Here is a 72,089-nt window from a genome sequence, read left to right on the forward strand (position 1 = left end):
AATTGAATTTTGAATCTTTGAAATGAGATAGAATTGGATTTGGATAAGATCTAAGAAGAAGAATCACTTGGAATTTTGAAAAGGAAGTTTTGAAAATATGATGCAATTCTATCCTATTGATGAATGAATTTGATTAATTTTTGAAATTGGAATTTGAAAAGCTATTTCATTCTTTAAATGAGTTAAAATAAGATTGAAAATATAATACATCCTTGACTATAGTCATTGAATGTATTATATAATAATCTATATTAAAATTCTAGTGAAGAATGAAACACATTTTTATGCTTTTATAGAGTTTAGAATGGAATTAACTCTCAATATACCCTGACTATGGCCATTGGTATATATATTGAATTAATTCTAAGTTAAACTCTGATAAAAGGTAAAGTATTTGAAGAATATGATGATTTTTGAAAGAGGATTCAGTGTGGATCCAGTGTTATTTCATAAAAGATAAGAATACTAAGTCTTGTTTACACCCCGACTATGGCCGTTGATGTAAATCGTCAACTTAGAATTAACTTACCTCTTACGAAATGGTACACGTGCCATTCGTGTTTCACCATTGTGGGGATTTTGAGAAATAAAGGAGAAATGCATGGAATAAACAATTCATGGTATGCTCATTCATTCTACCTAAAGCAAGAAATGTAAATTCTCATTAAATTCTAGCTATTACAACACAAAATAAAATTTACAACTCCAAACAATAGCCTTTTCCATGTGTTTCCTGCAAAACACTTGATTAATATATAAGAGGAATTGTACATATCAATGATGAAAGGCTCATATGTCAAGATATAAATGATAGAAAGATGGAAAACGACATATATACTTGTGTCCATGTATATACATACAGATATATGAATATACACATATATATATCTATAAATATGTATATACGTATATATGTATATATATATATGTATATACATATATGTATATCACATGTGATATGCACTCACTGTAGATAAATAAGGGTGCTGCTGTGGGTGATAGTGACAAGGTGCAACTATGCTGAAACTGCAGCTACCTTTACAGTGTTGAGGAGCCATAAAGAGGTGGTAGTGCTGCTATGAACCAGAATGTGATAGTGGTGTAGTGTTTGACAGCAATGGAGATATGTAATGCTGAGGGACATGCACTGGATGATGGTGAAGCATGCTGGGATTTGTGCATGTGCTGAAAAAGTGGCGATAGGGTGAGGGTCATTAGAGGGACCGCGTGGAAGGCAAAGTGTAGTAAGACTGCCACTGTGTAGCAGATATATGATGGTTGTGAAATGAAGTGCAGCATAGTGTTGTGCCGTGAAGAGGTGGGGAGCAAACGATGCTGAGTGTAATCACATAGTGGTTGTATGATGTGAGTGAGAGTGAGAGTGAGTGATATGTATTGATGGTGCAGGGTGTTGGCAACGCAAGTGACTGTTGTCAGTTGCTGGGAAATAGGCATACAGCGGGGTGAGAGAAGTGTGGTAATGACTGGTGCAGATACTGTGAAGATTGCAGAGGAGTGAGTGTACTCTACAACCGGTTTGGTTGGATAAAAATGGTAGCTGACTGCAGTTGTAAGCCTTACCAGGGCTGTTACAGCAGTGACATACAAAACAAAAAGGGTGTAGTGAAATGGTATGCTGGTATGTGGTGAGGTGCTGGTAAAGTAGGTGGCTTAAACAAAGGGATGGGCACATAATGCAGGGTTTGTGGTGTATGAGTTGCAGTGGATGGAGCTGTGAATGTGCTAGTGGTTGTTAGGATAAAAGGGTAATGATATAATATAAAACATTGAATGAGCATGAATAAATCTGGCTCAGCGGAGCCTGGATTTTAAAGAAATTTGCGACCTTATTATCAGTCAGCAAGGCCCCAATCTCACAAAGAAACAGAAAATCAATTTGGAACTGACTGAACACACAATTTCATTTTAGCAGACCTCAAGTTTTACCACCATCATAAATTCTGGTTAGGAATCTACAGAACATCCTGTTTTAGCATCTTATGATAGATAAATCCAACATGGAAAAATTAAACAGGGGAATCCAATATAAAGAACAAATGATGACCAATGAGTATGGAGATTAAATCACTCACACGAGATACAGGTCTCGAGATATTAGCTGATTGAATTCCCTAGTCTAATTAACTACAGGCAATGATAATTTCAAAATATCATAAGAAAATTCAGAGTTACTTTTACGGTACAACAGAAACGTATATTACAATGAATATCAAAAGAGAAAAACAAAAGAAATTTGAAAGAAGAACCATATAACTTGTCTTCATGCTGTAACATGTTGTTATATATGGCCTGCTGATTTTGCCATAGAGTGGAAAGGAATCCAAATGCCATCACTCAAACCAAAACCAAAAAAAAAAAAAAACATGTCGGATTTGTTCTCAGATACAACAGTGGCAAGATTCTGCATGCCAGGCGCTGGTGAGCTTAATCCAATTTGATAATTAAACCAAAAACAGGTGGAGATGGTCGTAGATGCATTTATTACTAACAAAATGTACTGGCCATAAATGAGGTGTATGCATATACCCATACAACGTGACAGAAAGTGGTGATTGTAGTACTAACAACAAATTCACCCATAGAATGACTGACCATGGTGATGTGTCTGGGTAGCCTTTCCAAAAGGCATCAGCAACTCCTTTGGGTTATGCATTCTGAGACTACAGATACTTGATCAAGATTAGTCCATCTTATCATCCATGACAGAATAACCACAGTTGGTGACTAACTTTTCCTTGACAGGTAGATAAACATCTTTACAAAAAAAAATGAATGAAGTGAAGCAAGGCATATCGCTATGCACACAATACGATTGAGGCTGGAGTCACATACAGAGGTGGATAAGAAATTTAAGAATGTAATATAGTAAAGTGAATTTAGTATTAGGCCTACAGTGAGAGAGAGTTTATAAGAGAAAAAAAATTACAGAGGACATTGATCAAGCGACCCCAACCAACCGAAATAGATGATCAGATTATATACAAAGGGAAATATTGATTGCAGGATTGGATGGCGATTTCATGTTTGATCCAGTGTATACTCTGGATTCCGTGATCTCCCACTCTGATTTCGCAATTTCCTATTGAATCTAAGATTGTTAAGGTAAAACTATATTTGCTGTAATCAAAATAAAAAAAAAAACAAAATAAAACATGATAGGTAATACTGGGTGAACAAGAATTTGATGTTGATGATGATGTTTCAGTGAATCATGAAAGGAAAGACAGTAGATCGAGCATGTGCGAGGTGATATACAAAATGATTCAATGCAAATGGGAAATTGAAACAAGCACCAAGATATGAAGGAAGGATTACAGATAAAGAGAAAGAAAAAAAAAAAAACGGGAAATCTACTTATAATCAGATATTTAAAATCGGTAAAACTACATAAATTCATGAATGATAATAAGAAAAGAAAAAGGTGTCAGAATATATATATTCCATTGTTATAGCCGTAGACGGATCGATCCTGCTATACGCAGGTCGATCTTCGTCATTGGCAAAATGAGAGAAGAAAAAAAAGAACAAAACAGAATAAAAAAAAATAAAAAAAAATAAAAAAAAAGAACGAAGTGATATTATAGGAGAAGAATTATGGATAATCAAGGAGGAGTAAATGATGAATACTCACCTGATGGTAAGATTTTAACCGAAGAGGGGATGGTCTCTGCTGATGAAGTGGGAGATCGAATGGTGTCCCCTCCAAATTCGTCGCTGCAAGGGCTGGACGAACCTAGGCAGAGGAGGATTCTTTCCTCTTGCTTCTGTAATGGGATCGACGCGGAGCTTGCAACAGCGGATGATTCTCTCTTCGACAGATTGCTTTTGTGCTTAAAAAAAGGGGGGGGGAGTTGATAGACCCCTTTAGATGATCGATCCTCCAGAAACAAAGCAAGTGGAATCAAAATGAATGGCGATGGTATTGGAAGGAATAATCGTTGTATGATCTGTAGGAAAAAAAAAGTGATCCCCTCTTGTTTCTGGCTGACCCTCCTTTATAGGGGAAAAGAGAAGACTCGAGAAAGCCCACTTCCGTTGCAGATCAATGGTGGGAGAGAGAGGGCAGCGATCGGAGGATGGAGGGCTCAATCGAGGCTTCTAGAATGAGGTTTGTTGAAGATTGAGGGCGGAGGGAAGAGAAGTTCGTTCCGGATGAACGATGATGAGAAGAGAGGAAGGAAGCGCGGGAGCGGGTTGTTGGAATTCTCTGTTTTTTCAATAAGAAGACTCCCTTTAGGATTTTTTTTTTTTTTTTGTAAAAAGGGTTTGGGAAATGAGGCTTTCAGCAAAATGGTTTCACAGGGCTTAAAATCCTTCGTTTTTCTTGTAATTTTTTCCATTTTTTTTGGTTTTTCATGTTATTTTTCTATTTTTTTGTATTTTTAGAATAAAACCCTAAAGCTTTACAAGAAATCAAAGATTGAAACTAATTTTTTGATGTTTTTGTAAAATATTTACAACAGAGAATTTTTCTGAGAGTTTTAAAGCTATTTTGAGAAAGTTTCTTCAGAAATGGGTTTGGATCCGGGATTTGAGGAAATTTGGATTTAAAATGCTGGATTCGGATCCGGAATTGATTTTGAATACATTAATATGGACTTTAATTCAGAAAATCTGAAGAATGACTGAAACTTAGCTTTGAAATTGTTTTGATTTTCTCAGAAAATGGAATCAGGGGCAAAAGGGTTATTTTTTTAAATTTTTGAAAAATTTGGGGTGTTCACACACTGTAATCATTACTTTATAGGAGTCATACGAACAACAGATGGTAGAGAGATATGACGGTGACTCCACTCAACATCCACCTTTTGATCCTGCAGCATGAGTGACTGCAACCAGTGAACCCCAAAAAGGTCGTGTGTTCGGGTTTGAAAGTAATATGAACACCACAACAGTCGTTGCCTCCTCCAGTCAAGGCTCTCAGAATTCTTTTGCCAGCATCAACTCTCAGCGTCCGATTGACCCTTCTATTTCTTGGGATGGTGTCTGTCAGCTTCTTCAGGACACAATGTGTGACTTTTTACATGAAGCTATTCTCAACATTGTTCATAATGAGGTATGCAACTTTTTTCGAGACAGGAGAACCTCGTCTACCTTCAACATAAGCTTTGGTGCCCGTTAGGTACGTATGATGTTTATTTCAATACATATCTAAAGTTTCATGTCATTAGTTTTATGACGTTAGATTTTAATACATATATGCTTATAATATTTCATTATATCATTAGTTTTTAGGGACTCTACATGTACTGTTTGTTGGACTCTGAATTCTGTTAATGTCCATCACTTTATTGCTAGTCTATGTTTCATTTACTTTGATTGCCTTAAATTAGGTGCATTGCATATAATTTATTTTATTATATTTTGTTTATCAATACTAACATTTCAGTTCTCTTGTAGGATGCTGGAGATGATCAGCGTAGAGGAGCTGATGGAGGCATGAATGTAGGGGCAGACTGAGAGAATGAGGAGGAAGATGCTCTGAATCTTGACAAGAAATAACTTTATGTGTTGAATTTATTTCAAGTACTTGTTGTTTCAAATGAAATTCTTTGTATATGTTCACCTACTTGTTAAATTTGTTTTACTTATAACTTATGTTAAATTTGTTTCACCTACTTTGTATATGTATTTTTTATATGTACTGTGTCTTTTATACACATGTTATATAAATTGTATAACGAGAAATTTTTTCTCAATATTTATATTTTAAACAAAATTATTTTATTTTTTTAAAATTTTACGACAGATTAGCTACAAATATTAGCTGTCTCAAGAAATGAATCAGCCGATATTTTATGACGGAATGTAATCCATTGCTAATTCATCGCTAAATTGGTGACATAATTTAGAGACAGATACATATTCATCGTTAAATTTTAACAATGGATATATATTTGTCGCAAAACCAAATCAAAACTTATTTAGTGACAGACTCGCAATGGATCATGGCATTCGTTAATCCATCATAAATTAGCGACGAAAGTAGCGACAAATCAGTTCTATCGCTAATTAGCAACCAAAGAATTGTGACAGACGCTATCCATCGCTAAGCCATCGCCAATCCGTCACTAAACAATTTAATGATGAATTTGCGATGACTTAGCGATGGATAGCGTCCGTCGCTAATCCACAAAATTTTTGTAGTGAGACTCAGTTGTAGTTATTGATATATCGAGAAAGTGACATCAATGGATGCTGATTTTTTTATCGTTTCGATATTAGGTATTGATTCCTAATATTTTGATTGATGGTGTTGATTTTCGACATCAGTATAGAGACATGTATAAGACCCAATTAGTAAAATACAAATTATGCATTAAGATAACACTGATAACTGCCTTGAACTTCTAGAATTTGGCATGTAGACATGCATGCAAAATCAATACTAATAATAAAAGTTAAAAAGTTATTCATGCATGTTGCATTGATTCATGCATCCTTAAATGTTTCATTTAGCATGATATTGTTGGTTGTTTTATTTGAACTGCTTATATTGTTGTGATGTTTGTAGAGTCATCTTAAACCTATGATTAATTTGTTTTATGTTATCTTTGTTGTTGTTAGATTTTGAGAATATCTCGTATGAAGACTTCGGTTCTTATCTTATTTTTAAAAATATTTTCAGGTAATGAGGCTTAGTAATTGAGCGATTGACTTGCTAGAGGGATCGAGGGTTATGTTCTTGGTAAACCAGGTTCTAATAGTTTTTGAAGGGTTATTGTTTTGGGAAACTTGTTTATCCTTAAATAAAAACTATTCTATTAAATTCAATTCAATTTAAATTTATGGTTTGATTTATTTTAGGTGTGAGATGTATGCTGAATTATGTATATTAAATCTGCAATACGCCTTGATTTTTAGAGATATTTTTGTGCAAGGTTTTAAAATTATTTATTTGTTTTAAAAAAAAATCTGCAAAAATGTTTAAGGCTCTGTTTAGGGTCGTTAAAGAAAAACTATAATCTTGGTTGATTCCAACCATTTTGACCACATAAAAACAAGTTATACTTTTCAAATTACGGGGTTTTATGAATGTCAATGGATTGGATATCTGACCAACCCAAGCCCAATTAAGAAATTGGGTCGAATTCAATTTTGTACAATTGGATTCAAATTTGGTTTTTTACGGTTGGATTTTCAAGGGCACAACACGGTATATACATTTTCAATATGAAAACGATGCTCATGATATTCGAACAACCAACCTTATATAATTGGGATTCAAATTTGCTTTTTTACAAAGATTTGATTAGGGATGGCACTGAACCGCTGGGAAAATGGGGCCCCACCTCGTATCGCTTCAATCGGAGATGAAGGGCATGAAACGGGGATGGAGGCAAGGATGAAGGATAAAATCCATCCTCGTGCAGGGATGGACTTATGTTTTTCCCCGCCATGCCCCATCCCCAATCCTTTTAAGGGATGACAATAGACCAAGGGAAAACGGGCCCCCGCCCCGCCTTGCCCCCATTTGTACCAGGGATGGAGGACATGAAACAAGGATGGAGGTCGTGGTGGAGATGCGGGGATGGAGGTTCGGGTTTTGAGATGGGGTGGGTGTGGAGACCTTGTCCCCGCCCCCGCCCCATTGCCATCCCTAGATCTGATTGGATTCTCAAAGGTGCTTTCATGTAAGAAAAGGTGCTTATGATATTCAAACATCCAACCTCCGATATCAACCAATGATTTTAACATCAACGGCTAACCAGTCAACCACTTTCGCACTAGAGACAATGCATGGGACGTTATTCTATATAACAAGTGACAGCGGATCCTATCCAAAACACCTTTTAAGTAGATTTTGGATTCTAATCAGTATTTAGTCAGATTCAACTTCCATTTCAATAGTCTCTTATTCGAATCAAATTAAAGCATATGTGATCTCTTGGACTTGGTAATGCCTACATCGATCGGACCCGTTGACATCCCTAGGGGTTTCTTACCTAGTGGGTAGCAAATGCAAATGACATCCCCCATTGTTATGTTATGCACTAGATAAGGTCTTCATCATTTCATTCTTAATGCTACCTTGTGCAACATTCATGTTTCTTTTGAATTAACCAAGAAAGAGCCTTTCCTCAAGAAAATTTTTCGTATCATCGTCAGCGGCAAAGGCATAGCCGTTTGTAGAGAAAATCTCTTTGTAATTTTTATAAATTCTTCCTTTCATACATTACACTTAAAACTTTATATATATATATATATATATATATATATATATATATATATATATATATATATATATATATATATATATATATATATATATATATATATATATATATATAAGCTCTCTCAAGCCAAGCCAAGCTGAACACCGACTCATTTAAGTTAAAGAACTGCTCGTGGTTTGGCTACGAACTGATCATGAACAAGTTCGTGAGGGTCCAGACCAACTTCAAATGAGTTTCAAATATAGGCATTGTTCTCTGATATTCAATAAGACATCTCTCTCTTTTTTTCTCGAGCTAAATGGATTTTTCTACTATTTCGGTGTTTTTTTCATAGTTACGACTCCATAAATATGTTGGGCATGGTTGGATTACAAGAAATCCACACATGCATTATGTGTTTTCAATAAAAAAATGAAATTTAGAGCCTTAAAATTTTACAAAGATTTTAGACCATTGATTTTTCGAGCATTATAGAAACTCACCCATGTGTCTGAATCGAACACTTCAAGAACTGATCCCTATAAAATCAAGTACATAGATCACATCTATATGGTCAAAATTTAAAAATAAAAAAAATAATTTGAAAATCTCATTTACCATATTTTATTTAGCAGGTACCCAATACTATATATTTATACGTGAGTGATAGGTAAGAGTGCAATCCTGTGTGGATTATTGTTGAGAGGCAGCATTTTTTGTGGAAAAAAAATGCTGAAAAGTATCATTTTTTCATACAAAAACCTTTAGCGGCGGTTCTGAACTATCACTTAAGGTCCCAGTTCCGTTGAGACCCTTAGCGACCATCAAAACTGCTGCTAAAAGAGTTTTTTTAATGTTTGGCACGTTCCTTGGGGATGTCAAAACCGCGACTAAAGCCAAAAAAATATGCAAAAACATGTTTTTCGGCATTTTTTTGTGTTTTCACGTGCTCGTCATGCACGATGATGAATGGGCAACATCGTTGCACTGTAGCTGCACATTCAAGGGTTGCACAACTACCAATTTTTGTTTATATAATATGAGAACTAAAATATGGGCATTTTCAACACTTTTTTTTTGCAAATCCAACCATGTGGATGTGCTTGGCATGGCGAATTTGCTAGGAATCAATTATTGGATCATGTATTTTTTATGAAAAAATATAATTTTTGAATTCTTGAATATTTATGAAGATTATGAGCCATTAATTTTAAATCCCTAAAAAAAATCTCGTTTATCCATCAAAATGGGATGATTCAAGAGAGGTTCTTATAAAACCAAGCATATAGATCACATCTTTATGGTTAGATTCAAGAAAAAAGAGCAAAAAGTTTATGAAATCATCGTTCACACATTGGTTCTCATATTCTAGTAATTCATATATATATATATATATATATATATATAAGGGCGGAGCCAAGAATCTAAACTAGGGTGGACACACATGCATGTTGAAAAAAAAATTTACTCGTTAATTTTATATAAATAATATGTTTTCAAAAAAATATAAGTAGTTATTTTGTAAAATCAAATGTGTACATTGCAAAAATAATTGGATGGTCAAGCTACTTTCATAAAAGTATACCTATACGGAAGACTAAAATAAATTACGCAAACAAAAAACCCTAAAACCTTACTAGAAAACCCTAAAATAAATCAAGCATAAAATTATGATAATTACTAAATGTAAAGAAAAATTAGAAAACCCTTACAACCCTAATTAGACATTCATGTCATTTAAACAATGTAAATCAAAAACTAAATCCTAGCAAATTTCTTATTGATAAAAAAAATCTAAAATTCTAACTAAAATCAAGCATTCATTATTCATGGATTCATGCCTATTGGTAATTGAAAAAAAAAAAAAACCCTAAAATCTTAACTAAATATTTATATTATTTTAAAAGAATCAAATGGAAATCACAAATCCTAACATATATCATTCATAGATATCTTAATTGAAAAAAATACTAAAATTCTAATTAAAATTAATCATGCATTCATAGAACCATGTCTGATGTTGATGGAAAACAAAATCTCAAAAATACCTTGAAAGTCTAATTAAATATTCATGAAATTTGAAAACCAAAATCAAAATCTACTATTTTGATGTATCAGGCGAAGAAGATAACATTCAATTTGTAAACAAATTAGGATTATAACATATATGATCAAAATTAGATCACCCGAGCAACAACAAAAGCCTTATTTGCTTTGTACCAATTATAAACATGGCAAAGATAAAAAGCTTTTAATTTTTTACATATGTATATTCTTCATCGTCTAAATGAACAGTCCACTCAATGTGAGCATGATACTTCTTTCCCCCAAATCTCAACAAATCAGAATTAGCAAGCAAAGCCTCCATAGAAGGCACAAATGAGATAATGTTGAGGCGTTGATCTTAGATATGAATTAACTCAATAAAAAATTCAAAACTAAAGACTGGTAACTCCAACAGACTAAAACTAGAAAAAGAAAAATGAAAAACTTACCAATCTCCTCACCCTACATCTCTACACGTCTAATTCAAGCATTCGATAAATAATGACCATTTTCATTCTCTATGCAAGCGATCAAAGCCAACAAAATCCACATTTTCACAAAATAATATCAGAACCAGATCTATGAAAAGGAAAAGAACCATCAACACAGCTACAAAGAAGATTACTAGAGTAAAATTTTCATTGCATCATTTATGGTTTTCTTTTAAGTTTCTAAAATTTCTCAATTTATTGTAGCAACTAATTCTACACATATATTTCTGTGGTTGAAAATCAGGTTCTATTAATCAGGGACCAAGCCCTTGGTGAAGATGGGAATGGATGCCAACCAGCTGTTCCAGCACATGAAACTTGACTTAATGGCAATAAGCTTCTTCCTTTGCGGCCACTGAGGGACGAAAAACTGAGAAGATTGGGAAATTGTTGGATGAGATTAGAAACCCTAGGAGAAGAAGGGTTTGGGGCTTGGTGGGGGTCACGGGGAGGGTATAGAGACAGAGAGAGCCCAAAAGGCTGAAGTCATCGATCACAAGCAGTGCCCGCTCTGACCCAGGACACTGCCCACCTGCACTGCCACTGGCGCCATATACCCTGTGGGTGGGTCAGGGAGGGTGGGTTGGGGTTCTTTTGTGGGTCAGGATATGCACGTGCTCGCCCTTCCCCCACAATGTGACTCCATTTGAGTTTAGGACAAAATATGCCCTTCAAAATGATATTTTAGTAATTTTTGGTATTGGTTTTTTATATTATTTAATTTGAGCACTTAAATACCAAAATGCATGTCCTTTAAACATCTCTTAACTCTTCTCTAACTTCTCCATCTCATTCACCGGTTGCCCACCATCAAAACACACCATAAAATCGCCGAAATCTAATTTGGGATGAGTACCTTTCGGCATCAGGCTGCAGCAGTCATCATGTTCCAACCTCAAACGAACCACCCAAAAGCATACACAGTTAGATAACAGCTGAGGGTAAAAATGCAAAGAAAAAGAAAGGAAAAAGAGTGAATTAGATATTTCAAAAACCAGAAATTGTCAGTAATTTAAAGATTCAGAAATGTTTACAAAAGAAACATTCTCTGAAAATGCGACGGATGGCCTAAAGATCACAATCTCCACACAGTTGACAGAAAGCATTCTGAGCATACAGCTGGTTAGAAGAATTTGTTAAGAATAGTGAATTACGATTTTCATTAATAGCATTCAACCGGCCAGGTAACCATAAGCTTTGACCAGCATTAAATGTGCTGGGCCATTCGTTGAAGGTAAGAGTACATCGAACACATATGAAGTCTTACCATGAGCGGACTGTATCCATTGGGCAAATATGGGTTCGATCAAGATTTGTTTTTCTGGAGTACCAAAAGCAAGCATGACATCATTATGAACATAGAGTCCCAAGGTATGGAACCCCAAGAACAAGCTAGCCCAACTTAAATGAGATATGATAGCTTCTTTATGGTCTAACATTCTTGCCAATACATTATCCCCATTCTGCTGCGGATTGTAATCCCTAATGAAGAATATAGCTCCATGAGCAAAGGCTCCTGTCATGATGAACCCTCCGATGTATTGGTATAAAAAGCATTGATCACAACAAAGACTAAATTGGTGGAAAAGCGAAAAACGAGATCATAAACAAAGCCCAAAATGATAAATAACCGATCTCAAAAACGAACCACCATAGTACCTTACAAAAGCAACCAAATTCTCAATAAAACTGCAAAACCCAAATCAAAATTCTCGATCCGAGATTGTCGATGCCAGCAAATATCCACGCTAGATTGGATTCCGGCAACTGTTTAGTGGGTTTCCGGTGATGGTGGGGCAACGGGTGATTGAGGATGAGAGGGTAGGGAAAAGTAAGGGGGGCAGATTAATCAGTGGGTGTGCATATTAAATAATATACTTTGAGCAAAAGACAAAAGGACCAATATAGAAATAACCAAAAAATAAATCATTTTAAAGGGTATATTTTGCCCTATAAAATAAATTATGCATGTTATTGCAATGCACAAATGGTTGTGCACTGCAACACTTCCTATATATATACATAGTCACTGAAATATGAGCATTTTCAAAACCTTTTTTGCAAATTCAGCCATGTGGATGTGCTTGGGATGATAAATTTGTTAGGAATCAACCATTGGATCATTTGTTTTGATGAAAAAATGTGTTTTTTGAATGTTTGAATATTTATGAAGATTATTTTAAAGTCTAATAAAATCTTGTTTATGCATCAAAACCAAATGATTCAAGAGCGGGATGTAGATTGCATCCGCATGGTTAGATTCAAGAGAAAAGAACAAAAAAAAATCATGAAAATTGCTGTTCACACATTAGTTCCTCATATATACACTCGTCCTCGCAAGTTTGTCGTGATTGTAAAGGTTTGACCATGAACGTAAGTTATCCCCGAGGTCACCTGCTACATTGAAATATTAAAATTAAATGGGTCGATAACCCAATTAAGAATGTAGCTAGATATATGATGCCGTTTGATAACAATTATCTACAAACCCCTTGTTTTTTAATTTTTTAAAATGAAAAACTAGGTCATTCATCGTCTATCTAATCCCATTATTCATTTCCTTGTTCTTGCATGCAGTTGTCATGGATGGGAATAACGTGAATGCAGTTTTGAAAATAGACAAAGTCTGCACCTGATTGCCGGGAGAACTCTTTAGACTTCTTTTTTGTGTTTTTGAGTGCCATGATATCGTCATCTTGGGATACATGTCGCCCACAAGAACTCCACCCATCTGTTAGGGCAACTTGTGAATGTCACCAAGTTGATATAGGACGTCACAAGTTCTAAACACACGAGTGTACTTTCCTGTGGGGGGAGACCTCAAGGGTTTTACCAACCATAACACATGAAGTGACAAAAAAAATAAAAAAAGTTGATTGGTCCTCATGAAAAAAAAGAAAAGATGACTGGTCCTTTTCACGTGATCTGTAGCAGCAGCTTTACCTTAGAAAAATGATACAAAATATGCTTTGGTTGAATGGTTCAGCTACAAGCTTTACCACAAAGATGCATCTACCTCAGGAGGATACGTGAGGCTGAGTTCAACTCGTAAATTCGAACATTTTTTTTTAAACAGGACACGGGATTTTTTTTAATGAATGAAAAACTAATTTTTGATATAATAATAATAATGTATTTTTTCTGAAATAATCTTACGTATTAAAATATCAAAATAATGTCAGAACACTTTAGTGTCCATGTCATTGTGTCTGAGCTTGTGGCACAAAGGACACCCAAAATGGTGTGTCCCTATGACATCTACAAGACGCCCAGATGAGGTGTGGAGAAACTATTCCTAGTGAACAAGAGAGTATTTATAGAGTTTTACACCGATGACAACCAAACAGGTCCAGTGACACCTCTTCACTGTTAAAAGGAGACCGGATCATGTCAGTGTGCTCTGAGGGTAATCCTCTGGATGATCTTGATCTCAAGATAAACTGCATCCAAAACTGTACTAACTTGGATGGGCCTCACATTTTTTCTCTATGTCAAAGAGCGGATCCTGTAAAAAGCTGCGTTTACAACCACAAACCACACTAGGGGTGGCAATCGGGTTGGTGGGTTGGGTTAACGGGTTGGCGAGTCAGAATACCTCAACACAAACACGACCCATTTATTAAATGGGCCGGATGTGGCAAACACGAACATGACCCATTTATTAAACGGGTAACCCAACACGACACGGTTAACCCGTTTAATAAATGGGTCCGGTCGACACGACACAATTACACGACATAGGTTCATGCCATTTTGGCTGCATGAGGCTGATGACACGAGTGGACATGCTTAGACACACTGACACGTATAATATTATTTAAATAATTTTTAATTTTATTTCAAAAATTATTTTTAATGTTAAACTATTCAAAAATAGTTTTTATTAATTAAAAAATTTAAAAATTCTGTGTCCAGTCCCATTTTATGAAAATCCACCGTTAATGCATATCCTCGAGTCCACGAATCATTGAGATTAATAGAAAATCCACCATTAATGGCGAATTTCAATGTCGCCTTATCCCATTCCCGTGTGTAGGTGGAGAAAATCTTGCATCTCCCACGTCATGAAAACTGAGACCATGGAGCTAATGACAGAGACGGTCCATGTTAGTTGAAGTTGTTGTCCCAACGGTACCAACTTTGTTGTATGACGCTTGCCATAAACTTTGGACAAGGTCATCAACGACAAGTTCCCCAAATAAACTACTCTTTAACTATATGCAAATGCATATGCTGGTTTTAGACCAATATGCAACTGTCCAGATATCTGACCATTGCTTAAGGCTTTTTGTCAAGATCAATTAGTCGGGTTTGACTCAGACCCGACCCGTACCAAACCCTATTGGAACAGGGTATGTTGATGAAAAAAAAGCCCTATTAGTACCTGGGTCAAACCCAAAAACACTGATTAGTTTATAGAGCTAGGTATGGTTTGTGAAATTTCATACCAGGTCTGCGTCCATCTCGAATTCTGATTAAGACCCGTGATTTTTTAATGCTAAAATAGATTATATATATTAAGTATAGACCAGGTCTGGTTCATGTAATCCTTATAAGATCTGAGTATGATTTTTTCTTATCGTGGACCCAATCAAACCTGAGACGAAGACGAAGACCAGATAATCAAAGTCAGATTCGGGTTGAGACCTGTTGGGTCCGAACCGTTGATACTCCTAGTTGAGATGTTACAAAATCAAAGCCCTGACGCAATAGCTGGCTTTAGACCCAAAAAAATAATACCAAGTCTCATGTTTAACCCAATCCATAAGCAATTTCAATACCTCTTGTGAAAATACCTTATCACCTTGAAACATTGCAACATTACCACATGCTCCTTAGAAGCTCAATAATCCAACAAAAAAGTGGTTGGGTGCCTCCCCACTTCTACCACACAAACTTCCAATAATTGCAGCAATGGTTTTTTTTTTTTTTTTTGTCTTTTTAAAAGTGTTAACCCAATAATCTCTCTCTGTCTCTCTCTTGTGCAGATGATAGGGCTGGGAAACAAGACGAACAGCTCGTGCCACGTGAGAAGCTCGGCTCCGTTCGGAAATTGAGTTCAGCTAGCTGAGTTATGAGCTAGCTCGTTTAGGTAAATGAGCTGAGCACAAACATGGAAAGATCAACTCGGCTAGGCTTGAATAGGCTTGTTTTACATATTATAGTTTTATATATTATATATTATGTACATGTATTATATATAGGGTAAATATTGGCTAATAATGGAGGCATGAAACTAATGAGCTAGAAATCATAAGACTGAATCTAACCACATAGATGTGTTGAATTTGATAAGCATGAAGCTTTGGATCGTGCTTTTCTAATGTAAAAATGTGAGCTTTTAAGTTATGAAATTTTGGTACATTATATACCAGTGATTTTTGAACTCCTTTAAAAACCTAATTACTTGTAATAATCACATGATTCAAAACAAGTTTTCTAATAAACAAACCATGTTGATCACATCCATAACATTTTATCTACAAAAAAATAGAAATTTTTGAAGAACAGAGTTATTCCTACTCATTAGTTTCTTACCTTCATTAGCAGCCAATATTTACCCTTATATATATTATATACATAATATGCATATTATATATGTAATATTCATATTATATATATTAGTAAGCTTTAAAAACACTTGAAAATGTTTTTTTTTCAAAAAATGAGCCAGCTCACAATCAGCTTGTAAAGCTTGGATCGTAATGAGCTCGGGCTCAGCTTGTCTTGTGACAAGCTCACAAGCCGAGCTTGAGCAGGGGGTGTACTCTTAACGAGACAAGCTCAATCATCCCAAGCACAGCTAGTCTACCAGCACTGGAAGAAGCCCTAACCCAAGATGGCCTAACGAGCCTAAACCTGATTTTAATGGTATTGAGACCAATGTTGACAGAATTGGTTTCTGAATTGAACTGGTGCACCAAACAAAAAAACCTTGAATCGGCCTGAAATGAATTGAGTAGAATTGGTTTATTTTAGAAAATGGCTTTTTTTAATTCAAAAAAGAAATGAAACCTAAAACGATTCAGACCCGGTTCAGGTTGTATGTGGGCGATTCGATCTGAATCGAATGATTTAGTGCGATTCAATTCGATTTTAACAACTGGTGCAGACCTAAGCTGGATCTCGTGCCGTGTCTGGTTAGGTGAAGCTCAAGTGGCCCTAAATCAGGCTTTATTGAAAAGGCCTGCACCAAAGACCAAAGCCCAACACCAAGTACTTATTGGGCTGGGCCCAGACCTAGTCAACTTGGGCCTAATCAGGTTGCACGCCACTATCATCCCCACATCCAAATCTCTTCATTATTACGATATTCACATGAATCATGAGCCTTTGGTAGTGGCTCCCCACAATTAAAACCCTTCCTGGAGTAGCAAGTAAAAATAAAATTGCACTGGCTAGCTTCATTATTCCCTTGCAAATTTCCCATATTTTTACACACGGTTCCACCGACACATGAAGCTGCCCCCCCAACCAATAAATTCCATAAGTTTTTAACGAATTTGTACTAATCTTACCAAATATTTCCTTTTGGCAAAAAATATGGTCAAAATTTTTCTTGCCCTTAACTATGTCCCACAAATGATTCTCTGCTGGTGGGGTCCTCCTAGACCTAACTCTTATTTTTTCCTTAAAAAAAAAACTGTTATTTCAGATTACATCTTGATGAATTTTTCTTCTTCTCTCTCTCAAAAAAAAAGGCTCTGTCCCACAAAGAATACTGCAACTTGATATAAGATATAATGGTCCCCAAAGCACAAGCTGCCTAGCGCTAATGATGCTTATATCAACTCTTAATCACTTTCATCCATTAGCTTAGCATGTTTTTTTTTAGTTCAAGAGAAAAACACTCATCACCGGCTGCACATTGGCAGATCTCCAGTTGGTAACACTCAACTTCAACTTTGCAGTAAAATTTTTAAAAACTTCTCATGTCATAAACTCTAGTATGCAAAACTTTTTTTTCCTGTGATTTCTCTCTTCCAACAGTGCCCTGAGGGATGGGGCTATGAGTTTCAAACTATAATCTCATGTCATATGACAAATCACAATCTCTCTTAGCCAGAAAATGGAGAGCTTTTTTTTGTAGGATTAATTTAGCAAACTCTAATAGTTGGATTTAGCCTTCTTAATTACAAAATTTGACAAGGGAATACGATGGTATAAAGGCAATAAACACATTAATTAAAAAATCAAAAGTGACGCATTGCACATTTGCACTAATGAGTGTGGATTAGGTCAGAGGTGCCCTTGACGCTATTACCATCAGGGATCCCTTGGATGCAATGGATGAATTGCATCCAACGATCCATGGCTGTCGTTGCTTTCTTTTCAGCCGTTTATTTTAAAAAATGTAAAAGATGTTCATCTATGGTTTGAATGACTTTGAAATTTTTTGTGGGACTTGATAAATGTTTTTTTTTTTTTTGGGTAAGGGACTTGATGAATGTCAACTAAGAGATTTTTTTTTTTTTGAAGAATAATGTGAAAGATGTTATTAACAAAACAATAGTATAGTACAGGGTTTTGAGGACAAGCGATTCTCAGGAACCGAATATTCATTCTCTCGTTACATGGTTTACTCTGAACAAAGGGTGCAGTTCTTGAAGTTGCCTCCGACAATCAATCGAATTCCTTGGATCATGTTATAGCCTGATATTTAGAAGACGATCTAGATGCCACCTTCAGAGCTTCAAGAGGGTCAACTAGCAGTGTGTGAGTCTCAGAGTGATGACATGGCAGTTGATTAAAAAAATGCTAATTATTTAGAATTTTAGTAAGAAAGAGAAGAAGTCGAACACATGGCATCACCAGTAGACAAGTAAATTAGTAGAAGAGCTCCACACGAGGGAGGCATAAATCCAGAGTCCTAAGGAATGTCTCTCTTTGTAGAAGTTAATTAATTAAGTTAATTGATTGTTTTTTAATTAAGAGTTCATAATTAAATTGATTAATTAGTGTAGAGTCTTTAGTAAGTAAGAGTCTTAGCTTAGTTGGGTTATTATATTTTTTAATTAAATAAAATTTGGATAACTATGACTCAACCCCAACTCTTTTTATATAAGGAGGTTTGAGAGAGAGATATTTTTATTATGAAATTGAATTGAAGTTCACATAATTTTTTCTCTAGTTGTTCCCTTCTCTCTCTCAAACGTCTATTTATCTCTCTTTTTTGTTTCTCTCTATACTCTCACTCTTTCCTCATGACATCCGGTCCTCTCTAGACTCCATTGCATATCAGATCTACGAGAGTTGGATTACCAACTCTTTTTTGGGGCCCAAGCTCTCCCAATGCAACCATACATTTTGCTCTTTCGACGAGTCGAGTGACGTCTCCACATTGCAAGTCATATGTCTGCATTCCTGAATGTAGAGAACCTCATCCCAACCTTCTCCAGACCTTGAAGGTACTTCCACAACCTCTCTTTAGTCTTAGATCCTGAAACCTAAAACTGCATCCTGTCGGGTGTTCGAAATGCACAGATTTTCTAAATCGATAACTCCTTATGCTTTAACAACCTCTCTCTATGTTTAGATCATATCTCAAACCCTCATACATGTCCCTAAGTGTTCATAGAACTCCTTAACCAGAGCTTTTCAATTTTTGATTGAAACTACACCCAAAACACTAATCGAACCCAAACCATTCTGATTTTTCTTTACCTCCCAAACGGATGAGACATACTTTGACATATATCGTGAGGGCATAAGATCCCGATGCTTATATCGCAAAGTGCACATCCCATTGAATTAAATTCATTATTTTATATGGATGGACACATTTTTTCTAAATAACCTAGTGTTTCTTTCCTCTCTTTCCTCCCAAACCCTTCACCACGCAGCTCATATCCACCAATGCCATACTTTAAGCTATTTTGACAAGAAACTAGCGACATGAGGTCCAAGAAAATTCTTCTTCCAAATAAGTTGATTGGATCATGTGATACCCGACCCACACTCAGAACAGATTGCTTGGAAGAAGCCATATTGCCAAAATAAGTGAAGAGTTTCTTGACTTTGACAACATAGAGGACCGCGGTTTGCTAGCTATTGGCCAATTTTTTTGTAGTCGTTCTTGGGTATTGACATTACCCACGAGCAATAGCCATGTGATAAACATTTCTCTAGGAAAGTGATCCTTCACCCAAAGGGTATGTTTGGAAGTGATGTAAAATGAAAAATTCATACAAATTTTCCGACCCTTCAAAACAAGAGATTTTTTTTCTCTAAAAAGTACACTTTTTAATAAAAAACATTCCTATGTGAGAAGGCTGGAGGAATATTTCCTATCAAGAAAAAAATTATTTTTACACTCTCCACCACCCACCATCTCACCATCACCATCACCATCACCACCACCACCATCACTACCACCCTCCTCTTACTCTCTCTCATTTTTTCACATTTTCTCACTCTGTTTTTCTCATGCTATACAAACAAGTGAAAAACTTTCTTTTACAAAACTTATCGGTATAAAAAACTCTCATAGGCAAAACTTTCTTTTCTTATGAGAGTTTATACCTCTTCGAAACGTACCCAAAGTGTTCGAGGTGGGAGCCCATCTTTCAGGCAAGCTCTATATGCAGAACTCGTACTGAAACCCCCAGCAGAGGCTAAAGGCCACACATATTCTTGTCCATTGCAGCGAGCTTGATAAAATTGTTTGAAAAAATTGAAGGCTGAGTTCTTCCATGATTGATGAGGTTGACATGAGTAAGCTCTGTCGAGAAAATGATATTTTGTTTTAATGAATGTCCACTATGAAGGCAGGTTATATGTTCCCCCAGGAACACGCATTGTAGCTACAGTGCGTGTTTCAGGGTCCCCACTGAGCGTCGTGTGACGCTCAGTGGGGTGTACGGGAGAGCCATACACCACCGTACGTCCTGTAGGCTGATGTACGGCTCCCCCGTACACCCACTGAGTGCCACACGGCGGTGGAGACCCCAAAACATGCACTGCAGATATAGTGCGTGTTCCGGAGGTGCACACTCAACACCCTCTCACTAAGAGATACTACCGCTAATCTTTACCCCCACAGTGTGAATCTTCCATGAACGTAGAATTTCATATTCAAAGATCTAATATTTAAAAGTAATATGTGATTTGTGAATTAGGAGAGGGTTGGGCCAGTCTGCCCCTGGTTGCCCAAGTGGTTAGGACATATTCTTGGCAAGATGGTGAAAGCTCATCTAGTCCATGATCTATTCCTATTCCTCTTGGCATCGATCACACCGCTGGCTTCCCATGTGGGTATTCTTTGTGAGCTATGGTATTGACTCAGGGTTTACTATGTAAGAGGGGAGGCCATTAAGTAACCTCTATTTTAGATAGGTTCCTCGTCATCCAAAAGAAACAAAGGTTGGGCCAAAGATGCTTGTTTCTTTCTCTTTTATTTTTTATTTTTAGTTTTTGTCTGGAAGGAGCTGCACTCGGCATGAAGACCTGGTCACGTTACCTGCCATACTTACAGTCATGATACCGACTAGCAGCATAAAACTCCGAGCCTAAGACCCCAAAGCCTATACCAAGCATAAGCTGGAGCAAAAAAGACATGAAACTCGAACCGTGGCCAAAGCCCCCACCCCACTGCGCCAAGTTTTCTATCAAATTCGAAATCAGGACTTAAGACAGCAGAATCACCATTAGCATAACACAAGATCACCTCTGATTTGAGATCCCAGTTAATGCCACCATCCTTATTTGTTGCTAATGAAAGATCAAGCCTTTTACAGCTCTGATGTGATATGATTTTTTTTTTATTCATGAAATTTTGGCACATTGTGGTCTTCTTTACAAACCTAATTACTCGTCATAATAAATTTTCTCACATCGGTAACATTTGCTCTACAAAAACTTTAAAAGCTTTTTTAAGAAAAAGAGTTCTACACTTAACCTACATTCTTGACATAGGCTCAACACCATAGTCAATTCACAAACACCATAAATTCAATACATGGACCTAGGGCCATCAGCTTTCAAATGTTCAACTTTGTGGGAGCAACAAAAACCACCCATACTGGATACCATTAATCCATTTAAGAATTGAGACGTTGGATGTCAAAAACAAAGATTTGGTGAGTAGTTAATGGGCAGTGGATATGCACACGAAGTCCACGCCATTATCCATAAATGAGCCCATTAAAAAATTAGGCTGTGTGGACTTGTGGTACTGATGAAAATTGCAAGTCCAAGTAAAGGATAGTCTAGTAAAATCAGCAAGTGCTCTAAAGTTTTAAACTACAAAAATTCCACTCAACAAAAAAAAAAAATCGGGTGAAAGTCTGAAAAGGAACGTCTCTCTCTCTCTCTCGAAACAAAAAACAAAAAAAAGAAAAAGAAAAACCTTTACTGCCCTGGGAATCGATTTTCCCGGGCAGTCGTTTCCGGCGTGGTGCATGTCGCCGGAAAATCTCGGCTTGATCGTCCGGCAGGACGTGGTGGGTTCGCTCTTTGTAGGAGGGGCGGCGGCGAGGTTGGTTGGGTGGTGGTGCTGAGTGGGTTCGGGAGGAATCTGCTGGTTGGTGCCGGAGATCCGTGACGGAGGTTCCGGGGGTCGGCCGGTGGGTGGGGGTCGGAGGAGGATGCGGGAATACGGGGGGTTGTGATGGAGGTGAAGCTCTTCGGGTGCTTGGTGTCGGTGGAGAATGGAGTTCTCAGATCCTCCTTCTTAGTCGTCGCCGTTTTTAACGTAAGATTCCACCGGCTTTTGCGGGATTTTTTCGGCGTTTCGGGCCGGTTTGTTTTTCGGTGATTCAGTGATGGGTTTTAGGGGTTCGCTTGGTTTCTTTGTGTCTTTGATCTTGTGGTGTTCTCCATTTAGTTGGTTTTCTGGGGAGATGAGTTTTTGGGGATTTTTTTTTTCTTTTTGGTGTAGTTCGGCGGAGAGATGGTGCGAAAATTTCGTGGTTCTTAAAGTCTAGCAAGTAGTAGCGGTTTGAGGAATGCATATGAACTACTTTGCTTTTGTTTTTTGTGATTTTGTGATTTTGTGAGATTTGGGGTTTTTCACTGGTTGAAACTAAAGGGTTTAGCAAAATCTGGGAGTTGGGTTTTCGCTTTTTGGACTAGATTTGATCTTGCATTTGCTGGTACTTCAGTTTTCTACTACTTTGTGGAAATTGGTTGGTGTTTATGAATTCCTGGAAATTCTGTTTTTTTTTTCTTCAAAAGTGCGGTTCCTCTGGTTTGGGTTTTCAGGGTTTTGGTTTGTGGTTAGAGTGCCATGGAGTTTTTTGTCAAACTATATGGATATGGTTGGGCTCATGAGCTTAATAGCCGCTTGAACTATTTCGACATCGATGGGTCTTCCCTTTCTTTCTGGGAAATTGGGTAGTTTTTCCTAATTTAAGAGATTTCTTTCTGTGGATTAGTTGTAGTTTTTCTGCTCACATTAACGTGGCAATGTAACCGGTTGCACTTCCTGTAGACAGAAATTGAGAAACTAGGATTTTTAAGACGCTTTTAGAAATCATTGTCTGAATTTGAATTAGTATGTTTAGTTAATATGTTTTAGTGCCTTGCAGTGATTTGGTCTCATTTAAATTGGGTTTTGCTTTGTTGAGGGAATTATGTAGGTCGCGATCTATCTATATGGGTCACACATTCCAATTAGTGTATGTTCTTTCAATTTTGATTATTTTTCTGTTGTTTGTTACAGATTTTGTTAGTTCTGATATGGATTGAAGGCGTTATTTGTAGAACAGAGGACGGCTGGACAAGCCATCTGGCCACAGAATCGAGGGCTCAAAACAGCCTCTCCCATTCTTGCATCCATGATGAGATATTGCATCAGAGGCGTCACCCTGGACGAAAGGAATATTCTGTTACCCCACAAGTGTACCAAGAGATTGGTCATTCGAAATTTCACAGGAAAGGGAGGACTTTGCTTGAATCTTCTGAAACAGAAATACAGCAAGATTTAAGGCAGCCTATAAGGATATATTTAAATTATGATGCCGTCGGGCATTCTCCTGATCGAGATTGCCGTGGTGCTGGGGATATTGTGAAGGTGGGATTGAGATTTAAAATAATTCATATTGCTGATGTATTGTTGAATGGATATATCTTCATCATCTATTCTGTTAATTTGTTGTTTGTCATCCTCAGCTGGGTGAACCTCCTGTGTCTTTGGTGCCTGGTGTACCAGCGTGCAATCCGCATGGAGATCCTCCAGTATTTGGTGACTGCTGGTATAATTGTACTGTTGATGATGTAACTGGAGAGGACAAGAAACATCGACTTCACAAGGTGCCATGTCTTGCCAATGTCCTTTTCCCAATTCTTCCTGTATATATATTTTTTACAGCCAATCCTGGTGGAGCTTTGAATCATATCAGTTCATGTTTCACGTAATGTCCTGTATGTCTCAAAGTTCCTAGCCATGGCAAAGCTCCAACGTCTTGATTTCTACACGATGATATAGATATTACAATTTAAATCTCCTGTTATCTACTTGGCACCACCACAGTTTTTGTGCTTATCAGACTCAAGAACTCCTTTGCAACCCACCAGAATTTCTGGTCTATGTTCACTTCTTATATAATGGCTATAGGTCATTAAGAATTCAAGATTTGAATTTTAAATTGAAAAATTGTACTCCGTTTTCATCTATTTGGTTGGCTGCTGCTTAAGCTGGCAATGAAGGTGGACATGTTCAGCTATCTTTATGTTATCTGACATTGTAATTCACATATTTCCTTCAATAATAAGATTTTGTAATCTCACACATTGCTTAGGAAACAGTCCAAAATCAATTGAAATATCCTAAATTTAACTTACTTTGGTTTGATTATATGTTCGAGTACCTTGTGGGATTTGATTTTAATGGTATCTGTTTGACCAGGCACTGGGGCAGACAGCTGATTGGTTCAAACTAGCCTTGTCTGTTGAACCTGTCAAGGGAAACTTGCGTCTTAGTGGATACTCTGCATGTGGCCAAGATGGTGGGGTGCAGCTTCCACGTGAATATGTAGAAGGTGCTTAACTATATATTATTTCTTGAATGACAGAGATCTGATTTACTTGGCACAAAATGCATTATTGATTTGTTATTTGTATTGCACTAGCAAAATATGGAGATTTATTGTTTGCATTATTTGAAGACATGTTTTAATCAGGTTTCTTTAGTTTAGATATGTTATATATTTTAAATATATCTATATGCAGAACCTTCCTTTTTTCTGATGTAACAGCAGTTGTACTGGCTTCATTTATTATCTGGCTACAGGTTCATGCTAAAAGTGAACATATTTCACCTAAACATTTAATTAGTTATCCTTCTACCTTCCTCTCTTCAAAATGAATAAATTACATCAACTGTTTAAATATTAGTCACATGCTCGGGTGTCGGTGACCCCCATCTGGGGTTTATCTCTCAGGGGGTCGGGCCCATTAACCAATCCGGTTCTTGGTGAGGGTTTCTCATCATAAAAAAAAAAGATTTGTCAAATGCTTCACAGAGTAGCGTGGTAAACACCATTATTTCTTGATTGTCTTATGACAGGGTTTGGGTGTTTTTAGCTGTATGTTTTAACCTTGTCCATGTGTTGTATTTTCCTTTTCGAAGCTGCTTACAGCCTTAAACTGAAAAATTGTTGTGGTGACAAAGGAAACCATCAGTCCATTTTATACATTGAAACTTACCTCAACACTTGAATATGTTGGAGCTTGTCCTATTCCAATAACTCACTTGACTATGTGTCTGTGTAGTTCGGATGGGAGGTCTACATGTATGAGACAATGAATGCTGTAGTGTTTGGCAAGTGCAAATTCCTATAACCTTGGCTTCCATGTTCTTGAATTGATTGTTTGTACTAGGGCTTAACGTATCACTTAATAGGGTAGAGAACTGCTGTTAAGCATGAGCTTCCCATTTCTGATTTTGATAGATGAAACATATCCATTTGATTATCTGATCCAAATCCAGCTAGACCATTTCTGCATATGGATTATACAGTTTCTCTTGTTTTCAGAGGGGGTTGCTGATGCTGACTTAGTTCTTCTGGTTACAACAAGGCCGACTACGGGCAACACACTTGCCTGGGCTGTGGCATGTGAGCGTGATCAGTGGGGCCGTGCAATAGCTGGTAAGAATGCTTTGGTGGATGCTTACCATAGATTGTTCCCTTTACTCATGTTGGTCAGGTGAGTGTAAGTCGTGAAGTGTATGTTACTGGTCATTACTTCTCATAGTTCTGCCTCATCCAGGTCATGTAAATGTTGCTCCTCGTCACTTGACTGCTGAAGCAGAGACTTTGCTTTCAGCGACTCTGATACATGAGGTTTGTCATGCTTACTTCCATGTGTATGTGTGCGTGCTTGAATCTGTAAACTGCATGCTGCTGTATTTTTTTTAAGGTTTGATAAGTTAAATTGCATTATCCAGGTCGTGCACGTTCTAGGCTTTGATCCACATGCTTTTGCACACTTCCGGGATGAGAGGAAAATAAGACGTAATCAGGTGCTTACCTTTTTACTTTTTTAAGCAAGCTAGCTGTAACTTTAGCTTTGATGATTTATGTGGGTTCCAACTTCCAAGTTTGTGAATCACAGGTTAGTTTCAGTCCCCTTTGTGGTATTATCATTCTTTTTTTATCACAAGTTCATACAAGCATTCAACCTCTTAAGGAAGCATGTTAGAATATGTTTGTCAATCACAAGGCCTCTACATCAGCAGAGGCTGTAGCAGAATAACATGTGACACACAAAGTTAACCATAGTTCACTTCCTGTTGTATGCTTATTTACTTCTTGAGGTTTCCTTCTTACATTAGCTTTTGCTACTTCCTTTCTGCTTTCTGGTTTCCTTCCTTACATTAGCTTGCGCTACTCCCCTTTTTCATATTATGTTGTCAGTTCTGATTTCTGTCAATATTATTCCTTATGCCATTACATTTCTGCTCTCTTTTGCTGTTGAGACTTATTTCTTGTGTTTTTTGAAGTGAAGTTGAATATGAATGGCCCTAGTTGCCTTGTGACAGATAATATAAATTCCTATTTCATCTCTAAAAAAATCTTCACAATGTAGGACTGTTCATTTCTTCTAACAATCTCCAATAGATATCACTCATTTTTAAAGTGCCAAATGCATCAAATAATTTGTCATAGTTGAGAATCTTTTTTATGTTTAGAGGTATACTTTTTGGGCAGATCAAATGGGTAGACCATTTCTTATCCAAAGCTTTTATTGCCCCTTAATCTCTATTCTCTTCCTATGCAGTGCATTGTTTTTTTCTGATGTCCTGCAGAATGCCTAGTTCTGTACCACCTCAAAATCTCCATCAACAACTACTACAAAGAGATTCTAAACTATTTGTTTGTCATGAAACTTTTCTGTTATGTTACTAATTACTTTACTACCTTTGGTTCTCTATTTCTAAGACAATAGTTTTAACTTTCTCTGAAATTCTAATCCCCTACAATCTTTCTCATACAAAATGCTTACTTTGAAGCATCCTGATACGCAGGTCACGATGCAAGTGATGGATGAAAAGCTTGGGCGGATGGTAACACGCGTTGTCCTTCCACGTGTTGTAATGCACTGTAGACACCATTATGGGGTAAGTTAAGTAAGCTCGTCTCTTGGGGATTTGTTGTTTGTAAATGTCACAGTATTATTATAGTGGTTCTTTATTTTGGTGAATTTATGTTTACCTTATGTCCATTAGTAAAACTCAAATATGCACAGGCATTCTCTGAGAATTTTACTGGGCTGGAATTGGAAGATGGTGGAGGAAGGGGAACATCAGGTATCCTCAATCTTCTGTTATTTTGTGGCCACAATGTTATATAGCCTTGACCTTTTTCAATCATGTCTCAAGACTGTATGTGGGGACTTTTGTACAGGGTCTCACTGGGAAAAAAGGCTTTTGATGAATGAGATCATGACTGGATCTGTAGATACAAGATCAGTTGTTTCAAAGATGACACTTGCTTTATTGGAAGATAGTGGTTGGTACCGGGCAAATTACAGTATGGCTGATCGTCTTGATTGGGGACACAACCAAGGAACTGAATTTGTCACCTCTCCTTGCAATCAGTGGAAAGGGGCGTACCGGTGTAACACCACGCAGCTGTCTGGCTGTACATATAATAGGGAAGCAGAGGGCTACTGCCCTATTGTTAGCTATGGCGGGGACTTGCCAGTCTGGGCTCGCTATTTCCCACAGCCTAACAAAGGTAGGTTAGTTTATCTGCACTGGTTAAATAGACCCAAAAAACGTGTTTTTTTGTAGTTCCTTTTCTTTTTATCTTATTGTTCCTTACCTTGTTGCATTACATTTTATTATATATTGACACACACTAATGTGTATGGTTTAAAACTTTATTCATTTCATAATGGAGGAAAATAAAAAAGAACTGTTTATTTGATATTCAATGCTAAAATTATGCTGTTTAGTTGCTTCAAGTACTTTAGTAATTTAGATTGGAATAGATTTGGAAGGAATTTGCAGTCTGTAAACTTTCTGAACTGAAAAAGCTGCTTCATATGTTATGGAAGCATTTAATCGTGATATGAGTCTTGAAGCATGGAGAGTTCCCAGACAACCAAAACTTCCTGCTGCTTAATCACTGATTTCAAAAGATTTGGCAGAACTAGGTTATAAGTGAGTACCCACATCAAGGGCCAGTGCTTATGGGTTGCCTTTATCAGCTAAAAAAAGGGTCACATCATATGTCTCGTGACTGTTGGAATTTGTTTGACATTCAGAGGGCTTTTTTTCAGACATGAGAATGAGAAATCTCTCTTGTATGAAACTAACTTCTTAACGAGAAATAACTTTTTGTTGTTTGTTTCAAATGGGTAAGGTGAAAAACGGGAACATGTTTTCAATGAGACAATCATTGTCTTGTAAGAGATAGAAATAGAGCAACTAAATTGAAATGAATGCTGAAATTGCAGTGATTATTCAAAATGAATGCTGAAATTGCAGAGGTTATTACAAAGAGGAATTTGGAATTTTCTTGGAATGAAAACAAAAAAAGTGGCAAAATTTGTTTGTCCATTGAGTATGGCTATATTGGAATGATAAAGAGAATGAAGTCATAGACTAATCGATAGACAAGTGCTAGATTAATAGGAGTTAAAGTTTGCTTAGCCTTAATTTTTGCTTGTACTTTAGAAACTAAATTATTATTTTGCAGGCAGTGCTGTATCCAAAAATGCATGACATGTTTGTACCGTTTGAAAAGAATTATTAGACATCCAAAGGAGCTAACACAATAAAAGTTCCTCAATAACAAATTTGCTATAAATTTTGGGCTAACCCTTCATACCACTAAGCAATTGCGGTGTATTCATCTTTGAGATAGTCACTATGAGAACCAAGCGTAATATTTTTCTTATGCTTGGTCTTTTGGTGTCATAACTTCCTTTGAAATTGTTTTCTTTCTGTTCTCTTACATTGGCTGACATTTTTTTTCTCACTTTGCAGTGAAAAAGTCATGAATGATTTCATTGATTGGCATTGTTATTCATGATCACCACAACAATTACTGATTGTGTGTTGGATTGTTTAGAACGGCAGATTGGATCCCCATAGTTCTACCTAGATTTTTTAATGTGGTCCACATCTGTTGATTCCAACTTCTAAGAGGCCCATGCTTTTCACCTGTTGAACACTTGAACTATGAGTTTGGTGTTCACTTGCTGGCACTTTAAAACTGTATGGAGTTACACTGATATTCATCCATGATTTCAGTCACTGTTGTTTGGTAGCTTTCAGAGAAGTGCAAATTGAAATCAGTTTTACCAGGATTTATTGAAACTGTCCGCAATCCTTATGATTTTGTTCTCTAAGAATCATTTATTTGTATACATGACGAGAACATGTGGTTACTGATGCTCTAGAACTGTTTTATATATTCTTAAGAACTATGTCTTCTTGCCTCATGCAGGTGGTCAGTCGACATTGGCCGACTACTGCACATATTTTGTAGCGTACTCTGATGGATCATGTACAGACACAAATAGTGCAAGAGCACCTGACAGGATGTTGGGTGAAGTACGAGGACCTAACTCTAGGTATGTAATGTTTGAGCAATCTCCTTAATGTATAAGATGGGAATTTTTCTTAGATTAATAAAATTTAACATGATGTGTTCCTTTCCAGATGCATGTCATCATCTTTGGTGCGGACTGGGTTTGTTCGAGGTTCCACGACACAAGGGAATGGCTGTTATCAGCATCGATGCACAAAAAATTCTCTTGAGGTGATTTTGTTTTGCCCACAGGGGTTGCATCTTCACAGCTGAAGTATCAATATCAATATATTGGGTGCAGCAGGGTGTTCTTTCACATTCTTTTGGTCATTCAAACTTTTTTGTTTTTTGTTTTTTCATGAGGAATAGGGAAACCACCCCTGGGATCAGAGACCTAGTCGCGCTGGCTAAGCCTGCCATACTTATGGTTGCTTTTCTGATGGCGTAAACCCGTGGTGCACACCTTGCCACCAGGGAGTCGCCTTGTTTCGGCATAAGAAGGGGGCATAATACCCTTTCCCTTTCTTATATGCAAGGGGCTGACGTCTGTGAGAATGGATCCCTGACCACCTGCCTAGCAGCCAAAGCCCCCTCCCACTACGCCAAACCCTTTGGGGCTGGGTCATTTGAAGTTGAATCGTTTGAAATTAGTATTGTTATGTTTCTAAGGTCTAGATCCTGATCAATTTTATACGCAGTTTTGCTTGTAAATATTTCACTCTTGATAGTTCGTGTCTTTTGTTTAGGTTGCTGTTGATGGGAGCTGGAAGGTATGCCCTGAAGCTGGTGGGCCAGTTCAGTTCCCTAGTTTTAATGGTAAGACAACTATTATTTTGACGTTGTCATTGTGTTCTCATTTTCTCTTGGAGATATTTATGGTAACTGTTGTTGGCTCCTTGGGTAATGCAGGTGAACTGATCTGTCCTGCTTATCATGAATTATGTAACACTGTGCCGTTGCCCATCCCTGGCCAGTGTCCCAGCTCATGTTCTTTCAATGGAGACTGCATTGATGGGAAATGTTATTGCTTCCTTGGTTTTCACGGCCACGACTGCAGTAAAAGTAAGTCCATGAAAAATGTGTTTTCTGCAGCTTTCATCATATGGGAATGCTTCTGATTCTCTGAAGTTTTCAATTCCATAATAATCAGTTCGTTATGAAGATTTTTTAAATTTTGAAGATTAACCTTGTAATTACTTCTGTAGATCAAATCAAAGATGTCCCTGATGACAAGTATGATGTACTTCTAAATATCTGTTTTCAGATTTAACAACCAGCTTCATCTCTTCACAGGGACTTGTCCAAACGACTGCAGTGGCCATGGCAAGTGTAACTCCCATGGTATCTGTGAGTGCAAAATGGAATATACAGGTGTTGATTGCTCAACCGGTACTTTTTCCATCTCATTCTTTTAAATAACTGTATAATTCTTGTTCACCTTCATGGAATGCTGTACTGATGCTTTTTTAGCATTTATATATCCTTGACAGATGGCTCTCTGTTTGCCCTGTTCACTAGGGTTTTGTTGCCACCGATGCTTTCAAGGGCTTGTTTTTAATATGCTTATGATGTTCAATATGCAGTTGTTTGTGATGAGCAGTGCAGCCTGCATGGTGGTGTCTGTGATAATGGAGTTTGCGAGTTTCGATGCTCCGATTATGCTGGCTACACCTGCCAGAACAGCTCTGCCCTTCTCCCTAGCCTTTCAGTGTGTGGGGATGTGCTTGCTCGAGATGCCATTGACCAACATTGTGCTCCTAGCGAGTCAAGTATCCTGCAACAGTTAGAAGCAGCAGTGGTTATCCCAAACTACAACAGATTGATTCCAAGTGGTCGCACAATATTTAGCATACTTGATGATGGGTACTGTGCAGCTGCAGCAAAGCGGCTAGCCTGTTGGGTGAGTGCCTCCCGTTAGAATGGAGCATGTGATTAAGGGAGAAACAAAAATGTATTGGTTTTTGCTAGTTATTTTTTGGAATCATCTTATGTTCCAAATAAAAAGCTTTATTCTGTCCTTTTAAATGGCCTGACAAACTTGAGATTTGAATCTCTTTAGGTTAACATGCCAAAACTTCCTGCTTAACCTTACATTCACCCAAGAATAATTATCCTCCTCTTGGAGCTAAGATGATCATGCAATTTCTTTCAACAGTTTTTTCTTTTCTTCTCTCCTGATATATGTTGGTATGCACCCTTGTGTTTCTAGTGATTTGTTTGGTATTGTTTACCCAATTTAAATGTTTTCTGTTCATGAGTACAACTGAACTAAGAGTGAGTTAATATGTTTGATTCTTCAGAGTGAGTTTCTTGCTGCCACTGCATGAAATAACTCGGTGGAATAAGATTATTAACTCTAAACCTGTTATCTTGTAGATATCAATCCAAAAGTGTGACAAAGATGGTGACGATCGCCTCCGAGTGTGCCACTCAGCTTGCCAGTCCTATAACACAGCTTGTGGTGCGTTCCTAGATTGCTCGGATCAGACCCTGTTCAGCAGTGAGGAGGAAGGTGAAGGGCAGTGCACTGGATTTGGAGAGTTGCGGCCATGGTGGCTCCGACGATTCAAGCGCTTCTATTCATGAACATAGAGCTTGCCAGTGTCTCTAGTTCAGCTACACGTTGCAAGCGTCTGTAAATTATGTCTGTAGGTTTTCATTTTGTTTGTAGCCATAGTTGCGCTCTGTGAATACAGCAGTGCTCATTCCCACCAATCCCTCAAAAATCGAGGATTGCGTGTTTTCTAATTTGATTTTGGGCTTTTTAAGAACAGTCCAAATTGAGGAAAATCTTTATGAAGAATTTATGTTCTGTCCCCAGGCCGTTTAAGAAGCAGGCTGAGGCCGTTGCCTGGTTGTTTGATATTGAGCCTAGTGTATGAAGTGTATGAAGTGTATGAATTATATAATTGAAGCAATGAAATTTCTTATTGAGAAACATTGGTCTATCCATTTTCGAGCTTAAAAACGAAAAACCAGATGCCCAGAAGGTTTTGATCCCTTCGTCTCAGGTTCGACTCCCACCAGGTGTTCGAGTGCCTTTCACTGGTGGGCTCCGTGAGAGCTTGGGTGTCGTTTACCCCACTTGGAGATTACCTGCTTCGGTGGAAAACTTCATAAAAAGAAGCAAAAACAACAAAATCTGATGCTACTGATTTTTTCTATTCTTGTTAGGCCAGGTGAAACCCACACCCCCAGTTCTTCTCTGCCGCCCTTTTGACAGTTCCACCATCTCCTACAAATCCTCTCCCTGACGGATTATGGCCAGGGTGATTCCCCAGTTCTGTGGTGCCCTTTGACAGTCGGTTCTCATTTCTCAGACATAACTTTTAGATAAACTTTAATATGTTGTGCTCAAACAAATTCACGAAATCATTATCTAAAACTTCAAGCATGCGATATTTTGAAAATATCATGATTTTTATGATAATATTGGCATTTTGAAAGTACAAACAGTCGCCATATTTTCAAGATATTGCTGATATTTGTTGCATTGACCTTTGGTATGATAGCGTCTACTCATTCCCATGCTGTGTTCAGCTTTGCACCTTCTTAATCCCATTCTTTGTTTGCAAAGCAGTCAGGATTCTCAGACTTTGAAATTGATCATCCATGCTTTTCCACTAATTTGTCTCACATATGTCTTTATGCCTCTTTGAGAATGAAGATTAGGGATGTCAATGAAACGGATTTTATCAGGTATCTATCCGAATTCAATTCCATTTAGTTGCATTTGGTAAGCCAAAACCATATCCTATTATAATTGGATGCAAATATAGTTTTAATTTTTTTGCTATTGAATCCAACAAGTATCCTTCTTTCAAAAAAAAGAAGAAAAGAATCCAACAAATATCCTAATTTGATGGATATCCAAATCTGTTTACATGTAAAAAAGCAGATCTGGTATGAGCTTCTCACCATCTGAATCTGAATTCGAATCTGTTTGGCCAACACCCAGATATAGTATTGACAACATCCGATCCTAATGTGAATACATCCCTAATGAAGATCAAACGATTCAAATCACCACCAAAAAGAGGATGAGATCCACTGGCACAGAAAAAATCAATGGTCCAGATTTCACAACTTTTGCTACTTGGTGACTCAACATTATAAAAACAAAAACATGAACCCCTATACATGATTTTCCAAAACCAGGAAATCCAAATGGCTTTGCAAAAATGAGAACCACGCTTATATGTTCAACGCTAGAATAACCCATATCCACAAATCTGGTTATCGGTATTTTCTTAGCAAAGGAAAATCTCGCAATAAATTTGTTCTTTTTTTCTTTTTGAGAAAATTTTGGGAAAACATGGTATATATTAATTTAAAAGCATATGTATAAATACATAAATATATAAGAAAAATATTAAATATAAAAATATATAAAATATAAATATCTCCATTAGGCAAGGGGAATACTAAAGTTTCACAATGCGGATACTGACTCAGGTTCATGGTCAATGTGGCATCTCAGATGCGTGGAGCGCTAGAACAGCACGTTTGCATGTCCTGCAAGACCCGGAACGATGTGGACGGGGATAGGGGTTGGAGGGGGCGCGGTATTAAAAAAGGTAAAAATTCTTCGGGATTGTGTGTTCTGAACAAAGCACAGTCCTGTCTGTGCTGAAAGAGTGTTCACTCCAAGCTTGGACAAGTAGTCAAAAGCTTCCTAATGAGACGCTCAAACCATAGCGGTGGTTTCTCCGTGATAAATAACAAAAAACAATATTTAAATTAAACTATTTTGAAAATATGGCATTGTTTTTGGGAAGATATCTCTTTTTTAAAATATCCATTGCGATATTTTCAAAAAATGACCGATATTTTCTCTCTCTCTCTCTCTCTCTCTGTGTGTGTTGGAAAAAATGAAGAGTAGTTCGGTGAGGTAAATCAGTCTCGATCGGTGGTCTCGCATTCGACTCATGGACGACGATTACGACAATGGCAGCAATATCGATCAATCCCACCATGACCACCATGAGGAAAACGCGGGAAACGGGAGCGAAAACCCTGCAGAAACCCCCGTCCCACCGAACCCCGTCGACGGTACCACCCATCCCAACCTTCCGAATGAAGAACTCGCCCCATTAGAACCTCCTCTTCGTCCAAAGATCAAGACCCAAATCGTTTCCTACTCTGAAGAAGACGAGGAAGAGGAGGAATTCGAAGGCGACGACGAAGCAGACAACGTGACGAATTCCCCTGCAGTCGAGAACGAGGAGAAGAACTCACTTCAGGTATCTCAGAACAACGAGGAACTGGGGTTGGAAACGAAGCAGGAATCGGTGGAGCAGGAGACCCCCAAGCCAGAGGAGGAAGAAGAGGAGGAGGAAGAGGAAGAGGAAGGAGGGAGCAAGAGCAAGAAGAAACCCTTGTCATCATTCGGCGCCGGTGGCGTCGAACCGCCGGTGCCCAAGAAGCCTAAGAAGAAGTACAACAATGTGTGGACGAAATCTGGGTCGAGGAAGTGGTGCAGGAGGCACAAGGCCAACGGGAACCCATCCGAGGAGACGGTCGCCATCGCTCCGGTGCAGCGGTTACCCGACGACGCCCGCGACATGAAGATCTGCCTGTCGAAGGTCTACAAGGCGGAGAAGGTGGAGCTGAGCGAGGATAGATTGAGTGCAGGGAGTTGTAAGGGTTACAGGATGGTGAGGGCAACAAGAGGGGTGGTGGAGGGTGCTTGGTATTTCGAAATTAGAGTGGTGAAGTTGGGGCCTACCGGGCACACGAGGTTGGGGTGGACTACGGAGAAGGGAGATTTGCAGGTCCCTGTTGGGTATGATGGGAATAGCTATGGGTATAGAGACATTGATGGGACCAAGATTCACAAGGCTGTAAGGGAGAAGTATGGTGATGGGGGTTATGTGGAGGGTGATGTTATCGGTTGCTATATCAATTTGCCTGAAGGCTCCCTTTACGCACCCAAGCCGCCACGATTCGTTTGGCATAAGGGCCAGAGGTACATCTACGCACCGGAGAAGAACGAGGACCCGCCGAAGGTGATACCTGGTAATTTGTTTCATTGCAGAATCTTGTTTTTCATGGTGCTCTGTATTGGGTTGGAATTGAATTTGGTGGTTGGACATTGTATATGCAACTGTTGCTTTTGTGCGTTTGTGTTTTCTCTTATGCAATTCACCAACTCGGTGCTAGTTTGTTTATATGTAACATTTGCATTTGGTGGAGTTTTTAGTGGTTGTATTTGAGAAATCTAGAATATATCTGTTGTATTTTGAGATATCTTTTTGTTTTCTCAAATTTTCTTCATTAGGTTCCATTATGTTCTTCTTAATCAAATAATGTCTCTTAATGGGCGGGGGAGATGACAGATTTATCAGTTTATTGGAGATCAGAGAGTTGTTTTTTGCCTGATCTTTGGAAAATGGATTTTGGATAATAGGAGTAATTTTATTTTACTTCTTTATGTTTGGAGGAGTGTGGAGCCTGAAATTCACAAACTGTTGCATTTTTTGCACAACTAATTTTAGACTTTTGCATGTTGTGGCTGAGCATTTGACATTCAGTTTCTGGTATCTAATTACATATTTTCAATTATATAACGTTTGGTGCATGCATAAAAGGATCTCTTGAACCTCTTAATGGTGCCACTAGGTATTGGTGGCTTTTGCAAAGATTGAAGCTTGTTGATTGTGCATCCAGGTGTCGTGCTGGTTATCTTATACTCTTGAACAATTCTTGAATCTTCTCTTCATTTTTCAAATATTACTTGAAACTCTATCTGTTGATCGTTTACTCTCTCTTTTTCCAAGGTTCATGGCCTGTTAGAAAAACGAGTAGGATCCAAACCTTTTGTGTTGGGTTGAATTTTTTAATATGCACATGATGCACATTCTCAAGTGAGTTTGTTACTATCTGGTGTGATTGCTTTTCCCTAGTGTATCATTTGTACAATCTGCATGAGCTGTTCTTGAATTATGTAAAATTGCATCATTCTTCATGGCTCAGCATGATATATGTGCCATTTTGTTTTTTGGGGCGCTGAAAATAAGAAAAAACTGTGTTTCTTTCATATTTTCTCTGTTGCTTTCATGAAAATATTCTCTAGTCAACCAGTTTTTAGGCTTAATTTTATGTTGCTGAAGATTAATGTCTATTTAGCTACATTAATTTGTGGAGCTCTCTTGGGATATGCCACCACCTTTATTGAAATGAACAAATTAAAACTTGACAACTGCATTTATGATTGTAATAAAAAAAATCAAAGTTTTGGATTTTGTTGCGTTTAGGTTTCAGGAAAGTAGGATCATCTATCCATGTGGTTTGGGATCTAAGTGAGTAGATATTATTCTTGGTAGCCTTGCATATTGAGCAACGGTGTGAAAGTAATAATACCAAGGATGCAATAAGACACTAGGCTATGTGGCTACACACAATGGATGAAAATGATTTATGTTGGATTGCTTCAACTTCAACCCATTTGCGAAGTTGCTTCTATTTCTGGTAATTAAGTACCCCAACTTTTCTTTCTAATAAACTTACCTCCAAAAGTTTTTCATCCTTCTCAAATACTCATATGATGCTTATTTGAATAATCTATTCAAATTGCCCAACAGGTTAGGCACCACTAAAAACATTTGTCTGAGTGTTGTGAATAGCGTTGAGGCGTAGTGAGGTGTAAGACCCGCTCATGAAGCAAGGCATAAGCTTTGCAAAAAAGATTAAAAAGTTTACCAAATAAAAAAAGAAAAATAAAGACGCATCATTTATGTACTATTAATGAATAATTATGCTATACACCACACATGGTAAACACAATTACATAATACAACTAGGATGCTGCTCGTATAAAGTACAAATAAGCAACAATGCCAACAAATCAATGAATTACTAAAACAATATATACATATATATATATATAATTAAATTAACAAGAACACAGTAATTTTCTAATTAACAGGCCAGATTGTTCAAGAAGAACAGGAGGAGAAGAAGATCAGAAAGAGAGTGAGACGAGAATACCTTCTTCTTTTTCTTCTTCTTCTCCTTCCTTTCGGCAGGAGAGAGAGAGAGAGAGAGAGAGAGAGAGAGAGAGAGAGAGAGAGAGAGAGAGAGAGAGAGAGAGAGAGAGAGAGAGAGACCTAATCAGTCAGGGCCTCCTCAAAGTCCCCATTTGACCTAAACTCAATGAGGCTCACGCCTCAGCCTGAGGCGCATCTCGCCATGAGGCGTACACCTCATAGCCTATGAGGCACATGCCTCATGGTATTCACACTTTTTCAGTTCTCCTCAAGGCACCAAAGGCAGCGCCTCGCCTCGAGGCACACTTTTAACAACACTGACTTGGCTAGTTATGCATTTAAAGAACCAAATTACTCGTGAGACAAGTCGCTGGGCTCAATCTTTCATCTATTCACCATGCTCAACTCCTCATCCCAACTGGCCTTCAGTTGCTTGATCTTGTGTTCTAAGAAGGACAAGTGGGAAGCAAACCGTTCCTCTAGCAGCAGTCTCAATTGAAGTGGAGGGTATCCTCAAATCCAGCTTTTTCCAACACCCAGCATGTGGCTCTTTGATCAGATTTTCAAGAATTAAAGAACTCTCTAGATGTTTTTAACTTTTTTAAATAATGTAGAGTTTTGCCTAAGAATTGTGATCACCAGTTCTCATGATCTTGAGCATTGGAGGCATTCTCTAGTAAGCTTTCAAGTTTAGCTAATTTGAGCCTCAATCCTTTCATATGGTCCTCATAGACTCAATATATCTTTGTAGTCCTACCATCATTTGCAAGAGGCATGTTTATTCATACTCTTTCTGCATCTTTTGTTTTTGTTCTCAATTATCTTGTATCATGGTTTCATTTAATACCTAAAACAGATGAAAAGAAAGTGCCACATTTAATGCGTGTTTGATGGCAGAAAAAGTTTCTCCCTGAAGGAGAAACTTTCCATTTTGCGTGGGCCCCACATGAAGTATCAAACGGAGGATAAAATCCTCCTGCCACTTTCCACTCTTTGGGGGACCCAGCGACTTTTTATCTCTGATAACTTTCTCCCTAAGGGAGAAATTATCGGGCATTGCAAACATGCCCTTAGAGGATAAGTTAGCACCCTATTAAAATTTTGGATTGCTTAATTTCATTTTGGCCAATATAAACCCACGTGCAAGCTAAGCTTGAGCTTGCATGAGGCTTGACCGGGCTTTCTCAATCCTGAACTTGACTTGCTAAAGCTCAATCTCTTTTTAAAGTTTAGTGTCTACCCATATCTTTTCATGTTAATGTCATGGCATGGAGTATATAGCATATCACTGCAGTTCGGGTCTGCCATCAAAAGGGATGCAATGAATGAAAATCCTTCCCGAGCAATTGCCTTATATATATCAGTGTTCAACTGATGGAAATGACCAAAGCACCCTCAAACACAGTAGTATTTTTGTAAATATATGTTTCCTTTTAAGGGTAGATTAGGTCATATGTTTTGGCAGGAACTAATAAAGTTTGGCACAACCAGAGTTCTAGTACTTTCCAAAGAAATGAAAAATGAGAAATTAAAGGAACTAGGGCAGCTATCTTCTAATGGAAAAAAATCTATTAAAAGCTCATCTTATTTATTATAACGAAACTAACTATTTACATTAACATAGATGATAGAGAGAAAATAATCAGGAACATTAGAAAAATCTGGGTGGCTTTTGCTTTAGCACTTAGCTCGATGATTCTGTTGTTCAAAAGATGATTCACAGAACAAGAGACATTCCAACCATTTAATTTTAGTCATTAGTAGAATACAGTTAAGTGGAGTTTTATCGTGGGCCAAACTTCTACCAGCCCTTGTCAGTTTGTTTCTATCATATCTGCCCTGATTGTTATTAGTAGCATAATTATGTAGCCATAAATTTTGGCCGTGTTACTTCTTGCACCAACTGCTAAATACTCATGATATGGCACATGATTAATGACATGATTTCAACCTCTGGAGCAGCCTTTGGTTGAGTTTGGATTGTCAATGTGCATTGCAGTTCATGATAGAGGTGGATAATAAATGGTTTAGATTGACAAGAATGCTATTTATTTTCCTCATGGAGCAAAGGTGTACTTTGTGCCAAAAACATGTCAGCAAATATTGCACAAGCTTCTGGCTTTCGGAAGACGTTTCCATCTAAAACAACTTGTTTATGTTATATTTGGCTATCAGCACATATATATTCATTTGCTTTTTGGTACTCAGACCTTGTTTCTGTAAATTGTGTGCAGGTAGTGAGATATCTTTCTTCCGAAATGGAGTATGTCAAGGTGTTGCATTCACAGATTTGAATGGTGGAAGGTACCACCCTGCAGCTTCAATGTACACTCTTCCAAACCAACCCAACTGTGTTGTACGCTTCAACTTCGGTCCATACTTTGATTGTTTTCCTCAAGACTTTGAGGGTCGTCCAGTTCCATTGCCCATGATTGAAGCTCCATACCATGGGTTTGATAGTGCAGTAACGGAGAATGACGATCATCCTCCTGAAAATGGTCAATCAGAGAAGAAAACCTGAATGTATGTATAGCTTCTTAATAGCAAACACCTATTTGCCAATGACAATGCATTCTTGAAAGTGTTTTTTCAGCAGCAAGCTTCATTATCTTGAAATCAGTGTGTGTGGCTTCTTTCGTTGTGTTTTTCTGTTATAAAATAATTCCTTGCCTTCACTTCTAAAAGTATACAATATCCAGCAGCTTGTTCTAGGAACAAATGGCCCATACTGAACCTTGTTTATGGAGTCAGCAGGATCTCCTAGCCAGATATTTTTTTTCCCAATATCTGTACCCTCTTGGAATATTGTTGGATATGTGCATACTGAAGCAAGAGTGAGCTCCAGATCTCCCAAAACCTGGTGCATCTGGTGCAGCTTTCTGGACACATGCAAGTTAGGTGCGTCTTATAATTGGACAAAACATTCAATCTGATTGAAAGCTTGTTGCATATTCCGTGACCATCTTTCACATATTTTTATAACCAATTCTTGCTATGGCTGCTTAGAGTCCTATAATTTGGTTCATGGAATTGGAAGTCATTTCCATATAATTAAGAATTTTGTTTTGAGAATTACATAAAGTATGTAACCCTTATTTCACACAACATGAAAGATTTTCTCAGGCATTAGATAGGCATCGGCCAAGAAAGTACAACCCGGGGATGCTACCCTTAAAGAGAATCTTGTGACGTATACATGTTGAACCCATGACTAAGAACACTCTTTCATAGATGAGCCTGTATAAATCATAATACAGATTTGCAGAACACAGCCACTATCTAATTATATCAAGATATCCATTCCTATTGACCCTTGACTTTGGTGAGGCACAGGTTCGGTCTGGTTATCATATTTCTGCTGGATCCTAAGGATTTGCTGTATTGAATCTTGCATGAGCTTGCAGATCCTAAGGATTTGCTGCACTGAATCTTGTATGAGCTTGCAGAATCTTTATTATCGAAAGGATTGAGTTCAGGCCTTTCAAACAGAAAAACACTGTGCACCAGGATGTAACCGTGCACACGATTTTGTCTCAATTGGATGCAAAGCCTTGACCATGGTTCAAAGAATAAACCCAGTAAGTTGACCTGATGGCCATTCTGAGTCTGGCTTCTTTCTTTAAACCATGCCGTTTTAAACCCAGCTGAATCTAGTTAATTAGATGCATCATGAGTGTCTTATTCCTTTTCCCGTATTCTAAGCAAAAGATCTAATCATGTTTTACCTACTCTCCATCCAAATCACACCAAAACTCGGATGGGCTTTCCAATCGGAAATTCCCAGCTTAGCAAGCAACAAATACCAATCAAACAGTACCACTGAATATAATTCATGACCAACAATGCAATTCCATCTGATCTCTGAGAATAGAAACAATCATTTACATTTATAATCAAGAAGCTTTTCCCTCAGAAGAAGGAACAAAACAAAAACCTGCCAGAATTATAAAACTTAGGGACAGAACGTGATCACATAGGCTGAACCACTGCATGTGCATGTGCTCGATGCATCATCGTAGGCATAACTGTAAGCCCGAGGGCATGCATTCTTGAACATGACCGAATATTGGGTTGGTGAGCATGTTGCTGGAGTTGAGTGATCGCCTGTGCAGCAATACTCGGGGGTATTAAAGGCCAAGCATGCACTTTTGCATGCCACGACCTTGCCATCTTCCTTGACCTGCAGCTCTGCAGGGCAAGTATTGCGCAGGTCCGACACACACCCGGCATACTGGCAGTCACCAGACCCGCCAACAGCTCGGACACCCATCCCGATGTTGTACCCATCCACCAGGCTAACATCGTAGAAGTCTTTTGCCCCACCTATCGTGAATTCTGCCAATGTGACTGGTGGGGCACCGCCACCACTAGCACAAGCTAAGCCACCACAGTCACCAGTGGTGCAATTCCCATTCCCAGAGGCATCAAAATTGCAGCCAGTCCTAGCCCAAAACCGGCCGGACCAGCCAGAAGGTGCAGTCAGTGTGACTGACTGGCCAGAAGGTAAGATGAATCCACCAGCACCGAGGATGGCTGCACCATTGCCAGATAGAGTTCCTGGCCAAATGGTATAAGGACATCTGTTTGATAACGTAAACACAGTCCCAGAGACGGTACTTCCTGCAAAAATCACAAACAAGCAACTATGAACCAAAGAACATTAAGATGAATAGCTTAAACAGTGCCATAAAAAAAAAGAGAGAATTCACCAACTGATTCAGAGTGTGATACCTAATGAGAATATGAAGAGCACCACTATGATTGTAAAACAGAGATTCTCCATTGAAGTTCTCTCTTAGCTGAGAGAGAGAGAGAGAGAGAGAGAGAGAGAGAGAGAGAGAGAGAGAGAGAGAAGATTGGTTGGTAGTTGATATATTTATATGTGATATGGAGTAGTAAGTTTTGGAATTTTATTTGGAAATATAACCGTTGCATTCTTTGCGTTTCTTTTTCGGTTTTCTTGTTGTTGCATGGCAATTGTGAAGTGGGTTACGGTTACTAAGGGGGGTTCGTGGTGGTGGGCTCGTGCATGCGAGTTTGACGCACCCCTGCTGACCGATCTGGCATATCAGCCGTCCACATGGCATGATGGATGACAGTGATCAAAGATGAACTGTCAGACAGTTTGTTGGGGAGGACGTCACTGGGAGACGTGGGCCCACCAGTGCCTCGGATGCTCGATTGCATGAACCTGTGAGGTATGGTTGACCAGGTCCACGGGTCTGGTTAAGACCCACCATCGACTTGGAGTCGGGTCAGGGTGGGAGTTGGTGATTTGGTGCTGGGCAAAAGACTCTTTGGTATTTTACAATTGGTTGGTAAAGGGAATGTAGCCCTTTGGCCAGTGTTTGACACACTGTAAGGCCAAGCTATGAAATGGATCCTGAGTTGGGGTGAAAAGGGATCAGATATGGGCTGGATCGTGTTTGATCCAAGTATAAATCCGAATTATATGCAACATATCTGAATCTGTGTCTGGGTATGAACACAATCGGATGAAGTAGGTGTCAATTCGGATCCAGAATTTATATGCCATGTTTTGCACACCTAAAAAGTACAAATGGATCGAATTTGATCCAAATAGGAAGATAAAATATTAAACTGATTCTGGTTTTGATCCAAAAATAATCAGATTTAGCTGATCTGAATCTGATCCAAATGCAAATACAGATTGTGTTGATGAGCTAAAAGTGTCGAATTCAGAGACTTGCTCCAACCAGACCCCATCCATTTGCACCCTTACCCAAGACCCCGTTTTTGATGGGGCTCCAGAAGCGAAATGACTAATTTTACCCTTGCTCAAATAAAAAAAACTGCCAACCTGGGGAATTCGGGTTGGAAGTGGATTCAATTGTTAAACCCAAAATAGTTGAGTGAGCAAGATCTGATCTGGATCTTAGAGTGTATGAGCATTGGATCCGTATTCAGCTCTAAACTGGGCATGGTGGATCCGAACATGGTAAAGGGAGTTGGATCAGGTTTGACACGTACTGACTGATCTGTCCTTTAATACCAAAGCACTACTGCCCGATTTATGTTTACTGTAACTATGGTGATACTATACCAACGGGGGCCCCGCGTGGTTGGTAGGAGCTGTCAGTGCACGTCTCCTTGTTGTGGGACGTTGCAGGTTCAAAACCTAGTGGTACGTTGAATAATAACTGGTGATGGTGTGCCTAACCCCAGCTTGCCTTAAAAAAAAAAATATGGTGATACTAAGGATGCATCCTATCAAAAATTCGGCTGGGTCATATCCTGTCATTTTTTAACCAGGTGTGGATTTTCGGCCCAAATCCGATAACATGAGGTTATCATAGATGGGGCAACGGGCTGGCCAGTTCTGACCCAGCTCAGTTTTGGATGGCTAAGCCGAGTCAACCCCCTTCTATCAAGGCAAGCCTAAGCTCAGTGATATCCCAGATGGGAACATGCCATCCTATCATTTAAAAGGAAAAACGTCGGCCAGGCCAGCTGAACGGACCCAATCTAGTTTTGATGAACCAATACTACCATAAGCCGCGCATCCTAGTTGGCATAGTCGCAAGTCTATATACCGGCCACGTATCGTTGGGCTGCTACGTTGTGTATTGCCTATATATATATATATATATATATATATATATATATATATATAGTGATAAGATCAGGTGCAATATGATTGCACAAATATTTGTGCATTAAGCACCTGATCACCCTCCGGGGACAGGACTGTCATTTGTGGGGCCCAAGGCCTGATGGAGGGCAATCAGGTGCTTAATGCACAAATATTAGTGCAATCATAGTGCACCCTATCAGGACTTATATATATATATATATATATATATATATATATATATATATATATATATATATATATATATATATATATATATATATATATATATATAGAGAGAGAGAGAGAGAGAGAGAGAGAGAGAGAGAGAGAGTAGGGTGTATCATCAAACACCCAAAATGTTCGATGCAAATTGAGCAAAATTGCATCATTGATGCGATCAATGGCTCATTTTTTTTGGTTTTGAAACAGTGCTCAGTGGTGCAATTTTTTTTTTGCACTGAAATAACACTTGAGCAACGGTCTTGACAGCGCTAAAGATCTGGGTGGGAAAAAGGTCTTTAGCGACCACTGCTAATAGTTGTTCAACATCTTTAAATGCCAGAGGTGTTTGATGATAAAAACCCCTTTCAAATTTGTTTAAAAAAGGTAAGACACTCGTTTCAAGCCTCGATCATCCTTCTTCACGAGAAGGAAAAGCAAACACAGATTTTGACCTTCAAAGCTTGAAGTTTACCGCTGAGAGTCTCAATTCAGAAATTCAAGTTTTCAACCCCTCATGAAACGAGATATGCAATCAAGATCATGCATGTATAGCACTTAAAAAGCTAATTAAATATATAAACTAAAATAGATGAATAAACAAACATATTGATACGAAAATCACCTTTTTCAAACTTTGGAATTTGTTTGTCATTTATACTTTGATGGACTTTTCTCCGTCAGCAGTACCTTTGCATTGGGTATGACAACTTGGGTATGTCATTTATAAGGTTCATTTTTTCTAGAGTCAACACTCAAACAAGAGATTTTCATATGTTTTTGGCTATAGGGGTCAACCCCTATTTATAAAAATCATGAATGAGATATGGATCAAGGATTTTCTAAATTGGAATTCAACCCAAAACAATTTGTCATTATCTTAATGCAAGATAAATCTCATCCATAAAAAGTCTTGCTTGGAAACTCGCACAAAGACATTGAGTTTGATTGGGATATGCCTCTTTTGAGGCTTATCCCTGTTTTCAATCGGATTGACGGTAAAGTGGATTGTCATCCCGCGAATGGATGGCAAACTACATTGCCGTCCCCAAGGCGGGACAACAAACTGTTTTGCCATCCCTAAGGCGTTTGCCATTCCAAGAGAAAAATGAGATCTTTTTGGGTTTTTTTATGCAATTTTTATTTTCTTTTAGGTCTTCACTTTAGAACCTGAACACATTTTTTTTTAAAAGGGGTTAGTATTTGGGCATCGTGAAAAATTAAGTGTCTATAAATATCTCTCTTTGTCATTAAGCGAATGTGATTTGATTTATAACAAAGAAATAAATACCCTCAGATGGGATCAACCAACAAATTGTATCTTGTTGAATAACATTGGGTTGACCTGAAAATAATTGGGTTGCCGGGACCGTTTGGGTCTCACCGAACAAGGTCAGGCCAATTTTGAAAGTAACGAGGTTGTTGAGACTATTTAAGTCTCATTGAACGTGGTTGAATTGATTTACAAATAACTGGGTTGTGGAGACTGTTTGGGTCTCACCAAATGAGGTCGGGTCAACTTTGGAAACAATTAGGTTGTCGAGACTATTTGGGTCTCACCAAATGATATCATACCAGTTTGGATGCCGATATTGGGTTGCCGAGATCGTTTGAGTCTTGCCACACAAGGTCAGGCCAGTTTGAAAATGAGAATTGTGTTGCAAATGTCAGCAGCTACAAATGCATCTATCTTTTCGACTCAAAGAACATGATTTTTTTGTTGAAAAAAACATGATCTAAGGATCAATTATTCCAACTGCATTGACCAGGATGAATAGTTCTAAGAGAAGGTTGCATCGAAACAACTTGCATTGTGAAATCTCAAACTAGATTGTAGGTAGGAGTGTCAACGGGTCGGGTTTACCCAAGCCCGATCCATACCAAACCCTATAGGGTCTGGGTATGGTGATAAATAAAAAGACTCCAGTCCGGGCCTGAACGTCCGATTAATACATGGAGTAGGGTAGACCTAGGCCTGACCTGAGTTTCGATTAAGACCCATAATTTTTTGATGTAAAAAAATGATAAAAAATAGTATCTTTTTGGGTATGTCCGGGGTCTGATTCATGTAGTTCTTATTGGGTCTGAGTATGGTTTCTCTTATGGCGGGTCCGATTAGACTTGGGTCCGGCCTCAATACCATATCCAAAAATTAGGGCCATGTCTGGTTTCACCTGGGTCCAAACCAAACCCGACCCGTTGACACCCCTATTTGTAGGTACAATCAATTCTTTTTTCTTTTTTTTTATTCAATCAATTGTTTTGCACACACGCACACAATCTTTTCTAACCTAGAGCTACGACCTCAGTCATCCTAGAATCATTGATATCATCTTTTAACTACCTCTCCGCAAGTTTTCATTGACGTTTTTTTGGTATGGTACGTGTTTGTGTGTAAAATTAGTGCAAATCTACACTCGCTCGTTTTGGAACTGGGGAATATTCATGGAAATGAGACCTGTGTCAAAGAGTAAGGGCACACAGGAGGCTTAGTTGGTGAGTGGGTGGTTAAGCCAGCCCCATCCGCAGTGTAACAATTGGTAGGTTAATTAAAGAGTAAATGCATTATTGAAACCGGTAAACTGGTAGAGAGAGCCAAACGTGACTTCCCATATTCAACTGGAGCAACACCGACCGCATGCAGCAACCCACTTCCTTTTTTGATATTTGAATCCCTTCACGCTTCTTGCACCGGGACCCACAACCCACATTGCATGATCTGACTCTTGGGGCCCACATGATGTTGGCATGGCCCCTTAGTTTAAGGAGCAATGTTGATCGCTTTAGACCTAAAATGTCCAATTCAGGGCACTTTCGCACCACGACGATTTGATGTTTGTTTCATTTATGGTGGGAAAGGAAAAAAAAGGATTGCAAGCTCAGCAATTTCCCATGAAAGTTGCATTAAACAATCGAGCTCAAAATTAGCTTCTCAAACTCTGCTTCTAGGATGGTGTTTTGTATGGGCCCATGTGGACAGAGTATAATTCACATAGATGTTCTGTAATATGGCATTTTGCCTTGTCATCAATGTCACAACTCTCATTTCTCAAAAAATCTTGGTTAGGGAAATGGCGTGAAATTTTGAAAATTCTGGTTTTGTCAAGAAAATCTTTGGAAAATAGTGGCCTATATCAAAATATATAAAAACATAAATAATATAAAATAGTGCAAAATATTTGTATCACATTAATATCAAAATTAAAACTTGATATTTTAAATTAGGTGATATTTTGAAAATATTGTATTGTTTTGAGTATTATATAGGCCTTTGAAAATACCACAACAAAATCATCATATTTCCATAATATCAGCAATATTTGTCCGATAGCTCGTCATTGAATGATATAATTGGCAGGGGTCTCTGCTTATGGTGGTACAAGTAGTTTTGATATTAGGAGATAACTTCTCAGGTTGGTTGAATATGTGAGAGTCTAGGCTAGTAACATCCTCTAGAGATAAAACTATGAGGTTACTCTCACAAGTTCTGAACATGGGTAAAAATGTCAAAAACCCTAGTAGAACATAATAGTGTCCTCCTTGCAGTAAACTTCTAGAAGGTGGGATTGTCTCCAGCGAAATGAACACGATTGTCTTACTTTGGGATTTAGATTCTGTGCAAATTACGCAATGAACGAAAGGTTATCAACTCCAGGTCACAGTTGTAGTAGACAATAATGACATTATTTTTTTTCCTTATTAACTGGGATACTTGAATTTTATGTCTAAAGTTAAGCTTGACGTTCCTTTTCTGCAACAAGTAATTTCCATCTTTGGTTTAGTGGAGTTCTTCCACTGATGTCCCAGTGCATCTGTTTAGCTAGTCACAAGGGACAACAGAATATCCTAGTTTGTGCTCCTTCCAATAGAATATTCTAGTTTAACACCTTTATTTGGGTGTAATTATTTTTTCCTATAAGATTTCTGCAGTAACATATACCAGGTATGTTTTCCAGTATTGTTGTTTTAATTCATGATGGGGATTAAGAAAATTCACTGTTCAAATTGCAATTCATGTGGTAGTTCGTGCCTGCATTTATTTTGATTGATTGTATATCTTTGAAAGTACTACTATTTGAGTAGTTTATTGAGGTAAATAAATGCATTTCTTTGATCCTTTTTCTCAGTAGCTGCAAGTTTCTTGTACCTGCTTAATTTATCACTCCTATTTGCTCTGTATCTTGAGAATGGCTTTGTTGCATTCATTTCTGTCTGTCTTGTCCGTTTTAGTAGTTGATAACCTTCACACTCTCTTGCATGCCATTTGTATAGAAACGGGTAATAATTCCTCAATTGACTTGATTAAGAAATTTTAAAGAAAATCATGGGATAACTACAACTCTTGGTACTTTTGACTTGTTTGTAGGCATTAAGACAGTGCTAGTCCATTCATTTCTAGGTATTGTTGTGCAATTGTGATGGTTAATGGCTGGATATTTGTTTAATTGCTATTCTCAAAGAACTTTATTTGTTGTTTTCTTATATTGAAGAGGGGGAAAAATGACAACATAGCCATCACATAATTCTATAAAAATAGCTATTACTTTCTTCATTGTTTATTTTCAGTTGGAACATGTGCATTGGAATAAAGATTCACGTAGTAACACTTTCTTACTGTTATCGTTCTTAATTTTTTTTAGTTTTTCATATTGGAAGTTCAAACTTATTTCATCATTCTAGTTCATACGTGTAAAATGTGTTTTTCTAAAGGCTCAGTTGGTATAGAAGTCTACGGACAAACCTGTAGAATAGATTAGAAAAAGACATTTGCACTAGTAGCTGAATTCACTTGCATTCACTAAGTGATAAGGCTCAGAGAAAACGAGTTACAAGCACAAGGCAAAATGAAAACTGAATTGGTCGATACTACCAAGATCCCAGTCCAGGGAGAACAGATTACCTTCTGAGCTGAAGTTCTAAGACAATCATATCTGGGTAGGAAAGACAAAGTTCCAGATCCAGGCCTTGAAGCTTGGTTATATGACGGCGGATACTGTTTTTCTTCTTTGTGGGTGGGAGCAGGAAGGATTTTCTCCTTCCACACTTTCCATATCTAGGCAATAGGAATAAGAAAAAAGAATAGTCGAAAGAAGGAAAATGTAGAAAAAGGGGTAAAAGTGACACCAATCCTATGATTTAGTCCTTTATTGCTCAACAACACAGTCATCCACTTTTAGGAAATTGTTAACGGACAACTCATATATGAATGCATATAAAATGAAAGTCACTTCCTCTATTATGTCAGTCATTTTCTCCTAATTTCCAATTGACACACCCAGGTTTGAACCACTCTGCATCATGAAGCCTGCTTGCTGCACAAGTAGGCAATATGGATTCCATGCACTCCAAAACTATCTAAGGTTCACATTCAAAACAATGATAATAATGAGCCCAACAAGCAACCAAGTATAGATACATCCACAGATCTATCCAAATTACTTGAAATCAATGATCTGAGAATTATGCCATTTCTTTTGATGATGTCAATTTGGTTTTTTTCCAATCTTGGGGTTATATAATCACTTTTGAATTCATCATGACCTTATTTTCATTTTGAAGGCAAAAAGTTTCTCGATCTTTTATTATATTTTCTGAAGTGGTTTTTCTAGTTTTGTATTATCATATATTGTAGTTATGTTTCTGCAGTTCTTCCAGTCTACCTTTCCCTGAGAACAGAGAAATAAGTTCCTGCATTTGTATTCTATAGTGAACTTATTTATCATGTTGGGGCACTAATCAACTATGATTCTTTTGCAGCTTTACAGTGTTTCTGGTTCAAGGGAAGGATCAGCATGGCTGTACTTAACTCTAGCTGCTTTAGAGGTGTGTTTTGTGGGTATAAACTTGTGCTTATGGGAATTGAACCTAATCATAGCATTCACTGTCAAACCGGTCTTTTGTCTAATGTGGAAGTGTTGTGCATGGAACATCATGGTATATGCTTAAAGTACTTGGATCTGGGTGGGTAATATGTGTCATAAACCAACAACATCTATATTGGGATGTAAAATAGGGTATGGGTTTTGGCTGGAGTGGACATCCAACTATTTCAGAATCTTTCAACCTATGTCACAAGGATACGGCTGAAAATATGGGGATACAGCCAATTTTATGAAGTTATCAATGTAACTAATATACAAGGGGATATGGAACGAGAGTCAAAATGGAGTATGTGTGACATAGTTCTTAACCCATATTCATAAGGTCTTTGATTCCCACTTGGTTAAACTGAACATTTGTTATGGAGTTCTCAAATCCATCCATTAAAAATATGAAATTTTCTCAAGTATCAGTTAAATTTACTCAATAAGGGTATGGTGCTAGTAAACTCTGGTAAGGTATTTTCTTCTGTGCTAAATCCAATTCTAAATATGCTATACATAATAAAATCAAATTTAGTTATACCTACTGCATGAATCTGGAATACTTACATCAATACATGTGGATGGAGCAACAACAGGTGATGGTGGTGAGATCTGTTTACTATTAATCTTATACAATTTTATTAACACTTTTGGAACAATTTTTTAAGTCTGGCAATATATTTAATTAATTGTTCTTGTATTCTGTTTATTCCTGTGAAATATACTTTGTATACAGTTTGCAGTAGAAAATCAAGATCTGCGTACCAAATTCCAACCTCTCGTTGCAATTGTATCCTTGGTATCCTTTTATATAGAATCTAGAATCAGGTACACAGACAAGCTGCTATATAGGAAAATTTATGTGAGTGCATACTCTGTCATCAACTTATATCTAGTTTCATGTGTTAACACATGCATGAACATTGAATGATTGCCTGTGTTACTCTGTACTCATATTTATTTAACTATGCACCAGTGAAGAGACATAAGTTTGTACATGTGAATAACTTTACTCCCTTTTTCCTTTTTCATGAAAATCTTATCATAGGTGGTGGCACAACAGGTTCCAACCACTGCTTTGCATTTTCTTCGAAATAATCTTTTCCTTTCCTTTTTTTTTTGCTCACATCTTCTTTTAAATTCTTTAGGGAGCATTTGTTACATGTCCGGTGGTGGAAATTCATATTTCAAGTCATGTAATAAAAAGTACCTTCCAATTTGGATAGTCCAAAAGACTTAACTTTTTGAGTAGCTTACGCTAATAAACAACGGATATTTCAGAAGTTAGTATAATTCTTTTATAACACTAGCTACTTATGTTACTGACTTCTTATACCAAAGATCCCCCATTCATTTAGAGAGATGGAAAGCAATCATATTCACTACCATGGTTCCTTCAAGTCCTTGTTATTCTATGAAGAGAGAGGACCCTATGACAATTCAAAGCATTTCCCGCCTCAGAAAAGTCTCCACTTGTCCCAGCCTCTTCTAGAGTAATTCATTTTTCGCTTTGCATATTTACGGGAAACAATATAAGAAAAATGTCCTTCTGTTTTTAGTTGTTGAAATGATAACCACAAACTTGGTTTTTAGTTAAGAGCATTCTTGCAACTTGTTGGTTCAAGCAATGGAAAAAAGAGAGCACAAGAAAGAATGGAAGAGCAAAATTGAGTATATACACATTAGGGATCACCCTTTCCCCCAAAATCTGCAGTCGTGTTGTTTTTGAAACTCTAACAAATAGAAATGACAAGGGGAGGAATTTCTTTCAAGAAACGTAAAATTCTAACAGCTCCCTGCAAGGACAGAGTTATTTTGCTAACTCACGACCTGTGCGTATACCGGAGGCAGATATTCTGAGTTCTCTCCTAGTCCTAGCTTTCTTTCTTTACCTCAAACTCAGAAGAAGATTCACCTCCATTATCAGATGCGGAAGGGTGGTGGCCGCCATCCTCAACCATTCTGCTCCTCTTCAGATGCTTCTGGACGTAGAAATTGAGGAAAAGCAACAAGAGGGTTCCATTGAGGAAGGAATTGAACACCCAGGCTCCGATGCCGTTGCACCCCTCCTTCCTGAAATGCAAGAGGAGGACGCCAACATGGGCGGCGAGGTAGCATCCCAGCAGAAGGATCTGGCAGTTCTCGACGACCGGGAAGCACGACGCCGGCAGCCCGGTGTTCGTCCAGAAGCGGTACCCGTACATGACGGAGGAGATCAGCGTGGTGGAGAGTATGGCGACCACCTGAAACGATTGGGAGAACTCGAGCCAGAGGAAGGACATGAATATGAGGATGGAGTGGTGGAAGAGGCGGAAGAAGGTGAGCGGGCGGCGGCGGAGGATCGAGAAGAAGGTGCGGAGCGGGAGGAGGAACCGGGAGACGTAGAACATGTAGGACCAGAAGAAGACGCGGCCGGATGGGCGGGTGCCGAGCGGGAAGCAGAGGAGCCATTGAATTGTGGTCTTGTTCCGTCGCCAGAACCACCGGGTATCCCGGACCTCCGCCGCCGTCGATAGGCTGAGTCCGGCGAAGATCGCAGCCGAGACAAGGGCGACGGCGAGGCTGTGCAGCGCGGGGAGGGGGCCGAGCGGGACGGGGCGCCTGCGTTTGATCAGGACGAGGCTCAGGAACAGCGCGGAGGACAGGTAGACGGCTATGGAGGAGAACAGAAACGACCAGGTCGATCCCCAAGAATGGGCGTGGCTCCATCTGAAGTTTACGATCGTGGGGTGCTCTGCCAGATAGTACTCCAACCTCTGGCTCGCCATCCCCACCATCATCTCCTCCTCTCCCCTTCTCCTTCCGATTCAATTAGCACAGCAATTTAAAGAGACTCAAAGAGGGAACGATCCCTCATCCCCCCCTCTCTCCTGTCTTTCTATGGTCGGCACGGTTTGTTGGCAACCTTCCTTCTGCTTTCCATTTTATCTGTGGTTGCCTTGTGATCCTCAGTCCTTTCCGTGTGTTCCCGTAGGAGAAGACTTGTTTTGGGAGGCGTTTGTTCTTTAACCCGTCCTCCTCTCGCCGTCCGACACGTGGATGACCCTGAATCTAAGGTGGGCAAACCAAGCTCGTGTCCGTTGATTGGAATGGGGGGATTCGGTTGCCACCCTGGGCCTGGCGGTGGACGAAGGTCGAGACCTCTGGATCTTGGACGTTGGAACTAACTCTCACCTTCTTGTGTGTGAACCCAAGTTGGTCTTGGCTTCCTTTCAGTTGCTTATTTGTTAAAGAGTTAAAGACAGTCAGAAAGGTGGAAGATGACTTTGGAATATTCTTCTAAAAACAAAGAAAAGTGTGCGATGATATGAGAGTGATACATAGTTTGTCCGGAGGTGGGGTGCGTTCATGACTTCAAGATGGTGATATGAACTAAGGCCCTCCTTCGTACCATTCTTTATCGGTGGACAACCAAAAATGACACCGATGGGTCATGTGCAGGGATGGCAGTGGGGCGGGGGACAAGGTCTCCACCCCCACCCCGCCTCAAAATTTTATCCTCCACCCTCCGCGGCGGGATGGATTTTATCCTCCACCCCCGCCTTCATCCCCGTTTCATGTCCTCCATCCCCGGTTCAAACAGGGATGAGGCGGGGCGGGGATATTGCGGGGAAAAGTGGTTGGGGCGGGGATGAGGCGGGGATCGTGGCGGGGACAGGGAAAAGGATTTTAACCTTCGTCCCCGCCTCCATCCCCGTTTCATACCCTTCATCCCCGGTCCAAACGGGGCGAAGCGGGGCGGGGCCCCGCTTTCCCCCCGTCCACTGCCATCCCTAGTCATGTGCACTGTTTGTTGGTGTTGGGGTCATGGCCCTTTTAGACACAATAACTCTGCTGCATGTTCTTGCTTTAATAATATGCCATTGAGGCCTTCTTAGCTAGGAAGAGATCTCGCTACTTATAGGCATAAGAGTACTCTGTTCATATTCCTCCTGTTTTTCACCCCGGAGAAATACAGTTTTGGGGTCATGAGCCGATTACAGTCCATGTTGTGTCCCTTTTTCCCCAAACTGACTACTAGACTCTTCTTTGGACAAGGAGAACCGACAACGGGTCGAATTAATGGGCCCCACAGACAGGACTGCTTGGCAGTGTCATCATCACTTCTTAATATTTCTTTGAATTTGTGCAGATGGACGACGATGTAGAGATGTTGATTGCTTGCATGAAGGCAGAACTTTGTTGGGAAAAACAAGGAAAAGGAATTGGTTGAGCAATTAAGCTAAGGTGCAGCACTGATTTTTGTCTTTAACAATTTGTCATCGTTTTTAATTTACCATTCAATCAACTTTTGAATGTGAGAGAGGATAATAAAGAAACCTTTGAGAAGTGAATCAGACAATTTGAATTTATGCCAAGGTATACGATGGAAGCTATATTTTCTTATTAAGACACCATGTAGAAAGATTTTAAAAAGAATTTATAGAAATTTATATATGATTTTTATAGACTTGGAGAATCCTTACTACGTACCGAGTCTAAAGAGCTTGATTTAGTCACTATTAAGGAAGAAACATATCTCTTATAGATATATTAAAACCATTCAAGATATTTTATGCAGGAACAATTACACTATTAGAACTATATGTAGTGAGACAAGGTTGAGTTACATCAAGCATCCAGTTTAAGACCATACTTTTTTACTTTAGTAGTAGATGAAATAATGTTTTGTATTCATGTCAATGTCCCTTGGTGTATGCTCTTTACACATGATACAATACTGGTTAATCACGATAAAGATGATATATATAGAAATAATCAGTGCTTTGGAGAAACATACTAGCAAAAAATGATTTACTAATTAATAAAATAAAAAGTAGATATGTTGAGTGCAAGTTTAGTATATATAGAATCAAGTGAGAATAATGTCATAAGAATACAAGACATGTCTCTTTAACAATTTCATAAGTTTCAGTATTTAGGATCAATATTATAATACAACAGAGGATTTGAAGAAGATATCATTAATAGGAACAATGCAGATTGGGTTAAGTGGAGATATATAGACTAGTGGCATCTTATGTGATAAAAGAGTATATATTTGATTAAAATGATGTTTCTACGAGATTGCTATAAAAACCAACATTATTATATAGAGCTAAATGTTGGGTGAATAAAAAACAACGAGAAGAAAAAGTGAATGTTGAGGTTACAAGAAAAGATAAATAAAAAATAAATATATATTAAAATACACGAGTCAGACTAATAAAAGTTAAAAAAAATCACTAAAAACTTGCAATGAAGCAAGTTAGAGATGACATAAAAGATAAAAAAAGATTGTAGTTTTAGCTCCATGACTACTACTGGTAAAGCCGACCCTGTGTAATTGAGATGACGATGATGCTGATAATGAATTATAAATAGGTTTACCGTATAATCCTTGATATATAGGTGAATTTTCATGTCTCATTCTTTCGAGTTTTCTTCCTTTTTCACAACGGTGTTGCTTGTTGATTTTTTCAGCCTTGTGATGTTGATATTTAGCAACTTCATGACGGGAGAACCACAGAAGGTGAGGTCGAGACTGGAGATTCCATTGCAATCATGAAATATTGAAAGTTGAGACTACTGCAAACTTGATGTGCCGCGTAACAGCCCCACTTTTTAATTAAATCCTCTTACGTCATCGGCTAATAATTGTGTATGCAGTTTGGAATTCAAACACGTTTCTAATTTGTCGTGATGTATAAAGGGTCATCTAGCGAAGCAGGTTATATGTTTCCTACCGAACAGGGCAGTTAGCTACATCTCATGTTCAGGGTCCCAAAGAGCACCACGTATGTAAGCATGTGCGTCTCATATTCCCATGTTTGTCAGCATTAATTAGTGTTGGAGTTTGATGCGATTGCAAAGACTTAAGTACCCTCTCCTCCATTGATGCCAAAAAAAATGATGATTTTTGAAAATGAGCGGTTGTAAAGACTTAAGTGCCCCAAAGATGATTATTTAAGACCCAGTCTCTGCACTGCAGGATTATTTGAGAAAGAAATCTCTCCTTGAGGACTCCATGAACATCAACCATCTTACTCTCTCTCCCTTCTATTTCTGCTTCTATGCACATCCAACAGAAGATCTTACATTGCTTCATCAAGCACCGACTGACCTGCACATTGACTGTTGTGGAGCCTGATTCAGAGTTTTTACCCTTACAGGAGGAGGGTTTGGGGGTTCATCCCAGCGTGGGTAGCATCATTCAACTAAATGAGTTGTAGATCCTGATTCAGAGTTTTTACCCTTATAGGAGAGGGGTCTGGGAGCTCCTTCCAACGTGGGTAGCATCATTCAACTTGAAGAGTTGTGGAGTCTGATTCAAAGTTTTTACCCTTACAGAAAAGGGGGGTCTGAGGGCTCCTCTCAGCGTGGGTAGCATCAATCAACTTGAAGAGTTGTGGAGTCTGATTCAGAGTTTTTACCCTTACAGAAGGGGGGTTTGAGGGCTCCTCCCAGCGTGGGTAGCATTATTCAACTTGATGAGTTGTGGAGTATGATTCAGAGTTTTTACCCTTATAGGATGAGGGTTTGGGGGCTCCTCCCAACGTGGATAGCATCGTTCAACTTGATTCGTTATGGAGCCTAATTCAGAGTTTTTACCCTTACAGGAGAAGGGTTTGGGGGCTCCTCCCAGCGTGGGTAGCATCGTTCAACTTGATTCGTTGTGAAGCCTGATTTAGAGTTTTTGCCCTTACAAGAGGGGGGTCCGGGGGCTCCCTCCCGGCACGGGTCTCGGATGTCGTGGTAAAAAAATGCACAGGGTGTCGTGGTGAGAAAGACATCAATGAAAAATCCAACAGGGAGCATGCCAAAATCAAGATTTGGATGTCAAGCGAGAATGGTGTTGTGCAACTCAAATAATACAAAATAATAAGGGTCTGATTTTTAGTTAAAATGGGGAATTAAATGACAATATAAATTGCTTAAAATTTACAGGAATAAATTAGACTCAATAACAAAGACACCATTTTTTACAGATTTGAAATATGACCTCCAGTTAGGGAGATATGGCCCTGACAAGTTGGTCCTAATTCGGGTAGCGATTTACAGCGATTTGCTTACTGAATAACACTATAAATCGCAATAGCGATTTGCAGAAGACACTACAAATCGCTATAGTGAGATTCAAAAATACTATAAATCGCTATAGCAATTTGCGGAAGACACTACAAATCGCTATAGTGAGATTCAAAAACACTATAAATCGCTATAGCGATTTGCGGAAGACACTACAAATCGCTATAGTGAGGTTAAAAAACACTATAAATCGCTATAGCGATTTGCGGAAGATACTACAAATTGCTATAGTGAGATCCAAAAACACTATAAATCGTTATAGTGATTTGCGGAAGACACTACAAATCATTGTTGAAAAGTCGGATAACACTATAAATCGTTGTGGGGGCTCGTTGGAGACCCGAAAATACTACAAATCATTGTAGAAAAGCCCGATAACACTACAAATCGTTGTTGGAAGGCCCCAAAAAAATTTGGTCCGGAGGGCCCCCCCTGGACCCCCCTCCTGTAAGGGCAAAAACTCTAAATCAAGCTCCACAACGAATCAAGTTAAACGATGCTACCCATGCTGGGAGGAACTCCCAAACCCTTCTCCTGTAAGGGCAAAAACTCTGAATCAGACTCCACAACTCTTCAAGTTGAACGATGCTACAGTCAGTGTGCAGGTCAGTCGGTGTTTGATGGAGCAATGTAGGATCGTCTGTTGGATGTGCACAGAAGTAGAGATAGAAGGGAGAGAGAGTGAGAGGGTTGATGTTCATGACCTTCTACAGGGAGAACTCTTTGCCTCCCTTGATTTCTTCTCTAGAGAGAGAGAGAGGGTTTTACAGTGTTTTACGGAGAAAGAAGAAGAAGACTTTGAAGAGTCAACATCATCCTCGACTTTCTGCATGGAGGACATGTTTGTCCTTTTTTTGAACGGGAAAAGAAGAAGAAGACTTTGAAGAGTCAACATCATCCTCGACTTTCTGGATATAGGACATGTTTGTCCTTTTTTTGAACGGAGAAAGAAGAAGAAGACTTTGAAGAGTCAACATTATCCTTGACTTTCTGGATGGAGGACATGTTTGTCCTTTTTTTGAACTGTTTGTTTTTATTTTTTTGAATAAAGGGAATTTTTGTCATTTTCTCAAACCATCACTTTATGAGAAGAATAGCAAGAAAGGGTACTTAAGTCTTTGCAACAACACCAGAGTCCGATGCAAAGTTATATCAACATACACGGAAATACGAGCCCCATGTGCTTGTATACGTGATGCTCATTCAAAGCCCCGAACACAGACGTGGGATTCAATGAATCATCGGGGGGGGGGACATACACCACCCTCTCGTCATCTAGCAACGACCGTCGACCCGACTGGTGGAGTCCGGATTGAGTGCAATATGATTGCACAAAAATTGTGCATTAAGCACTCGATCGCCCTTCATCCGGTCTTGGGCTCCACAACTGACAAGCTTGTCCTTAAGATGAAGGTTGATCATATTGCATAGGAGGGTCTTACTAATTATCTGCAACTTTCAATCTGATGCTTCAGATCTCATGGGCGCGACGACTTCAATTCAATTCAATCAATCATTATTCTTCAATTACTGCAGGCAAAGTTAGATATTTATTTAATGCTATCGTTATGCTCTTTCAAAAATCATATTTTTAAGTATTTTTCTCACGTCTGTAGATGTGATCTATAGGTTTGTTTAGTGGGAATTGGCTTTTTAGTTTGTGGGAATCTGCATGTTTTTTTGATAATCCAAAATCAATGGCCTTAAGGTATCATTTTTTCTTGACTCATATAAATATGCATTTTTTTGATGAAAAAAACATAATTCAAGAGTAGATTCTCACTGAATTGAGCATGCTAAACATATATTCAGATTTATAATATAACACTTAAAACTTATAGGGCAGAACGAGAAATGAGGACATATATATATATATATATAGTGAGTGAGTGAGTGTAAGTTTGGGGGAGGCACGTAACGATTTTGATTTATAAGTCAATTTTTTTCATATTTTTTTTTTAAACAGTGAAATATACAAACTCACATTAGCACATTCAACGTATCAAACCATACACTTATCTAAATTGCAGAAATCAAAGTACATCTATATCAATTGAATTGAATTAAAATAAAGTTTATATTATCTGTTTGTCGAGTTACAAAACCATTCTTAAAATCTAATGTCTAAGCCAATCAAACTCTCAAAACACAAGAAACCAAAACCATCACCTCAACATGCAGAATGCAAAGTTCATGAACAATTGGACAACGTGGGATCACTCAACCTCCTCAAAACCAAAAAAAAATTCAAGCAAAGGGATCAGACAACCCTGGTTTGAGTAAGCAATAACATACTTGCATAATGTACGATGTCAGAATACATTCAAACACAACTTCATGTATCAATCATATAACATATATTTTAGCAAACAATAACATAAAAATCATGCTAACGATTAAAAATAACAGATTAGTTATATGCACTTTCATTCATGCTAAGTTTTGCATCAACACAATAAATTATGCATATGCATGGACATATATAATATTCATGAACTTACAATTTCAGTGATATGAATCTTTCATGCATGAATAACTTCTTATATTCACTTATTATTTTCTTGCTTAAATGATGCATGTCATGTTCTATCTATATGCAATTCACAATCTTATTTTACTTGCCAATATCTATCTGTGGGTACAACACAGATTCTCCCAGATGAAAGTATGACCCACATTTGTATTTTCAAACAATTGTGTTTTATTAACCGGTGTGATGCCTCAATTGTGAATACTTCAGAGAGAGTATAATTTTATAGAAAGAATTTATAACTCCTGCAATCTCGATATATTAAATTTTTCTCATGATTTTTACCTATCACACCACGATAAATCATGACAGTTTTTTCAGTTATTGGTCTTGTAGATGGGAGGCAAAAACAATCTTCTGTACTAAACCAAATATCCCACATAACCATCAGTATCATACTTACTCTCTCAATAAGCTCTAAGAGAATTAATAAAACTGCTTTCTAAAACCCATTTTTTGTTTTTATGGATAGACCCTACATTAGATGAGTAGTTTCTAAGTGGAGTCAGTTATCTAATTAAGCTAATGGCAACACATGGAGGTGCAATATTTAATATATGTTCAGGGTTCTACGAGAGGCGACATATGATTAGAGAAAAACTTTTTGACTGTAACACCCCGATCTGGGACCTCGGGAGTCCGAGTTCGGTTGGTATTATCCCAGACCGACCCGGTTCGGACCGGGTCACACTCGGACCAACCCAACTTAAAAAAAAGGGTCGATTAGGCTTGGTGTGACCCAAACCGAACAAGATGGTTCTTTAAAAAAAAAAATGGTCAAACCGGTTCAGACCAAATCAATTCTGGCCAAACCAATTCAGACCGAACCGGTTCTGGCTGAACCAGTTCAGGTTGAGTCGGTTCAGACCAAACCAGTCTGAACCGAACCGGTTTAAATCAAACCGAGTTAGACCAAATCGGTTCAGTTTGACAAAGTCTTAGATCCATTTTGATTGGATCTGGACTAGATCAAATCTGGATCCAGTCTGATCTAGTCAGTCTGGATAGATTCAAATTAAACTGGATCTAAAGAGATCTGAGTCTGGATCCAGACCGACTGCTCTAGATCTAGAATAGAGCTAGATCTAGTCCAGATCAGAATTGCATCTAATTGGATCAATCTTGGATCCATATCAGAACTGGGTCTAGATCCAATTAGACTGTTCTGAATCCAGTCAGACTGCTTTAGATCAGATGGTGAGTTAGTATCAAATTATACATAAATTTTAAATAACCAAAATACCCTTTTGAGTACTCGAGATTCATTTCGGTAAAATAAACATAATTAACTTTGCACCCCGAACTTAAAATTGAGTGAGGTTTGGTGCGTTAGACTCGTATCATAGAGAGAAATCTACTTGTTTATTGGTATTGATCAAATTAGTGACACAAAAATTAGGGTTTCATGAGTCAATTCTAGAGAAGTATTCTGGTAATTCTGTAAGAGGTTTTGTACATTAATGCGAGTATGCTTATGTAATGATTAGATTCTACTGTCAGAGTACCTTGAGACTCGATTTCAATTAGAGGACAATATTCGTATTTGATGTAATGGATATTATCAGCAATTTTAGATGTAAATAAATATTTTTACGTTACATGTTATTGTAATATTGTAAATGAATATGATTAGCATGCTAATTTTTGAGTGAGACCATGACATGCATAAAATTTTCATGTTTAACATTATGAGTTGATTTCATATACATGTTAGTTGTGATATATATGTTAGTTGTGGTATGTCATGCATGTTAGAAAGAGATTATATATGTGATAGCATGTCTGTGTAATTATTAATAACATACATTATGATGAGATTATGTTTAGATTAAAGTCTTATTTATTTTATTCATGATGTGTGAATGAATACTTTGATATCAACATGCATAACCCCTTAAATCTCAAAAGTGACGACCTGTGGTAAGGGCTATCTGGTTTGCAGCCAGAGTGCAACCACCATGGAGAGTGGGCCGCCGGTAATTTAACGATGTAGAGATACTATATCATTGCATGCTTAGTGAGAGATAATATGAGTCCTAATGTCATCATGAGATTAAAGAGTGAGATCCATCGTGATCAGTTTACGATATCACTCGTAAGAGAACGAGTGAATTACGAGTTTGAGAATATGGTTCAATGTTTTAAACTTAGTTATGACTTAGGATTACACTCACATAGGGTTTGGGACTCTGAAGGACCATGAATGGTTGATAATCATCGTGGATAGGACGTAGCAGGAACCATACTGAGATTGAGAGCCTGACCTCCCGGCTAGCTACCTGTGGGGTCTCCGTGGTGGTTTCACTGCAGTGTTTGGTGGTCTGAAGACCACTGAGAGTGCATTGTTCATTGTCTAACGAGTATTGTAGAATTGAGGTGTTCTATAAGGTTGCTACGCCAATAGACGGCTATGATCGGTATAGCCGACCTAGTGATAGTTTGTTGTGAAAGAGTGTTGAGAAAATTAATGGAGGTAATTAAAATATACAAACTTGTGTGGTGTATCAAAAACTAAATTAAGACTAGAAACTTAGAGCCCACTATATTTGTAAGTTTAAGTGTTTATTTGCTTATAATTATTTTTTACTGGATTGTAGACTCACTTCAAATATTTAATTACAACTTTAGGTTGTAGGCCCACTAACACATCAGAACTTGATCAACTCCTTCTTCGGCAGAGCATTTGATAGTTTTATTTTTATGTCTTTGACAATAATGTATTGGTTATTTTCTTTTTGTTATGAATGATGAACACTGGAAGAAAGTGAATTATTGTGAATAAAAAAAAAATTAGCCACATTTTCTCTGTGTAAAATTTGAACTCTTTTCCTCTTAAAAGTAATACCAACCGAACTCGAACACTCGAGGTTCCAAATCAGGGTGTTACATTGACCCTCTTGAAGAAAGCCATCAAATCCTCCCTCATTTCTCTCTCCATATGCTTATCAATCTGCTGCTTCACTATTCACCGTGTAAATGGTTCACTAAGATTGGCTGCTTATATCAAGGATTTAGGTAATCTATGAACCCAAAGATCTGAATTCTCAAAAATGTAATAGAATAATGTGAATTCTTATAATATCTTGATTGCTAACAACACTAGCCAACAATTGTTGCGCCTACACATGTAAATTCTTATAAGCTTATCTTGATTGTTTAGAACACAGCCAAAATTGTGGTGCCTATGCACACACACATATCGTCTGCAGGGGGCAATTGTTCTTTTCATTTAAAGATTCCACACGTCCTTAAACTCTTGCATAGTAACATCATGAGCTATTTGGTGGCATTCATGATGAGGATCTCAACTATTATAATATGAATGTACAAAGTTTGCTAACCCATTTCTTTTGTGTTTGCTAGGTCTAGGTAAAACCCCCTATCCTTCACTGCACATTGGCTGGCCTCTGATCGGCAAAACCCTTGAGGTCCCTCTGTCTACCGAGGATTTCATCCAGCTTTGGCCTTGCGGCAAGGGAAGCCTTTTTACGGGTTTCAAATTCGTGATGTCCCGATGACGTTCACCAGTCGTCGAGTAGAGCCCTCAAAGTCGATTGCAAGTACTGTTTTTCTCTTTTGCTCAAGGAATTAAATAGTTTTAAGTATGAAGGTAATTTAATAAGGTAATTTACATATAGGCACCTAATGTATCACTATGTTCAGCCGCATATCTGAAATTACTTAACGGCTAAATAAAGCTACAAAAGTGGCATTCAATGATTTGAAAAAAAAGAAGAAAGATTAAAATTATCATTTTAAAAAAATTAACTGTCGTTAGGTGAATAAAAACAGGTAGTCATTTGAACAAGTTTCAAAAGGTTAGGCAGCTATCTTAAGTGTTTGAAACCTAGTGAGGCATGTTTTTTTTTTTTGAAAGGCAAGCTGGGGTTAGGCAGACCCCACCAGTTATATAATTATACCATTGGGTTTTGAACCTGCAAATTCCCAACACAAGGTGACTTGCACTAGCTGCAACACCCCCAACACCTAAGTGAGACAAGTTTTTAATGCCATGTACTTCCTGATTTTTTTTCCAACTTTTTGTGATTGCAAATCACAATGACATTTTCTCCGTGAAACATGAGAAAGTCTAAGTTGTGATTGTGATTATTTGAAGTACTTTGGGCTTGAATCTTATGAAACTTGTGTTAGGTGTAAGAAAGAAGGGAGAGAAATTCAAAGAAGGAATGGGGTGTTTAAAGATAGAGGTCTTGATGAGGTGGAATAGTCCCATATTGCTTTTGCTTGAGTTTTCTGAGAGCTTTATAAGCAATTAGTGAACTCATACACTTGTTCCTGAGAACAAGGGAGTGGGATGACCACCACACACACGCGCGCGCGCCCGCCCGCCGTGCCGTGTCGGGTCGGTTCGGTTCGGGTTCGGGTTCGGGTTCGGGTAATTGGCCCTTTAGGGCCATATCCAATCAAGACAAGTATCTTTTTACCCAAAGTTTCTTTGGATTCGGTAACGGGTTATGGGAATGGATAACGGGTCACGACTCCTCGTATTCTGTGCCCGTTATGACGCTTCGGATTCCGTAACGGGTCTCGATCTTTCGAAGACCGTTAACGGATCACGTCTCCTCAGAATCCGTAATGGGTCCTTCCACGTTTCATAACCGTTCGTGGGTTATAAAAGCGTGGTGAGGGCTGGGGTTACGAAGAGGTTGAGACAGGCGATTTCTAGCCGAAGCTCTGCGATTTCCCATCTCTCTGTTACTCTCTCTCTCTCTTTTTCCTTAGTTATCCCGAAAGGGGTTGTTCTGCAACTTTGGTTCGAAGAGGCTGTTTTCGAAGGACGATCCGTCGGAGTGCACCGTTCGGTTCGTTGTGGCTATTGTATCCTGGGGGAAGGACGCCGGACCCTGATTTGCATAGTATGTGGGGGCGAATCTTCTCTAAGGGGAGTACTTTCGTACGCCTTAGCCTATTACATAAACTAAACATGTTCCTGTTGTTTTCTTTATGTTCTATGCATCTGTTTAATCTTATGCTGTTGTCTGGATTTTGGTCTGATGCGGAAAATGCCATGCTTGCTCCCTGTTACTGTTTCGGTCGTCTGTTAATCATGTTATTTACACTATTGTATGTCTTGATTTATTTCGTGTTTTATATCTTGATGACGATTGTGAAACTGTGTGATCCAAAAAATGATCCAACAGTCTTAGAGAAGATTCTAAGCATGTCGACTTCTTCCGCTTTTGTACCAAAAGTGGACATGTCCGGTATGCCGGAAAAGTTTATCGGACAGAACTTCAAGCGTTGGCAGCAACGCATGAAGATCTGGTTCACTACGATAGGGCTGTTGAATGTTCTGGAAGTCGACTGCCCTTCGGTGTCTGATACTAACCCTGACCCTGCTGCAGTTACTGCGGCTGTAGAGTGGAAAGAAAAGGACAGTATATGCCGTGGTTGCATACTGTTGGCTCTGTCCAACACATTGTTCGATATGTACTGTTCTTCGTCTACCACTGCTAAGGGTTTATGGGATCAACTTGACAAGAAGTACAATACCGAAGACCAAGGTCTTGAAAAGTACTCTGTTGCCAAGTTTCTGAAATATCAGATGGTAGAAGGCAAGTCGGTCACTGAGCAGGCACACGAGTTTCTGCTACTGCTCCATAGTTTGGCTGAGGCTGAAATGAAACTTTCTGAGAAGTTTCAGGTTATGACCATCGTAGAGAAATTTCCTAAGTCTTGGGTAGACTTCGGTATGTCTCTCAAGCACCGTAGAGGGAAAATTTCTCTAGATGATCTTATGGTAGCCATTGCCATTGAAGAGGAGCATAGGATCCAGAAACAGATCGTAATGCCAACTGAACCGCCTAAGGTGAACATGATGACCGGAGCTTTTAAGGGCAAAGGACAAAAAATCAAAATCTGCAATGAAAAACCAGTTTAAACCTAAGGCCAAAATCCAGAAAAAGGCAAAGAACAAACCGTGCCGGAACTGTGGGCAGGTTGGGCACTAGGCTAAGGAATGTCCTTCCAAGAAGGCCAAAGCTCATGGGACCACAGACGGAACGCCTCAAGTCAACATGGTGACTGAGGTCGTTGGGACCAGTACTGGGTATGTTTCTGTTAACCCACAAATCTATCACGTTTATGAGCCAACTGAGTGGCTGATTGACACTGGGGCTAATGTGCACGTTTGTGCTGATAAGTTTGTCTTTGTCTCATACCAGGCTGCTGCAGGCAGATCCGTGACTATGGGCAATTCAACGGCTGTAAAGGTGTTAGGGATTGGACGCGTGGATCCGAAGTTTCCTTCAGGACGAGTTCTATCTTTACACAGAGTGCACCATGTGCCTGTAGTTAGAAGGAACATTCTAAGTGGTTCATGTCTTGTTAGAGAGGGTTATGAATTTAACTTTAAATGTAATAAAGTTGTTATTTTACATTTTGGAACTTTTATTGGCAAGGGGTATTTAGATGATGGTTTATTTAAACTTCGTATTGAACATGTTTGCAGTGATAAATTAGAAAATGATGTTTCTTTTGACTCATTGTCTAATGTTGCTTATAACATAGAATCATCTGACTTATGGCATAATAGATTAGGTCATGTGAATTTCAACTCTGTGAAACGCATGATGAACTTGAAAATGATTCTTGAGCATTCCATTGATAAAACTAAAAAATGTGAAATTTGTGTGCAAGCAAAACAATGTAAGAAACCATTCCATACGATTGTTAGAGATTCTAAAATATTGGATCTGGTGCATACAGATATCTGTGAGTTTAATGGAGTGTTAACTAGAAATCATAAAAAGTATTTTATCACTTTTATAGATGATGGCACTAAATACTGTTATGTGTATCTGCTAAAATCAAAAGATGAAGCTTTTGATAAGTTTCTTAATTTTAAGAATGAAGCAGAAACACAAACTGGTAGAAAACTTAAGAGATTGAGGTCTGATAGAGGAGGAGAATATACCTCTAATAAACTCGATGAATATTGCAAATCTGTTGGAATAGTTCATGAGTTTACTGCTCCATATTCTCCTCAATCCAATGGGATTGCAGAAAGAAAGAATAGAACCCTAACTGACATGATAAATACTCTACTTGGGAGTTCTGGATTACCTACCTATATGTGGGGGGATGCTCTGAATACGGCTTGCCATATTCTGAATAGAGTACCTCAGAAGCATAAGAATAGTAGCCCTTTTGAACTCTGGAGAAATAGGAAAGCTAGCTTAAAATACCTTAAAGTGTGGGGGTGCCTTGCTAAGGTACTTGTCCCAGAACACAATAGGAAGAAGCTGGGTCCTAAAACAGTAGATGCTGTCTTTTTGGGTTATGTAGAGAACAGCTATGCCTACAAGTTCTTAGTAATTAAGTCTGAGATATCTGGCATAGATGTTAACTCTATTGTAGAGCTTCGAGAAGCTACATTCTTTGAGGATGTATTTCCCATGAAAGTTGGTGTACCTCAGAATCTTTCTTCTTTAGATATACCTTCAACTTCTGGTTCCATTCCCGAACATGTGGAAAGGATGACAGATGGGGGGGTAGAACCATCTTGTTCCCATCCTAGACCCGATGAGTCTGAGGAAGTGGTTGAACCTAGAAGGAGCAAGAAACCAAGGATTACCAAGGATTTGGGAAGTGACTTTATCACTTACCTTATCGAAGATGATCCTCCCACTTTCCGAGATGCAATGGCTTCACCTGAAGCAAAGCATTGGAAAGATGCCATCAAGAGTGAAATGGACTCCATTATCTCTAATGGTACTTGGGAACTGGTTGACCTCCCTCGTGGTAGTTCCACAATTGGGTGCAAGTGGATCTTTAAGAAGAAGTTGAAACCAGATGGATCCATTGACAAGTACAAGGCGAGACTGGTTGCCAAGGGGTTCAAACAAAAGGAGGGAATAGATTACTTTGATACCTATTCTCTGGTTACCCGGATGACCACTATTAGGGTGCTTATTGCACTGACTTCCATTTATGATCTCTCGGTCCATCAAATGGACGTGAAGACCGCTTTCTTGCATGGCGATCTTGAAGAAGAGATCTATATGGATCAACCTGAGGGTTATGTGGCTCCTGGTAATGAAGATAAAGTTTGTAGACTTGTTAAGTCATTATATGGACTTAAACAAGCCCCTAAACAATGGCATGAAAAGTTTGATAATATTATTTTATCATTTGGCTTTGTTGTCAATGAATCTGATAAGTGTGTATATTGTAAAGTTAAAAGTGATGGTTGTATTATTTTATGCCTGTATGTTGATGACATTCTATTATTTGGTTCCAATATGGGAATTGTAAATGAAACAAAGTCGTTTCTTAGTAGTAAGTTTGATATGAAGGATATGGGTGTTGCAAATGTGATCTTAGGCTTAAAGCTGACTCGTTCAGCTGAAGGGTTAACCATTTCACAATCTCACTTTGTTGAGAAAGTACTTGTGAAATTTGGCTATAACCAAGGGAGATCTGTAGCAACTCCAAATGACCCTTCTATCCCTCTTCATAAGAATACGACTGGTGTTCCTGTGTCTCAATTGAGGTATTCCCAGATTATTGGAAGTTTGATGTATCTTGCAAATTGCACGAGACCGGATATTTCGTTCTCCGTGACAAAATTAAGTAGATACACAAGTTGTCCAAATCGCACTCATTGGAAGACATTGGACATGGTACTTAGATACCTGAAAGGAACCATTTCCTTGAGTTTGCATTACAAGAGATTCCCTGCAGTTCTTGAGGGATATAGTGATGCGAGCTGGATAGCCATGAACTCTGGCAGTTATGGCGTGACAGGGTATGTATTTACCTTAGGTGGCGGCGCAGTCGCCTGAAGATCAGTAAAGCAGACCATCTTGTCTCGGTCTACTTTTGAGGCTGAACTCTGTGCTTTAGATGTCACTGGATTGGAAGCTGAATGGTTAAAGGGACTTCTAGAGGAACTTTCTTTAATGTGCAAGCCAATTCCTGCGATATCTGTGCATTGTGACAATATGGCCACTATTGCAAAGATTAAAAGCACAAAATATAACCAAAAGCAGAGGAGACACATCCAAGTCAGAATAAAATCTGTAAGGGAACTAATGTCTCAGTTAGTGGTTGTTGTGGACTATGTTGGATCCAAAGAGAACACAGTTGATCCATTAACGAAAGGACTAGATAAGTCTTTAGTCCTAAAATCCAGAGAGGGGATGGGACTGAAACCCATCAGTAGTTCATCTACAGTAGCAACCCAACCTATCTGAGTGAAGATCCCACAAAGTAGGTTCAATGTGGTAATAACAAGCTGTAGGGTGAACTAGATAGCACCTTATTTATATGATACTATGTATCTGTGTCTGTTCTTCTGTTTACTCTGGAAAGGTGCTGTAACTGCAAGTTAAGGAAGAGTTAAAACTCTGAATGGGTTCAAAGCCTTCAATGAGAGATGTTAGCAGTGCATCTTTGGAGAAGCCCACCTATGTGAGTGTGACTGTGTGACCGCAGTTTAAGGAATTGGGTTATTCCTGAAGTCACTCATGAAACAGGATTCGGGTGCATGGCCATTAACGCGCCACCCCTAAAGATTACAACCAGAACCTTTATCATGTTGTTGCTGATGGACACTCCTACACCAAAGGTTCAAGTTCAAGACTTCAGTTCACTTCGTTCCTGTGGGGGTAAAGTTAGTCAACTAAGGTAGTGGTTCAAACCGGAAGGTACCATTGCTGAAAGCATGATATGTCTTGTTGCAGAATGTCTTTTTTTGCACCTTGGTTTCCTCCCGCTTCATTCTTTGAATTTGTGGGAGAATGTTAGGTGTAAGAAAGAAGGGAGAGAAATTCAAAGAAGGAATGGGGTGTTTAAAGATAGAGGTCTTCATGAGGTGGAATAGTCCCATATTGCTTTTGCTTGAGTTTTCTGAGAGCTTTATAAGCAATTAGTGAACTCATACACTTGTTCCTGAGAACAAGGGAGTGGGATGACCACCACACACACACGCGCGTGCGTGCCCGCCCGCCGTGCCGTGTCGTGCCGTGTCGTGTCGTGCCGTGCCGAGCCGGGCCGGGCTCGGGTTTGGGTTCGGGTAATTGGCCCTTTAGGGCCATATCCAATCAAGACAAGTATCTTTTTACCCAAAGTTTCTTTGGATTCGGTAACGGGTTATGGGAATGGATAACGGGTCACGATTCCTCGTATTCTGTGCCCGTTATGACGCTTCGGATTCCGTAACGGGTCTCGATCTTTCGAAGACCGTTAACGGATCACGTCTCCTCAGAATCCGTAACAGGTCCTTCCACGTTTCATAACCGTTCGTGGGTTATAAAAGCGTGGTGAGGGCTGAGGTTACGAAGAGGTTGAGACAGGCGATTTCTAGCCGAAGCTCTGCGATTTCCCATCTCTCTGTTACTCTCTCTCTCTCTCTCTCTTTCCTTAGTTATCCCGAAAGGGGTTGTTCTGCAACTTTGGTTTGAAGAGGCTGTTTTCGAAGGACGATCCGCCGGAGTGCACCGTTTGGTTCGTCGTGGCTATTGTATCCTGGGGGAAGGACGCCGGACCCTGATTTGCACAGTATGTGGGGGCGAATCTTCTCTAAGGGGAGTACTTTCGTACGCCTTAGCCTATTACATAAACTAAACATGTTCCTGTTGTTTTCTTTATGTTTTATGCATCTGTTTAATCTTATGCTGTTGTCTGAATTTTGGTCTGATGCGGAAAATGCCATGCTTGCTCCCTGTTACTGTTTCGGTCGTCTGTTAATCATGTTATTTACACTGTTGTATGCCTTGATTTATTTCGTGTTTTATATCTTGATGACGATTGTGAAACTGTGTGATCCGAAAAATGATCCAACAACTTGGTCACAAGGTTGACCTTGTAACCAACAATAACATTTTTTTATCTTTCATTTGTGATTGATCCCACCAATGACCAAAGCAAAACATGCACAGGATGCATTGGTACAGTGAAGAAAGGGGTTGCCATCTACTAATGTTAGAACTGACATTGTTATACTGATGTAGCATCTCAATTGGAGACTTCTCAAGTTCTGGTTTGTAGGTATTATTTTTCAGAAAAAAGTGTCCAAAGTAAGTACAAAAGAATATATATATATATATATATATATATATATATATATATATATATATATATATATATATTATATATAATGTTTAAATTAAAACATTATAATCTCATAACAATAGCCTCACAAGTTACATCATCTACAATTGTAATTATTAAAGGAGTAAGTCTATTGTTCAGCAAAGAACAATTATAACCAATTTAAAATTTTGAATTTAGTTTTTCGTCACATTAAATGAAAGTTTATTTTTTTAAAAATTTCTTCATTAATCTTCTCAAAACTCATAAGCTAACATTCAGTTAATGCTAATTACTATTAGATTGGTTATAGGCGTAAAAATCTACTATAGGTATAAAAACCTGTGTAGAATACTCAAATTCTACCGTATTGATTAGACTATGAACCACTCTAAGCGATTTCAAACCATGAATCATTAGACATTGCAATGAAAGAAGACCTAACAATAGCTAGTGGGAGAGTCAGATTGGAGGGCTATACCTAACGTTAAGATTTTATAGTTTAAGATAAATCCTACTATACCTAGAGTCCCAAACATTATGCGAAATATAACCATTATGATACATTATGCAACACTAATTAATAATTTATTATGATACTTAATAATTAATTTCTCAAAGTCTTCCTAGGGTTTTGACCCTCACAAAGCTACTTTCTAATCCAGCAAGAGATGTAGTGTCTCTACGTCAATAAACCTCCGGTAGCCTACACCATGACAATTCTCATTTTGCTCGCGGGCAAGTATCTCTTTTCACATGTCACTTCTTCTGCAATTTTATGTGCTAAGTCAATGGACTTCTACCTTCTTTTATCTTCTATTAATTAAAAACTAATATAATATATAAATAATAATTTAATAATTATAAAAAAAAATCACAAGTATTACACACAGCATTCGAGCCAGAGTGGGCACTTGCCCACCCTGGTCAATACTGAGGACACACACACACAAAAGCTGCTTTGCAAATTTCATAGCCAAATGGCCAAATAAAACAGGTTTAAGATCCAGGCACCTAAAAAAACAAACAATTATGTGTTGATGATAGTCAGATACAAAAATTAGCATTTTGGG

General features: G+C 38.5%; 3 protein-coding genes and 1 pseudogene across 5 annotated transcripts; 2 read left to right on the forward strand and 2 right to left on the reverse strand.

The window, feature by feature from the left end:
• Nucleotides 1-21,988: 21,988 nt before the first annotated feature.
• LOC149838624 (uncharacterized) lies at nt 21,989-32,635 on the forward strand. Of its 2 annotated transcripts, XM_090006710.1 has the most exons (17): nt 21,989-22,406; nt 23,376-23,726; nt 23,825-23,965; nt 24,561-24,693; nt 25,690-25,803; nt 25,925-25,998; nt 26,103-26,177; nt 27,183-27,275; nt 27,404-27,464; nt 27,562-27,894; nt 29,614-29,740; nt 29,829-29,928; nt 30,444-30,513; nt 30,607-30,759; nt 30,991-31,086; nt 31,281-31,597; nt 32,074-32,635. In XM_090006710.1, the coding sequence occupies exons 1-17, from the start codon at nt 22,323-22,325 to the stop codon at nt 32,281-32,283; spliced, it is 2,532 nt and encodes an 843-aa protein (XP_089862836.1). In that variant the 5' UTR covers nt 21,989-22,322; the 3' UTR covers nt 32,284-32,635. The 2 variants fall into 2 exon arrangements, with proteins under 2 accessions (XP_089862836.1, XP_089862837.1); XM_090006711.1 differs by lacking the exons at nt 30,991-31,086; nt 31,281-31,597; nt 32,074-32,635 and adding an exon at nt 30,903-30,978 and having other exon boundaries at nt 21,990-22,406.
• A 1,990-nt stretch (nt 32,636-34,625) lies between these two features.
• LOC149838625 (protein TRAUCO pseudogene) lies at nt 34,626-40,301 on the forward strand (annotated as a pseudogene). The gene is made up of 2 exons (XR_016432247.1): nt 34,626-35,715; nt 39,920-40,301. The product of XR_016432247.1 is annotated as a protein TRAUCO pseudogene (transcript).
• A 1,336-nt stretch (nt 40,302-41,637) lies between these two features.
• On the reverse strand, nt 41,638-42,872 carry LOC149838626 (pathogenesis-related thaumatin-like protein 3.5). Its single transcript, XM_090008285.1, has 2 exons — nt 42,742-42,872; nt 41,638-42,328 (listed from the first exon to the last, which is right to left on the reverse strand). Exons 1-2 carry the CDS (start codon nt 42,870-42,872, stop codon nt 41,638-41,640), a joined length of 822 nt encoding a protein of 273 aa, XP_089864411.1.
• A 9,186-nt stretch (nt 42,873-52,058) lies between these two features.
• Nucleotides 52,059-53,278, reverse strand: LOC149838627 (fatty acid elongase 3-like). The gene has a single exon (XM_090007750.1). The coding sequence runs from the start codon at nt 53,141-53,143 to the stop codon at nt 52,238-52,240; it is 906 nt and encodes a 301-aa protein (XP_089863876.1). The 5' UTR covers nt 53,144-53,278; the 3' UTR covers nt 52,059-52,237.
• Nucleotides 53,279-72,089: the final 18,811 nt, after the last annotated feature.

Source organism: Nuphar pumila, chromosome 5, assembly GCF_984573655.1.
Source record: "Nuphar pumila chromosome 5, dmNupPumi1.hap1.1, whole genome shotgun sequence".
Classification (NCBI taxonomy): Eukaryota; Viridiplantae; Streptophyta; class Magnoliopsida; order Nymphaeales; family Nymphaeaceae; genus Nuphar; species Nuphar pumila.

Bases quoted from the DNA above. Each gene is read 5' to 3' on its own strand.
- LOC149838624 (XM_090006710.1), top strand. From the start codon at position 22,323: ATGGAGGTGAAGCTCTTCGGGTGCTTGGTGTCGGTGGAGAATGGAGTT. The intron at 23,727-23,824 runs GTGGGATTGAGA...TGTCATCCTCAG, and splicing joins GTGCTGGGGATATTGTGAAG to CTGGGTGAACCTCCTGTGTC. The intron at 25,804-25,924 runs GTAAGAATGCTT...TGCCTCATCCAG, and splicing joins GTGGGGCCGTGCAATAGCTG to GTCATGTAAATGTTGCTCCT.
- LOC149838627 (XM_090007750.1), bottom strand. From the start codon at position 53,143: ATGATGGTGGGGATGGCGAGCCAGAGGTTGGAGTACTATCTGGCAGAG.
- LOC149838626 (XM_090008285.1), bottom strand. From the start codon at position 42,872: ATGCAATCGAGCATCCGAGGCACTGGTGGGCCCACGTCTCCCAGTGAC. The intron at 42,329-42,741 runs GTCAGCAGGGGT...TTTGGTTCATAG, and splicing joins ACGGCTGATATGCCAGATCG to TTGCTTGTTTGTGATTTTTG.